We start from the raw sequence: 67,927 nt of genomic DNA on the forward strand, positions 1-67,927 counted from the left end.
TGCCTGCATGCCAGGGTTTCTTTCCACCGTGGGGGTCTCTGAGCCTTCCCTTCTCCTCTCCGCCTGCCTTCTCCCTCACCTCAGGGGTAGCGAACCCCCTTATTTTTTTTCTGCCTGAGCATCCTCTCACCACCCCCACTGCCACTGCCTCTCTTCCCCACCCTCTCCTCTCCTCTCCGCTCCTCTCTGCCCCTTTAAATCTGCCTGGCCCAGCCTCCCCCTTGATGCTGGGTTTGGAGCAAACATTGATTTGTGCTGGGATGGAATTGGAATTTTGATTTTTTTTCCTCTCCCAACCATAAGAAGAAAAAAATAAAAACACCCCCTCTTGATAGCCCCCTCCTCTTTCCCATCCAGCTCCCAGCGCCTCTTGGCTGTCTCTGTTCAAGGCAGATTTTCCCCCCTACACTTATTCTCATCCTCTCCGCCCTGTCACTACCTCACCCCCCACACTAGCCTGCACCTTCAGCCGAGGAGAGGGGACTCTCCCATAGCTTCCCCCACCTTCCTTCTCTGGGTTGTAGCAGTCTCTCCGGCAGGGAAGGGGGCTTGGCTTGTCCAGGTGAGGTGTGAGTGGAGGGACCCTGCCATGGAAACTGCGCCCGGGAGGCAGCCTGAGCCCCAGCTCACATGGTGAGTAACCTGTCCCCTCCCTTTCGCCGGTCTGCCCATCCCTACCCTCATCCCCCACCCCACCCGCAACATTCCCATTCCACCATCGGCCCACCTGGGGCCGGTTTTCCAGTTACATTTTTACCCCCCTGCCTCCCCCGCACCCGGGTTTGCTAGCGAAGCCAAAGAATCAAGGCAGAGGGGTCCAAATGGCCAGGAAAGCAGGTGTCGGAAGACCCTGCCCTGGCCCCTCCCAGGTCCCCCACCTCCAACTGCCATCCAGACTCCACACTCTGGGGTTCTAGGTTGGAGAAATAGGACTCGGGATCGGGTCTGGGACCCCAAGTCCCGGGAGACGCCCTCTACAAGTTGGGAGGGATGGGAAAGCCCCCTTGCCCTCACCGCTTGGGAGCTGCTCAAAGATGCTGCCTGGGGGGGGATGGGAGGAGGGCTGGAGGGCGGTGCTGATGCCCTAAAGCTACCGGCAGGGGAGCGGCTGGCAAAGAAGGGGACCTCGCTTTCCACTTGCCTCGCTCTCCACCTGCAACCCCTCTTTCTCCGCAGCCACTCAGGATGAGGGTCCGGCCCTGCCTGCCCGCGCTGGGGCCCCTCCGCCCAGCCCCGGTCTAACTGCCCCCGCCCCCAGGCCTCGCCCGGCCCCCAGGCCCCCAGGCGGCTCTCCAGCCCCAGGATGCGCTGAGCTGCCGGGGGGCTGAGGCCGCGCCAACTACATGCATGTCCCCCGGGGGCAAGTTCGACTTTGACGACGGGGGCTGCTACGTGGGGGGCTGGGAGGCGGGGCGGGCACATGGCTACGGCGTGTGCACCGGGCCCGGCGCCCAGGGAGAGTACAGCGGCTGCTGGGCTCACGGCTTCGAGTCGCTGGGTGTCTTCACGGGGCCCGGCGGACACAGTTACCAGGGCCACTGGCAGCAGGGCAAGCGTGAAGGGCTGGGCGTGGAGCGCAAGAGCCGCTGGACCTACCGCGGCGAGTGGCTGGGCGGGCTGAAGGGGCGCAGCGGCGTGTGGGAGAGCGTGTCCGGCCTGCGCTACGCCGGGCTCTGGAAGGACGGCTTCCAGGACGGCTACGGCACCGAGACCTACTCCGATGGAGGTGCGGGGCCCGGCCCACTACTGTCTGCCCGTCCGCGTGCGCCTCCCGCCGGCCCGGGGCGCGTGTGCTTCCCCAGCCTTCCACACCCTGCTATTCCCATCCTCCATCCTCCATCCCCAGCCATATGCGTGCGGTGCGCCAGCCTTCTGTTTCCAGTCTTCCCGTCCGTCCCTCACACCATCCCCCAGCTCAGGACCCCCAGCCTCCGTCTTCCTGCCTCTCCCACCATCCACCAGACTCATAACAAACTCATTTGACAGTTTTTCTACCTGCTTCTCCCTCATTGCAACCTGCCTGCCCCTCCCACCTGCCCTTTCCACCTGCCTGACCCCTCTCCGCTTAACCTATAATCTTCGAGTCAGCTTGTAGCCTGCAGTCCTGTTTGCCTGTCACGTGCCTTTTTTACACACTGCCACCTGTCAGCTTGCGCATCCCAGCATCTGAGCCACCTGTCCTTCATCTCCTCCAGCCTGCCCGTTTCTCTGCCTTTCCCCAGTCCACCGACATTGCCAAAAACCCACCTGCTTCATCTGCTCTTCCCCACTTTCCAACGAAGCCTGGCCTGTTCCTTCCCAGACCTCCACACTCACTGCTTCCACCTGTCACTTGAGCTCCCAAGGACTCTGGGGCTACGATTTAGTGGGTTTGGGAGCCCACTGAAATGTCCTGACTCTTTCACTCCTATACACCCACAGGCACTTACCAAGGCCAGTGGCAAGCCGGAAAACGCCACGGCTACGGGGTGCGCCAGAGTGTGCCCTACCACCAGGCGGCGCTTCTGCGCTCACCCCGCCGCACCTCCCTGGACTCCGGCCACAGCGACCCCCCGACGCCGCCTCCACCCCTACCCCTACCGGGAGATGAAGGAGGCAGCCCGGCCTCCGGCTCCCGAGGTGGCTTCGTGCTGGCGGGGCCAGGGGACGCCGACGGGGCGTCTTCCCGTAAGCGCACCCCAGCAGCAGGTGGATTCTTCCGCCGTTCACTGCTGCTCAGTGGGCTCCGGGCTGGTGGGCGCCGCAGCTCCCTGGGCAGCAAGAGGGGATCTCTACGCAGCGAGGTGAGCAGCGAAGTGGGCAGTACAGGACCCCCGGGCTCCGAGGCCAGCGGGCCCCCTATCCCAGCGCCACCTGCCCTCATCGAGGGCTCGGCCACTGAGGTGTACGCTGGTGAGTGGCGTGCGGACCGGCGCAGTGGCTTCGGAGTGAGCCAGAGATCCAACGGGCTGCGCTACGAAGGCGAGTGGCTGGGCAACCGACGACACGGATACGGGCGCACCACCCGGCCCGATGGCTCCCGTGAGGAGGGCAAGTACAAGCGCAACCGGCTGGTACACGGAGGACGTGTCCGCAGCCTCCTGCCTCTGGCCCTTAGACGGGGCAAAGTCAAGGAGAAAGTGGACAGGGCTGTCGAAGGTGCCCGTCGAGCTGTGAGTGCTGCCCGCCAGCGCCAGGAAATTGCTGCTGCCAGGTGGGCATCTGGTGCACAGATCCAACTTGGGTTGAAAGGAGAGGTTCCTCTGGGTACTACACTTAAGAGAGAACCAGGACCCAAGCTCTTCAGCCTGTTGGGGAAACATGAGCAGGTCTATGTCCAGGCATTTGTAGCCCTAGGATTTGGGGTATTTAGAACTGAGGCTATAGGTGGATGTGGGTGGCTGAGTGTTGGGGGGGGGGGGCAGGGAGTAGTAAGACTATGCCGCAGTCTATTGTGTGGATATGCACATCTACAGAATTCATGGTGTGTGGCTGGTAACAGTGAATGCTGCTTTGTACAGGCCCAGAAACCTCCTGGTTTCCCTGGTCTTCTCGCTCAGCCTTTAGGCCTCAGGCTGGGAGCATCCGCCCGGGACAAACACTACAGACCTTTCCTCACTAGTTTCCGGCTTGACTTTATTTCAGCCCTGGCTGAAATCTATTTCTAGTTTAGTGTTTACAGCTGAAATCTGTTCTCTCCCCACTTTGCCTGCTCTGGCTTCTCGTTCTCAGATCTGAAGGGAGGAGTCTTGCCTCTAAAGAAGATTTGTCTTTCAGTAAATAAGATTACATCTCCATGCATCAGAATCTTGTTAGTTAAAGCAGTAAAGTCGAGAAAGAATATAACATAAGCCAGATGTGGTGGCCTATGCCTTTAATCCCAGCATTCTGGAGGCAAACAGATCTCTTGAGTTCAAGGCCAACCTGGCCTTCAGGGCTAGTTTCAGTATAGCAAGGGCTACACAGAGAAACCCCGTATCAGAAAAAAAAAAATTAAACAAGTAACATGAATTTTAATATTTTTATTTAAGTCATATTTCCAAAATTTTATCCTTTCAACCAAGCAATGTAATTTACATTCCTTCTGGATTCTTAAAAACGTTGCGTGTAGTTTTTTCACTTACAGTATATCATTTCTGGTTGAGAGCAGCCACATTTTAAGTGCTTAATAGTTCTGTGAATGAGGTAGCACAGATCTAAAAATAACCAAAATTCATTTGGAAGGAGAGTCAAAGACCCTTGCTTTATAGAGTTCACACGTTTGAATTTTTATGTATTGTGTTCTTTAATGAGGTAATGAGGATTGAGGGTACTAAAGAAGGCATCGATCAGGATAGACCTAGATATGAATCAAAGAACTTGCATAATGGGCAAGTTGTTGTATACGTGCACACGTATGAATGTGGTTAAATATGACCATGTCGAATCCTGAGTGGATGACTGAGCCAGCGAATATGCGTCTGCAGTTGTGTCTGGCTGTATGGATCCTGGAATCTAGGCCTTAAGCCAGGGCAGAGGGAGGTCAGAGCATCATGGAACATTTTGGGCTAGATAGGGTGGAGACATGTGCAGGAAAAAACTGATCTCACTGACTAGAAGATCAGGCAGTGGGAAGAGGAGGTTGGCTGGTCTCCCCAGCAACAGGCCTGGCAACCCTGATTGGCTGCTGGCTGCCATGGAAACAGCAGAGGCTCAGTGGCAGGTACATCCACCAGGTAGCTTGAGTCCAGCCTGATGCCTGAGCACAGACCAAATCTACTGCTTAGGCTTAATAATCCATGCCTTCCGTGCCTAAAGCCACAGGGTTTTGTGGCCATTAGCAGAACTCAGTGCAACCCACGAGTGAAGCTCAGATCTGTTCAGAACTCAGCTCAGTTCCAGGTCAGGGTTAGTCATGACTGTTATAAAAACCCTAAGTACGACAGGGTTATCTGATGTCCCTCCAAGTAAGCTCTAAAGCACTTAACGCACCAGCTATGAAGGAAGGAGGCTGACCATGTGCCCAAGGTACACAATAGGAAGTTCATCAAAAATTATAGTGATCTCACCAACCACCAGATACAAACTGCCTTCCTTAAATGGATTTAAAAAAAAAAAAAAAAGCCCATGACCAAAAAGAGTCATGAGTCTTAATCCAGTCAGACCAGAGCAAATGCATCTGATCCTTTCTGCTCCTTTGTGCCTGACTTCAGTCTGGATTATAAAAGCGATTGGATGATTCTAAACCACCTAAGAGCAGAGGGTGAAATGGGAGGGCGGATGGAGGAAGCATCTGAAAAGGAGACCGGAGAACCGGCAATGGAGCGTCCTTTAAAGTGAGCTGAGCATGAGAAACAGGCTAAGAAAACAAGCGGGTGCAGAAGGCAGGCTGCGGCGCTACACAGGTGTAGCATGAGACGTTACATGAACACTGGCTGTCAGGGCGTACACTGGAAGGGACTCATATGGAGAGAGGGGAGAGGGAGAGCCCCTCTTATTCCAGCTCTAAGCTGGACATGGGCTCGTGCCTTCAGTCCCAACGCTTGGGAAATCGAGGCAAAAAAGGAGTCTTGGCTACATTGTGAGTGTGAGGCCAATCTGGTCTACGTGAGTTTGAGAAGGAAGGGCTTATAGCTCTCAGAGATGTGTTGGAGTTGGGGGAGGCAGTGACGAACAGAGAAGACTGTGATAACAGAAGAAGCCAAACCACAGCAAGATGAAAACTTTTCATGCCAGGAAATCTAGACTGGTCTAAGTGGGATGAAATAAAGAGGGCTTGCAGTGGAGAGTGGATGACACAGAGGAAGGGGTGGCTGAGGAAGATGGGGGTGGTGCTGTTAGCATAGGATAAGGTACTGAACAGTGCCTTACATCCCGAGAAAGGCGTTTGACCCCAGTGGGCAGGAAGGGTTGGTAGGAATCAGAGGCGCTAAGACTGTAACAGAGCTGCCAGGGAGTTGCCACAGAAGCAACAGCTCAGTAAGCAGACGCAGGGCAGCAATGGAACACAGGGTTGGGAGGGGAGCTGGCCCTGCCTGCCAGCCAGAAGAAGTGTTACTACAGGACATAAGGGTGGAGTAGTGTGAGAGCAAAGGGGGGGTGTGGTGACAGTATACAGCCCTGGACTACGTGAAGAACCCAGCCCCGAAGGATGACAGCAGCTGGCTTTGTGCAGAGGGATGAGGACTCCAGAGGTAGCTGGAATCCGTCAGATGTGATGTAGTGGGGACAGGATAAGGGGCTAGCACATCAGAACGTGAATAAAATGATGTGGGGGAAGGTCAGCCAAGTCCCTGTTCCTGGGACCCAACAGGGCAGCAGACGCCCTCCTAAAAGCAGTGGCAGCCAGCAGCGTCGCAGAGAAGGCTGTGGAGGCGGCGCGGATGGCCAAGCTGATAGCCCAGGACCTACAACCCATGTTAGAGGCCCCAGGTGAGATGTGGGCACCCTGTGGAAGGGGAGAGTTCCCTGGGAATCTGGGGAGGCTCATGGGGTAGGGGTGGGGCATGGAGATCTGGAGGGTAGAAAAGAAAAAGGAGGAGTGGAGGATGGAGGTGGAACCAAGGCTGTGCAAGGTAAGGAAAATGGAAGGTTTGAGGCCTGGTGTTGACAAGGTATGAGCCTGGAGGTAACCCGAAGCCTGGGGAGTGTCAATCATAGAGCTGTACCCTCTCTGGCTCCTCCCCCCACTGATGCCTGGCTATTCCTGCCCAGGCCGCAGACCCAGACAGGATTCAGGAGGTTCTGACACAGAACCTTTGGATGAGGACAGCCCTGGGGTATACGAGAATGGACTGACCCCCTCAGAGGGCTCTCCGGAACTGCCCAGCAGCCCCGCCTCCTCCCACCAACCTTGGCGAGCCCCTGCCTGCCGGAGCCCACTGCCTCCTGGAGGGAACTGGGGCCCCTTCTCCAGCCCTAAAGCTTGGCCCGAGGAGTGGGGGGGTCCCGGTGAGCAGGCAGAGGAACTAGCTGGCTATGAGGCTGAGGACGAGGCTGGGATGCAGGGTCCAGGACCAAGAGATGGTTCCCCACTTCTCGGAGGCTGCAGTGACAGTTCAGGAAGTCTTCGAGAGGAGGAAGGGGAAGATGAAGAGTCCTTGCCCCAGCTGAGGGCCCCAGGAGGCTCAGAGTTGGAGCCTGTCACCACACCAGTCTTGAGGGGCCTGTCTTCAAGGGGTCCTGATGCTGGGTGCCTGACAGAAGAGTTTGAGGAGCCTGCTGCCACCGAGAGGCCTGCCCAGCCGGTGAGCTGCCCGTCCTCTTTGTGCCCTCTCCTTTTCAAAGCCCTGACTCCCATCCCTCCAGACTTCAGTCTAATCCCCTGAGGGGCTTCAATTTCCACCCAGCTTCCTCTCTGCCTGGCCAGTCTTGGACCATATCCCACTTTATAAAAAAGATAACTTTCCAGCTCAAATGAACCTTGGAGTCCAGCCCTCCCAGAGGACAGCTAGGAAACAGACCTCGAGCACTTAAGTAACCTGGCCCTAGTTACAAACTAATAATTAATGGTAGAATCAGAGCACTTTTTCCTGTTCTCCTTCCATATCATTTCCAGTCCCAGTTTCCTGCTCCACCCCCACCCCCCACCTCCATACTTTCTCTCTTTGGTGCCCAGAAATAGGAAAAAATTGTTCCTCCCAACCCTCGCTCCCCCTCCCTCTCCTGGGAAGGGGGGTGGTGGTGCAGACAGAAAATCGAGAGAGGTGGAGAGTTTCTCCAGAACCCTCTGCTCTGATTGGATTCCTGGCCTTCTCCCATCTCCTAGCAACCACATCCTCCCTCACCCCTTCCTCCCTCTGCCTTACTGCAGTACTGGCTGCTGCTGCCAATGTCTGCTGCGAAGGCCAGGCACCTTCTGCCTTGCCCACATGATATGCTGAGGGGCGGGAGCGCGGCGGCGGTGGCGGTGGTGGTGGGTGGGTGAAGGCACTGCCTGCTATCTTCAGCATTCGCGGGCAGGGCCCTGCATAGAAGCGAGGTCCTTCACAGCCTGAAATGCAGGAGTGCTCCTCTTCTCTCACCTGTGTGGGGAGGTGTCTGGGACCCCTCTGCTTTGCCAATAAGGCCAGAGCGGGGGGGGGGGGGCTGTGCTCGCCCCCCAGGACTGAGTCCGCTTTACCTGTGTCTCTATAGGGAGCTGCCAACCCCCTGGTGGTGGGAGCCGTGGCCTTGCTGGACCTCAGCCTGGCGTTCCTGTTCTCCCAGCTCCTCACCTGAGGCAACACCCTGGCTTCCGCCAGTCTCACCAGTCTCGGGTTGCCTGCCTCTGCACCCACTCTGACCTTTGACCTGCCTTCTCTTCTCTCCTCCTCCACCCCCTTGTGTTTTCCCCTCTCTCCTTTCTCCCCGGGGCCCCTTTCTTTTCGTCTCTTGCTTCTCCCTTCCCTCTATTCTTTGAGATGGTCTCATTTATTCTGGACCTGTCTCTGGTCTTCCTGGTTTTCTTTCCCATCCCAACCCCTTCTCTCTCTAGATTGTTTACATATGAAGGGCTGTTCTCTCTCAGAGTTGCTTTCTCCTCTGAGATACACAAATCTAAGTCAGACCATTGTCCCCCACCCCCACCCCCCATTTCCTCCCCAACCTTTTCTTTGAATCAAAACTTCACCAAGGGTCGGGGTTTGGTGTCCTGAGGAATCTCCTGGAATCTGAGTTGGAGGGGAGAAAGAAAATGTATAAGGAGTAACTGACTGGCCAGACAAGGCCCTGGCGGGGCCACGTGGGGCCCACTGGCCCCAGTGGAAAGCTGCAGGAAGAGGGCCCTCCACTCTTACCTCCCAGAACCTACCTAAGTTCTTGCCTAAGTTGATCCTTCCCTGAGGGAGAAGAGGGGAGCCAACAACAGGAAACTCCCCGTGCTCCCTCTCCTGTCCTCCTCAACCAGTCCCTCTCCCAACCCCTAAGGATGGCACGCCAAGCCAAGAGCACCGTGAAAAGCAGCGAAAACCATCTGGTGCCCCAAGCCTGCCCCTCTCCGACTCTGCCACTGACCTCTCTACCCTTCTCCGCCCCCTGAAAATTTATTTGGTTGGTCTGGACTCACTGTGGCCTTTGATTAAATTCCTACGGGGCCTGAAGAAGACATTTCTGCAGAGGGCTAGAGGCACTGCAGCAAGCAAGGACGCCCCACACCTCAGCTCTGGCAGGGGTGGGGGTGGGGCGCACGTAAGGAAGAGCGGCAGATGCCGCCACGAGGCTAGTTTCTAACCTCACACCTCACGTAGAATCCTGTGAGATGGAAAACTAAAGGGACTCGGAGGAAGCTGCTGTCCCGCACGCTGTCCCACACGTCCAGGCAGGGCAGAGATGGGTGTCGACCCCAGATGAGAGGTGGGTCAAGAGCCTGTCTGAGATTATGGCCGATCCCTGTTACTAGCTTTTCCTCTGGGGACAGAAAGCTCACACGAGGGAACTGTAGAGCCCCGGAGGGAACTTTCCTTCCCTGCATGAGGCGGAGGCAAGCGTCCTGCCAACCCCCTTCCTCAAGGAATGGCCTTGCCCAGGAATGCCCACCACACACTCTTCTTATTTTTCTAGTCAACCTCTGTTTACTCCCTGGCCTGCCTTCCTCCTCCCTCCTTCCTTCCCTCCTACCTTCCTTCCTTCTCAATCTTTACTTCTGATTTCTATTTCATGGAATTTGGGATTGAAGTTACACAACAGTGCCGCCAACATCAAGTCTTGCAGGAAAAAAAAATACAAAGAAATTTAACAAAAAAAGTATATTAATAAAAAAGTTCCAAAAAGGGGGGGACTGTCATCTCCTTTGGGGTATGATGGCTTCTGACTCTCCAAGTGTCACCTGGTGGGGTGGATGAAAAGTGAGGCCCCAACAATCCTGTAACAAGTCTAGACTCCTTTGCCAAAGGCGGGCCGGAGGTCAGAAGTCTCAAGGAGGCTCAGTAGGGAGGCACCAGAGGGGCGGGGTCCTGTGGTAGAGGCGGGGCCCGAACCGAGCACCAACCCCTGCTCTGTCCCATACCAGGAAGTGCTGGGTGGGGGGTAGAGGAGCAAAGTTGACACCGAAGCCAGGTGAGCTCGGGACTGGGAACTAGTGCCTTCTGAAGTGGGAATGGGCGCAAGAAATCTCGCGAAGACAACAGCACAGAGAACCAGAAAGAAAACTAGAGAGGAGAACTGGCACGGGAAGGAGAGCGAGACCTAGACTGGTCTGTAAGCGCAGGCTCAGTAGAAACAGTCACAGGGTGGAGCGAGGACGCATGCGTGGTGGGGATGTCCTTGCGAGGCGGGAGGGTGGCTCTCGGGTGCAGGTGGGAGGTAAAGTGGGCACGGTCTTAGGGCAACGGTGGAACGCAATCCCTTAGAGAGCTTGGCCCAGGACAATTCTGTTCAGCCTTTAGAACGTGTTAAATAAAGCCCTTCCAACTCCCGGGCTCTGTCCCCAGGATGGTGGTACTATCGTTGAAACTTCAGGACCTAATTGAAGAGATTCGCGGGGCTAAGACGCAGGCCCAGGAACGGGAGGTGATCCAGAGGGAATGCGCCCAGATTCGGGCCTCCTTCCGCGATGGGGATCCCCTGCAGAGGCACCGCCAGTTGGCCAAACTGCTCTATGTCCACATGTTGGGCTACCCCGCCCACTTTGGACAGGTACTGGCCAGGGATGGCTCCCAAATTTTGAGGAAGATGGCCAGAGCGCTCCTTTGTATTTGTACCCAGGATGTTGTTTTTTTGTTTTTTCTTCTTCTTCAGTTTTTTGTTTCGAAACAGGTTCTCTATAGACCCAACTGGCCTAGAACTCGAGAAAACCCTGCCTCCTCCGTTTCAGTATAGCGATTTTCAGGCATACCCCACCCTGCCCAGCTAAATCCTTTAGTTTCTGAGCCTTTTGCCCACCACCCTTCTAGTGATTCCTTAGCCAGCCCCGTTCAGCACCCCACCCCACCCCACACCACACCACACCCCCCGCATCTTCTTCCAGCCTCCACTCCTACACAGGTCCCTGAAACCTGCCTGCTGTCATCTGGATCAACACTTAAGCCTCCGGTTACAGAGAGAGTGATGAAATTCGATTCCTCACAAGTGAATCTGGCCTAAAGAAGGTTGTAGCCAGGAAGTTAGTCAGTGCCTGTGGTTTCACACTGCCCTTCCTGGTCTGCCTCCTTTCTTCCCCATAGATGGAGTGCCTGAAGCTCATCGCCTCCCCCAGATTCACAGACAAGAGGGTGGGCTACCTTGGGGCCATGCTTCTATTGGATGAGAGGCACGATGCCCACCTGCTGATTACCAACAGCATCAAGAAGTGAGAGGGTTCTGGGGCACTTGCCATCAGGGCGCTGGGAGAGTGGGAACTGCAAAATCCCCAGAGGGGGCTGCCAGCTTCCAGTATTGTGACAAGCTGGTTTTCTCAGACTTGACTAACCATCCTTCCAACCTTACAGTGACCTGAGCCAAGGGAACCAGCCGGTTCAAGGCCTGGCCCTGTGTACTCTGAGTACCATAGGCTCTGCTGAGATGTGCCGGGACCTAGCCACCGAGGTGGAAAAGTTGCTTCTGGAGCCCGGCCCCTATGTGCGTAAGAAGGTGAGGTATAGGTGGTTACCTCTCCAGAACTCGTTCCCAGCTGGTCAGCCCGGTGGAAGAAGTGTGGACTCTAACTTGGCGGCCCTGTCTGAGGCCCTTGGCTTCTGCAGGCTATTTTGACTGCAGTGCACATGATCCGGAAGGACCCCGAGCTCTCCAGCATCTTCCTCCCGCCTTGTACCAAACTGCTTCGTGAGCGCCATCATGGTAAGGGCCGAGGGAGCTCCGCTGTCCACTTCAGGTCTGGCTTTAACTAGATGAAATGAAAAGCAAATCAGGAAAACCAGCTCATCGGATGAGGGCGGTGCCCACATACAAACACACGTGTAGTAGACTGTCCCACGGCCTGGCCCTCCATTCACTGCCCCACCCTGACCCCAGGCATCCTGCTGGGCACCATCACGCTGATCACGGAGCTCTGTGAAAGAAGCCCTGCAGCCCTCAGGCACTTTCGCAAGGTGGGCTAGGCCGAGGTGGGTGGTGGGTGCACAGTTGGGACGGACGGTTGAGGAGAAATGAGGAGAGCCCAGCCATGCCCAGCCATGCCCATCTTCCAGGTGGTGCCCCAGCTGGTGCAGATCCTCCGGACTCTGGTGACGACAGGATACTCCACAGAGCACAGCATCTCTGGAGTCAGCGACCCCTTCTTACAGGTGGGCTGGGCTTTACTTGCTGTGTTCCCAGAACAGAGAAGGCTTCACAGGAAGACCACGGCCAGCGGCCACTTCCCATTTTAGCAGAGTCCATGTCTTGAATAAGAAGGTAGCCGACGCAGGATTGCTCTGGTCATCCTAAGACTGGGGAAATGAAAGATGGCTGCCAGGGGGTCCAGTTTGGTAGCCATTCCGAAGCCTGGCATGGCGGCAGAGGCAGGTGCAGTGTATGAGGCAGAGGCCTGCTCTACAGTTCCAGCACAGCCAGGACGACAGAGAAAAAAACCCTCCTGCTCTAAACTCCCCTGACTCTATGTAACTCCGCTCGCCTCCCATCCAAGGGGCCTGTGGAGGTGAAAGGGGGTCAGACCCACTGCAGTGTTGTCTACAACGTTAGGTCTTTTGGCCGAGGGCCCATGACCCTATGCCAGAACCACTCTGACCCAGTCTCTTTCAGGTCCAGATACTCCGCCTACTTCGGATCCTGGGACGGAACCATGAAGAAAGTAGCGAGACCATGAACGACTTGCTGGCCCAGGTGGGAGGCACGCCTTAGGCTGGCCCAGGTGGGAGGCACGCCTTAGGCCTTGTGGGTTCTTGGGGGTCCATCAGCCCTGGACACTCCTCACATGACCATTTACCATGCAGAGGCCATGGAATTGCCTTTCTACCCCACCCCCACCCAACCAATGAATTCCAGGAAGGACAGCTCTAGTCTGTCATTGCGCTGCCAGCCTGGTGTGTAGACGGGCCCTAACATCTAGTGGGGTTCAGGGAGCCTTGCAAGGGACTGAAGGATAAACAGAGAGCACAGTGGCCACCTTCCAGAAGTCACTAGAGCCCTGTACAGATGAACCTCTTCCCCATCCGCACAGGTCGCCACCAACACGGACACCAGCCGAAATGCAGGCAACGCTGTCCTGTTAGAGACCGTGCTAACCATCATGGCCATCCACTCTGCGGCTGGCCTCCGGGTAGCATTGCATAATCATGCGTTCTTCTGCTGTGGCCCCACCTACTCAGCTGGTCCTGGTTCCTGGCTTTTCCCTAACCCCCATCATGGAGGAGATCCCACTGAACAAGTGGCTTCTTCCCTGACTGTCCCCACCTTCTTCTTCCCACAGGTTCTAGCTGTTAACATTCTTGGTCGTTTCTTGCTCAACAATGACAAGAATATTAGGTAACAGCCAGCATCTGGCTAGATTGTACCACTAGACACCGCCCTCTGCATTCCTCCCTTCTGATCCACCTAACTCTTAGGTAGACTGGGGGGGGGGGGGGGCAACACAGGGTATCGAGGCAGATGACCCCATGTGATATGGCCTCTCTTCCCCTGACCAGATATGTGGCCTTGACATCATTGCTGCAGCTGGTGCAGTCTGACCACAGTGCTGTGCAACGTCACCGGTCCACTGTGGTGGAGTGTCTACAGGAAACAGACGCCTCCCTCAGCAGGTGAGCAGAGGGAGAAGGGAAAAGGGGACCGGGGGCAGAGGACCCCAGCTCAGAGCATTTGGTGTAAGAACTAGAAGAAAAGGTGTCTGGGAACAGGGACGCCAGAACGGGGTAACCTGGGCCATCTGCACAGATGCCTCTCTCTCTCACCAGGCGGGCCTTGGAGCTGAGCCTGGCTCTGGTGAACGGCTCCAACGTGCGAGCCATGATGCAGGAACTGCAGGCCTTTCTGGAGTCCTGCCCCCCTGATCTGCGGGCAGATTGTGCCTCGGGCATTCTGTTGGCTGCAGAGAGGTAAGTGGCAGATGGCTGGGAGTCAGAGGCTGCGGCCCGGGGAGGGACAGTGACAGCACTGATGAGCCATGTCCCCCAGGTTTGCTCCCAGCAAGCGGTGGCACATAGACACCATCCTGCATGTGCTGACCACGGTGAGAGGGGGGCGGTCAGGGAGCTGGGCAGGAGCTGGGCAGGGGCTGGCAGAGCTCTGAGTTGGCCGCATCTGCCCCTCTCCAGGCAGGGGCCCATGTGAGGGATGATGCCGTGGCCAACTTGACCCAGCTGATTGGAGAGGCGGAGGAGCTGCATACCTACTCTGTGCGCCGCCTCTACAGTGCCTTAGCAGAGGATATCTCCCAGGTATCACTCCTGTCTCTCCAGGTCCACCTGACCAGCCTTCTCAACTCTCTTTCCCCACGCAAAGATGCCAGAAGATGGCCAAAGACCAAGTCCACCTTTTACTTAAGCTTCTGTCCTGCCCCTGGTAACTACTGGCTGCATCTCCAGATAAATAATTTTATTTCCTTTCTAGAAATAAAATTTTTCAACTTTCTAGAATACCTGTCTTTGTCTTTGAGATCCAATGAGATATATTAAAGTTTGGCATATATAGTCATTTCTATTATTACTTTCAACGCCGAGTAGATTAACAGGTGACACCCTAAGATATCTATAACTCCCTTTGTCAACTTCAGTAGAGTAGGTAGGAACTCTCCCTGTTTTCTTGAGCCTCTCAGGGTTCCATCATGTGATCAAGCCATGTAGTTTTGGTGATCGGCCACCAGGGGGCAGTAATGGCCAATAATGCTAAGATGGAGCCTGCTACCAAACTTAAACTCCCCTCCCTACCCTGCCAACCCAACCTTCTTTGCCCTGCAGTAAAGGGATGTAGTAGGATCTAGACCAGAGGACCCCACCCCCGCCCACGCCCCCACCCGCACCCCCAACCAGCCCCTCAGTGTCTCATCTCCCATACAGCAACCACTGGTTCAGGTGGCGGCCTGGTGCATCGGGGAGTATGGGGACCTCCTGCTGGAAGGTAACTGTGAGGAGACAGAGCCTTTTCAGGTGAGACCTGAGGTGTGCATGATACCCTGGGGAGGATTCTTCAGGACAGACATGACCTGTTGTCTATACCTGAAGGTGGAAGAAGAGGACGTGCTAGGCCTGCTGGAAAAGGTGCTACAGTCCCACATGTCCCTGCCCGCCACTCGAGGCTACGCCATCACAGCCCTTATGAAGCTGAGCTCCCGGCTCCGGGGGGACAACAAGTAAGGAGGGGGCTCCTGTCCCTTGGAAGGTGTCCTTTCGCCAGGCAGGCCTACTGGTCTTTGAAGTCCCAGGCACACAGTCCTCTCCCTACCTAGTCCTTAGGAATCTGCTTTTGAGCCACAAATATCAGGTGTCTCTGTGAGGCCTTTCCCTTCCCTCTCATCCTGGAGTGGAGGAGCAGGCCGACCGCCATTGCCTCTCACATGCCACACGGGGGCCCAGTCGTATCCGCCAGGTGGTGTCCATCTACGGGAGCTGTGTGGACGTAGAACTTCAACAGCGGGCTGTGGAGTATAACACACTCTTCCAGAAGTACGACCACATGAGGTATGCAGAAGCCTCGGGTAGACCTTCAAACTCTCCCAGTGTGCTCCTCTAGATAGGAGAGCGTCAGCCTCTCGAGGCCTTGTCTTTGTGGGGCTCATCTCCCGTCCATAGTTAATGCTAAGCTGGTTTCCCGGCCTCATCTGAAGACCAGCAGTGGTGCCCTGTCTTAGGAAGCCAGGACAGCCCTTGTGACCCCGCATGCCACAGCCTTCTATGTCCTTGGTCTTCTTCCCAAATGCTTCTGTGAAAGCGTGGGCCTCACACAGGAACCCTTGCATTCCATCCTTCAGAGCTGCCATCCTCGAGAAGATGCCTCTCGTGCAGCGCAGTGACCCCCACGTTAATGAGGAAGGAGAGGAGAAGCAAGCCGGGGCCCAGCTCGTGGAAGCCACAGCCCCTGTCCCCACAGAACCCCAGGTGAGGAGGTGGGAGGACCTGGGTAAAGAAGACCCAAGTGGGTGCTCGCGCCTTGCCGTGACCGCGCCCTTGTTCCTAGGCCACCAAACTCTTAGATCTGCTCGATCTCCTGGGTGACACTTCTGGGCGCGCTCAGGACCCTCCTCCCCTGGCTCCTTCCCCAGGGGAAGCCTTAATTCATCTCCTCGACCTTCCCTGTGCACCTCCACCCCCAGGTAGGCCTCAGCAAAGGGAGAAGCATTATGGAAGTGGGTCATTTCTCTTTCTGAGCCAAGGTTGGGGACGCCCGCCCATCTCAGTAGGCAGAGGCTTCGTTCCATGGCGGTCCTATCGCGGTGCTCTTTATCTCCCTCGTATCTCTCAGCCCAGTCTGTCCGACTGTTTTCACTGCAGCCTGTTCGTACCACTTCCCACTGCCCACTCTCGGCCCCTTCAACTCCCCAAAGTCTTCCACCTCCAACCCTTGACATTTCCCATTCTTTACCCGACACCAAAAGGACTAGCGGATATGACTCACTCTTCAGCCAAATGCTGTCTGTCCTACCCTCTCCTGTTTAACTCAGTTCATCACGGCCATGATTATCTTGTATTCTGATGTTTCTTTCCCCGAAACTAGATGGTCAGCCCCAACCTTAACTCCTCTAGTTTGTCATTAGATCTGGGGCAGTTGCAGGGTCAAGACTGTTTTTACTGGGCGAGTGGGTGGGTGTCTCTCTTAAGCCCGTGCTCTGAGCTGCCGCTCGCCCTTCTCCAGCTCCCATCCCCAGTGTCAGAGTGTTTGAGCGGGAGGGCCTACAACTGGATCTTTCTTTCGTGCGGCCCTCGGAATCCCCAGCTTTGCTCTTAGTCACTGCCACCGCCACCAACTCCTCGAAGGAAGATGTCACCCACTTCGTATGCCAGGCAGCTGTGCCCAAGGTTTGAACACAGTGGGGTGTAGCCTGGTGTGATAGCTCGGGCCTGTAATTTAAGGATTTAGAAACCTGAGGCAGGGGGACTCCTTGTTTGAGGCCAACCTGGGATAACATCGTGACTTTGAAGCCCATTTGAGCTACATTGTCTCAATAAAAGAAAAAAAAGTTAGCATTCAGAGGTGGCCAAGGCACTGCCGGAGAAAAGGCCAGAAAGTAGTGGAGGGAGGAGGGTGGGCGGCAGAGTGTCGTGGGAAAAGAGTGATGGAGTTATCGGCTGTGGAGGACCACCTGGCCCAGCCAGAGGCCTTACTCTGCTCTGCCCAAACCCCCATGTTCAGAGTTTCCAGCTGCAGTTACAGGCCCCCAGCGGGAACACAGCTCCAGCTCAGGGTGGTCTTCCCATCACCCAGCTCTTCAGAATCCTCAACCCTAACAAGGTCAGTTGTCGGACCCCCTGGGCAGGAGGGGCCGGAGCACTAGGAGCCCTGACCCAGGTCTCTGCTTTCCCGTTTTCAGGCACCTTTGCGACTAAAGCTGCGCCTCACCTACAACCACTCTGGCCAGTCAGTACAGGAGACCTTTGAGGTGGATAACCTGCCTGTGGAGACATGGCAGTAACTTACTGTTGTCAGTGTCTGGCCTGGGTGTCTCCAGCCTCCTGGTGTGTTATTTGAGGAATGGAAATAAAGACGCACATAAATTGCAAAGTAGCAAGGAAACTTTATTTAAAAGCCAAGTGATCGTACAAATTAGAAATGCACCACAGCCTCGAGGACCCGAGGGAACTGCCTGACTGCCTGATGTTCCTTTAACAAAGTCTCAGGGAAAGGAGGCCTTAGCTACAAAGTGGCATAATTTGAGTGATTCACTTTTTTTTTTTTTTTTTGGTTTTTCTAGACAGAGTTTCTCTGTATAGCCCTGGCTGTCCTGTAGACCAGGCTGGCCTCGAACTCAGAAATCCGCCTGCCTCTGCCTCCCAAATGCTGGGACTAAAGGTGTGTGCCATCACTGCCCTGCCCGACGATTCTGTTTTTATTGACAGGCTTGGATTCTGTAAGCCTCACTGTGATTTCCTCACTGTGCGGGACCCTTCCCACGACACAGCTGATTTTAGTCATACGCTAACTCATTCTGCAGAGGCTGCTGGGAAGGAGAGTTAAGTGGGATGCGAGTGCTACTCAGTACAGGTGGGGTCCTGGGTGCAGTGTTAGAAGAATGTGTGTACACGGGCCCGCAGCTGAGGAGCCTAGAATGCCCGTCGGCTGTCAGATGAGAGGTGTGTATAGCTCAAACCAAGGGGCCTTTCAGGCAGCTAAGCTTCCCCCGACTCTTAACTGCCTCAGCTCATCTGAAATCTTTCTGCGCCCTCAGCTTGGGACCCAGCCCTCAGGGCCACCAGCAGGTGGCGCTCAGACCCTATATTTGTCACCACAATATGGAGAGCCTGCCTCCTCCCCAACAAATAAAGTATGAAGCATGAGGAAGGGAGGCCTATTTTGACCTAGTTGAGATAAAAAAAAAAAAAAAAATGTGTAGGAGCAAGGGTGGAGCCCTCTCCACAGAGAGTATGACTTCCTGGAACTGTAGGAACCTGTCTCAACAAGGACCATTTTCTTTACCGCTCTTATGTGTCTCTAAACTCCCGCCCAGGGCGCTCTACCCTCCAGGCAAAGCGGCAGGTCCGGAATCTCTAGGTCCCATAAGGAGTTCCCAACATTCTCCCCACCTTCCTACTCTTCCCTCTGCCCCAAGGCGGGGAAATCCCCGCTGTTTCCCCTCATCTCTAACTCAGCTGTAAGGCGGCTTCAGAGCCTCTGGCAGAATCAATGGCATCGACCACGGGAGGGGGGTGGCAAGGGATTTCCCTGTGCTTAACTACTGATCACGGCTAAGTGGAAATCCTATAAACACGAGCGGAAATCAATGGAGGCTGCTTAGCGGCCAGGGGAGAGGGGCGGCCCACAGATTGCATCTGACGGATGAGGGAGGCAGTGAGGGAGGGCTCCGGGCAGGATAGCTCCGAGTGGGCCGCAGACCAGGCGGAGCTGGAGGGAAAAGTGGCTCAGTCGTAAGGGGCGGGGCACAGCGGGTCCGGGTGTGGGTGGCGCCTTCAGAGTTACCTTCTGTTTTAGAAAGTGAACCCTGCTCGCATACAGTGTTGTCAGGATGCTGAGTTCCCTGTGGCCTCACCGGAACTGTCTGCGTCTAGCAGGCGCTCATAGTCCCGAGGCCTGAAGCGCTGTAGGAATACCATGAGCTTGGCAGGTACCTTCTCCTGTGCCGGCACTCCTGCGGACAAGGAGACAGTGAGGAAAGAAGAAGATGGAGCCCTCCTACGTGCTTCCGGTCTGTTTCCTGCCTAGCCAGCCAGGGCAAAGTTTGCAAAGCGGTACAAAGAACGCAGCAAAGATCCACTGGGGTTGTGTGGCTAAACCATGCAAGCGCCTCTCCTGCAGCAATGAGAAATGGGGAAGCATCCTGGGCCACGGAGACTGGGGGACCAGCTCACTTCATTTATTACCGCTTTCTCCCAATCAAGATTCAAACCCATCTAGGCAAGCCAAAGCTCATTAGCTTGGTAATGAAGCACAGGCAGCGGAGCTCAGAAGATAACCAAGGGCTCTGGGAAACAGAGGAGAGCGGGACCGTGGAGTGGGAGTGGCGTCCACAGAACCTCATCTCTAATCGCCCGGTGCCAGTGCTGCTAATGGACAGCAGCGTGCTGACCCACAGCAGGAAACTCCATGGGTGGTCTCCAAGGAGGCTCAGCCCTCCAGGGTAGTCAGGCCCAGAGGGGCACACAGTCTCCTAAGTGTGCAGATTTCAAAGCTAGACATGGAAACAGAAACATCTGCCAAAGAGTATGCCCCGCCCCCATGCCAGTGTCATGCTCTTGGCTGTTTTTATTGTTTGTTTGGCTTTTCCAGACAGGGTTTCTCTGTGTAGCCCTGGCTTTGTCCTGGAACTCACTCTGTAGACCAGGCTGGCTTTGAACTCAGAAATCCGCCAGCCTCTGCCTCCCAAGTGCTGGGGTTAAAGATGTGCGCCACCAACACCCGGCCATGCTCTAGTCTCTACGACCACAAGCTTAAGGCCCTTCCGAGGCTATAAAGAAGACTACAGAAAGAGCCAAGGGGATAATAACCATGTAGGAAGTTGAAAAAGAAAATGGAAGTTTGTGGAAAAGATCAAAGCAGAGACCTAATAAATAGAAGTAGGAGAATTAAGTGATAACCAGGATGAAGACTGGAACCAGAAAGAATGAAATACAAATTAGCTACTAAAGAATAGGAAATTGTAGCTGGGCGGTGGTGGTGCACTCCTGTACTCCCAGCACTCTGGGAAGCTGAGGCAGGAAGATTTCTGAGTTCGAGGCCAGCCTGGTCTACAGAGTGAGTTCCAGGACAGCCAGGGATATACAGAGAAGAAACCCTATCTCGAAAAACAAAACAAAACAAAAAAGGTTTTTATAGAAGTGTAAACAAATTAGATTTTTCAAGAAAATAGCTACAAAAAAATTTCCCTGACAAAAATGATTTTCACTCTCCACTCCTCTATGCCTCAGTGAGTAAGTGCAGGGAGGTTAAGGGCCTGTCCCCCCACGACCCCACCACGCAAGCTGCTGGGCGCACAAAGGCCTGTCGCCCTCACCCAGCATGCTGCTGACGCTGGAGATCTTCTCTAAGGCAGCCGGTACCTCGGCCTTCTCGCGCACCATGGCCTCTACCTCTCCCACAGCATAGCCGAAGTCCGTTGAATCCAAGTCCACTGTGAGCAGGGGCTCCTGTTCACGGGTTCCAGAGGCGGCCAGCTTCCAGGAGCTGCGTGTGGTTATAAAACTAGCTACTTCCTGAAGTTTCAGAGGGCCCAGGACAGCAGCCACACCTGCAGTCTCCTGCTCCCCAGACCCCAGCAGTTGAAAGAGCTGGGCCACGATTGCAGATTCCGATGTGACTTCCACATATGCATTGTGAGGTCCTGAGAGACCTGTTACTCCAGGACATTTGAGCTCCCAGCCACTACCTTCTCGTTGTCGCAGCCAGTGGTCAGCCAGCATAAGACTTAACTCAGAGGTATCATAGTATGTGTCTCGGAACGTGACCTGGTACTCCAGGGTGGCCCCCAACTCCTGCAGCTTTTCCTCCGTGTCAGGCCCTGGAGCAAACTTTCGCTCCACTTCAATCAAGCCCTCGGCCATATTAACCTGCAACACAGGTTTGAGAGGAATTCACTGCCTTGCTCAAGGTGAGGACTGGTCAGCAAAGACCCACTAGTCCCGGATGAATTTAAGATGCATATGCACTGTCTCAGAGCTCTGCTTCAGTGACACAAGGCTCTACTTCAAGGTCTCTGCGGGCTGCAACAATGATGACAAGTCTCCAGCTAAATCCTACTACTGATAACCCAAAAGGCTCCCTAGAAAACAGGCCGTGATGCTGATGACCTATCTTCTCTCTACACCTTGATTCACTGCCCAGGATGGCCTGCCACTCTTCGCCTAGCACCAGACAGCGGAACCTCGGGACACACTCTGCAAGACCCTAGGGTCCCCTTCTACAGGGACCCGGAAGTGGGGGAAGGGTGCCCACGCTACACCCGCGAGGAATGCCGGGAGTGGTCTCTGGCTCCGGACCTTAGTCCAGGCTCATTACGCGCGAGTCCGGTTCCAGCACTAGCGGCCATATTAGGCCAGTGTGGCGGTGCCGATGGCAAGCTAGGCCTGAGAGGTCTGTTAAGTTACGTACGACCCAACACGGTGGGCAAGAGGAGTGAGACCATCCTCTTGCCCGCTGTTCATCCTGGATCTTTTCTGGAGCCCGGGCATCGGCCAAGATCTCGAGCCTTAGCGTGAGCCTGGCATCCTGGGCCTGATGCATTATGGGAGATGTAGTTCCAAAGGGCCATCTCACCTTTCCTGCCCACCCGTCACTATAGTTATCGGAAACAAGCAATCAGTGTCAGCCAGCCGGACTCTACCTAAAGCTCTACAGGAAGGCTTTGGGGGTGGCGAACGGAAAGAGTAGTTCCCAACCCCTCCCAGTGTAGACAGTGAATGGGCCCGATGAAACAAGCTAAGGCTCCCCGCTAAGAACTGGCCAGTGGTAATGGTCTGGGACGGGAATGGAGTAATTCGGTTTAGCCAACTATTCAGTTTGGAATATTTTTATAGTTCTGTCTTTTGCTGCTTGTGGTTGATTTGGGTTTGTTGTTTTGACACAAGGATCTCATGGAACCCAGTCTAGCCTGGAACTCCTGGGTTGCATGTATGAGCCACCATGTCCTCACCTCTATCCTGGGATTTTAGAGCGGATGAGTGGGGAACTTTGAATCAGAGGAGGAAGTGATGTTTTGAATGTGAATAAGGGACAGTTGGAGTGATGAGTGCTGGTTAGTCAGGGTTCTCTAGAGTCACAGATCTTAAGGGTCTCTGTATAGTTTGGGAATTTGTTGATGACTTACAGTTTATAGACCAACTCTCCAACAATGGTCAGCAGCAGCTGTGGATGGAAGTCCAAGGATCTAGCAGTTGCTCAGTCCCACGAGGCAAGCTGGCAAAGAAGAGTGTGTCTTCCTCTTCCAATGTCCTTATGTAGGTCTCCAGCAGAGGGTGTGACCCAGATTAAAGGAATGTGTCACCTCACCTTTAATCCCAGATGACCTTGAACTCAGAGATCTCCCGGTCTTAATCTGGAATTCATAGCCACATCGAGACCCAGGTCAGAAACTTGTGTCTCAGCCTCCAGATTAGGATCATAGGTGAGCCTTCCAATTCTAGATTGTAGTTCATTCCAGATATAGTTAAGATGACAACCAGGAATAGCCACTATAGAACTCAGCACTTAAGTACACTTGCTGTGTTTACGGAGCTCTGGGATTACCTTCCCAGCATTTACAGGGCAGATCACAACCTCTAACTCCAGTTACGGAGGGGGGGGGGGGGTGCGTTCTTACGCCCTCTTCTGGCACCTCCTGTACTACAGACAAAACACTGGTACATGAGAGAGTATGAGAATGAATGAATGAATGAATGAATGAATGAATATGATGGGATTTCTGGAGACCTAGCTAGGAATAACTGCCTGGGTAAAGGCCCAGAAACTAGCTACAGCACCTAGCCAGTATCTAAGCTGACGATGGCTTGAAGTGCAGTTGAGTGACAGGTTGAAAAGCCATGAGTGCCAGACTCAGTCCCACAGTCCCTGAGGTGGCTTTGTCAGGAGTGTGAGCAAGCAGTAGGCAGGCAGAGTGGTGCGCCGGTTTCCCATCCCACCGTTGGGGAAGCTGGGATAAGAGATCACAGCCTGAGGAGAGCCGGAGCTACAGACTGACTTCTGGTTCCTCCTCAACCGGCTGAGAGTGAGACAGGCAGGGAGCATTATGGGAATTTGGCACTTAACAGACACATGGCTTTTTTGTTTGTTTTTGTTTTTTGTTTTGTTTTATTTTGTTTTTCCGAGACAGGATTTCTCTGTGTAGCCCTGGCTGTCCTGGAACTCACTCTGTAGACCAGGCTGACCTCGAACTCAGAAATCCACCTGTCTCTGCCGGCCAAGTGCTGGGATTGAAGGTGTGAGCCACCACCGCCCGGCTTAGACATGGTATTTTGAACTCAGCATTAAACAAACTCCTGCTTCTGACCTATGGTTTGGATCTTATAGAGCACAGAAAATACCAATGCTTCAACAAAACTGAAAAGGAAAGCCAATGATCTGAGAGGAGAGGAAACAAGTCCTCGACCCCGGCTCTTCTCATTGGCCAGGCCCTCGTCTGTTCTCGTTAGCAGACCCGGGCTCCTGGCCTGGCTACCCCACCTGCCTCAGCTATATGAGGATTGAAGAGCCCGTTACAGACTTTACTGTTACATGGTAGAAACTCAAAATATTGGTTTTGTAACCGCCCTCAGTTTCAGTAGTTTTTGTTATTGTTGTCCCCTAAGAAAATTCTCCACAGTAGCAGGCTTGGGCTCTAGAGTCCGACCACTGAGGTCTACATCACGGTACTGTTATTTATTGACCATGCAGTCTTGACCTGTGAAACCTTGTTTTCCTCTACTATAAAATGAAGTCCTGTATACTCCACTTTGGAATTTTTTTTTTCTTTTCCTAAAACAGAGTTTCTCTGTGTAGCTCTGGTTCTCCTAGAACTTGCTCTGTAGACCAGGTTGCCCTCACACTTCTTTGCCTCCCAAGTACCAGGCCAAAGGCGTGCACCACTACATGCAGCTCCGCTTTAGAATCTTAAAAATTAGAATATAAAACACTGATGAGCTGTCAAAGAGAAGGAACCAAAGCCTCCATCTCCCTACCCAACTCAGGGAGGGCGTGGTGGTGTAACAGAGTTAAGAACCAGCAGCACTGAGAGACTTCAGAGTAATTGCTATGAAACAATGTTCTAGTAATCAAACGGGGGGGGGGGAGGGGAGAGAAAAGATAGGTCTAGAAGGAGGAGTGAAATAGGGATGGACCTCCGGAAGGCTCTGGAAAGCAACAGTGATTTAAAATAAAACAAAACCCAGCGCTTGGGAATTAGAGGCAGAAGTCTAGTTTACAGAACGCGTTTTAGGACGGCCAAAGCTACCTATAGAAACCCTGTCTCGAAAAAAAAACAAAAACACTTTTATATGAAGGATAAAGAAGAGGGAACACAAGTTTAAAGGGACTTGCCCTTTTTGCAGGCATAGGGTAGACCTGAGTCAAGGAAGAAGCCTGAAGACGTGGTTGGTCTGCCCCGCCCTAAGATCCTGGTCCCCAACCAGGTCCCTGTGTCCTGGGACACCGGTAGACTCCGCTAGCTGTCTATAGAGGGCGGATACCTATAGACTACAATTCCCAGCGTGCACTGCGGCGGGCGGGTCGCTGCACCTGCTCAGTGGGGCTGCCCCGGGCGCCTGGGTATTGATTATTCCATTGTGTGGGACGCCTCGGCTCCAGCCAGTGAATGAGGCGGAGGAGTGAGGGCTTGAAGGAGGAGGGCGAGGAGGAGGAGGAGGAGACAGGGAGCAAGCCAGTGCCCAGGGTGAATCAATGGAAACCCACTCACGAAGCCGGGAAAACACTTCAGCCGCAGCCAAATAGCATTGATTATTTTCTTTCACTTCCCTCACCGCCGTGAATTTATTTATTTTTCCATCTCCGTCCCTGACGCCCCGGAGCGAGCGCTGAAGGGAGGGAGGAGGAGGGGCAAAAAGGAATCAACACATCGGAGAAGTCCCTTCCAAGAGCCGCCCCCTCCCCTCCCCGCCTCACGCTGCTTGGCGGCCGCGGTTCGACTCCCGTCCCTGCTTCCAGCTGAGGTGTAAGTGCATCGATTTCCGATGCTGCTGGGTTGGTTTTTTTTTTTTTTTCTTTTTTTTCCCCCCTCTTCTCTGCCTCTCACTCTCCTTCCCTTCCATGCTCTTCCGAATCTCGAGATCGAGGAGAGAGGAGGCGCTGGGAGACTGCTACTGGAGGGGACGGAGAGGGACGGGAGGAAGCTGGGGGAGGGGACTCGGACGGACAGACAGCCGGGGAGAAGGGGACAGGAGTATTGGGGAGAAAGGGCGCGCGAATGGGGATGGGGAAGAGAGGCAGAGGTGGAGAAACGGAGAAGGGAATGATAGGGCCAGCCGGACAGAGGGCAGCGAGAGCCTAGACGTACGGCGCCGAGCTCTACCCGGAGCGGGGTTCCTGGAGGGAGAGGGAGGCCGGGTGAGTGCGAGGACTCCGAGCTATCAGCCTGGAGGGGCCTGCAGCGCATAGGATCTCAGCTGGCTGCTAATGGGGGAGAAACCCGGGCGGAAGGGCTGACGGATGGGCTAGCGCGCCGGGGTGCCGAGTGGGAGGGGGAGTGGATATCTTTAATGTTCATTTTTGCCTGAAGTAGGTAAGGGGAGCCCCATTGGCAGCGAAGCACGCCTGCCCTGCTTCTCCTGCCACCCCGACTCCATCCGCTCTCATTTTTTTGAGCTCTGGACCATGCTCCTCACTGTGCCTGCGCCCCCACTGATCTGTGCTTGTGCCATTTTTTTTCACTTGGCTCCCCACCCCATCTGTATCCAGTTCTGTGACAGTGACACTTCTCATCCAAATGATCCTTCCCGTGTACCCCTGTCCTGTGTGTCACGCCTAGACTGCCTGACTGTTCGGCCATCCGCTGTACAACTGTGGCCTTTTCAGCTACTTTGGAGTTGGCTTACCAGCCATGACTGTGGTAGTCTGCGGTCAGGGGCCTGAGAAGTAGGAGGATGGAGCTGATGTGCCTACCCATAAAGACCCCAGTGCCCTCTCAACACGGCACAGCAGCCCGCTGGTCACCTTCACCAGGGAAGCCTTGGAACTTCTGAGCTTGTTGAGCCCCTCCTTTGCCAGGTGCCTTTGGGTCTCCGGTGTGTCTTCTGCCTTTCCCAGAGCTTTCCACCACAAACCTCATCCACGCTGACTTAATTTTCCTCCCTTCCCCCACTCTGCCATTGTATATACATTTATTATCTCACCAGTTTATTTCCCCGTTTCTATATCCTTTTAGCTGAAGAGCTCCCTTGCGTTATATCCATCTTTGTTCCCTTTTCTGCTTGGTCAACCAAAGTTGTTGGGGGTTTTGTTTTGTATCCTGTCGCCCAGCATTTTAACCCTAGGAGAAGATGTCACAAGCAAAGGGCTGGGTGAGAGATAGGCCCAGAAATCAATGTAATGATCTTCCAGGGTCACACAGCTCCTTCACCCGTCAGTGCCACAGCCAACTGTCAACTTTAATTCTGTAAGGGGATGTTCTCTAGGACTCTGAGCTCCACCCTACCTGGCCGCCCCGTGGGTTTTTCTTCACTTTCTAGCTCATTTTCCTCGTGGGATCCCGGCCTTCTTCTCTTTGGATTCAACAGCATTCTTTATGAGGCAGGTTTTATTATTCTCAGAAAACCTATCTTGTGCAAGGGCTGTGCTCCTTCCGTCGAAAGAATGGTAAAGGTGGATAATGGATCGGAGAGTTTACCGTGGGTTTAAATCCATCATTGTTTTTCCAGACCGCAGGAGCTTAGATGGATAAAGAGACGAGGCAGACGATGGAAGGAGAAACCAGGTTCAGTAAACACACGAGTTAAAGAAATGTCTGGAAATGGCAAAAATCTGTGCAGAAGGAAGAGTAGGGGAGGGGAGGAACCAAGAAGTGATTAATGAAAAATTGAGCAAATGAAATAATTAAATAAATATGAGTTAATAGCTGTATGGGGGTGGGGGAGAGAAAGATGAGAGAGTATTCCAGAGGAGGGGTCAACAAAAGCAATATGAAATTAATACTGTGGGGGAAGGGAGGAACTGAGGAGTAAGATGAGGTGGGAGAGGGTACGGCACAAAGAAGGTGTGGACGGACGGCAGAGGCAGGAGTGCTGGCAGATGAGAGCTGCAGAGAGCCCTGGAGAGGGAGAAGCAGGAAGAGTGGAGCATCAAAGGAGACAGACAGACGCCTCGTGTGAGGGGACAAACCAGACTGAGGCAAGAACGGCGAGCACTGCAGGGGGTGAGCAATTTGGAAAAAATGGCCTGGCAGACTACCACAGGGCCCTCAAAGAGAGATGCTTCTGAGGAGAGAAATTGCAGAAATGGAGAGAGAGGGCAGAGAGAGACTCTCACCAGCGTACATTCCATCAGCCTCTTCCTATTTTACTGCCAAACCAGGAGAACACAGAAAAGAGATGAAAAAGTATAATTCCCATTTACTGCAACTGACAGGAACTTGAATCTTCCCAGCCCCCTGAGAGAACCAAACACTTCAAGCCTCTGATGTCATAAATTGCTTGGTTGCCTTGGCAACCTGACAGTGTCCCTCCTCCATGACGTCAGAGGCAGCTGGCATTCCCATATTGAGACCCATACAGGAACAACTTCCCCTGTGAGTCACTTGTGGGACAGGGTCCTGGATGGAGTCCTATCTCTAGGACTCCTCTTTCTGGTAGTGACTTTGCTTCTCTGGAGCTATTCTTAGTTCTGGACAGTTGTCACAGACCACATTTTTGTGAGTGCCTTAGGCTTGTCAAATCCTAACAAAAGCAAGAGGAAGTGACCTCAAGAGACAGTAGGCAGTGAGGTTGGGATGGTAGGATAGAAAGGCGTGCAAGGATATCAAGGAAAAGGAAAGGAGAAGGCTTTGTGAGGCAGGAAGAGAGCTGTCGAAAGCAGCACAAGGCTGGGTTTAGATTTAGGAGTGCATGCCAAAGCTGGAAATCCAGAAGAGACGTGGTGGGGTGTAGACAGATGCCTGAACAGAAGGAGAGCTTTGAAATGCCAGAGGGCACAGTAGTACTTGACTGAAATGAAGGAGGGAAAGGGTCCCTAGATTTTCAGAGATGAAGGCATATGTGGGAGGTACAGGGCTGGTCAGGTATCTTCTGAGCCTGGGGTGCTTCCAGCCAGTTTCTTTTTTTTTTTGCAGGGAGAGTGAGTTTTGGGGGTTGAGTCTCTGTAGCGCAGGCTGGCCCGGAACTTGAGATTCTGCAGCTTCAGTCTCTTGAGTTCTAGATTTTTAGGTCTGAGCCACCATCTCTGCCTCTAGTTTCTAATTGTCCTGTAACACCTCAGACTGTCTGTCACACAGGGCAGGCTTTTGACATACCTGTTGAGCACAGGCTCAGGGTCTGAGAGCTATCCCAACTCTCATCCTGACTCCCAGTCCTATCTGCATACATAGTCACATTAGGAGATCAAAAACGGGGCGGAAAGGCTGCCAGACCTGGGGGCAGAGAAGAGAGGCTGACTCTGAGAGTGGGCCTGGAATCACACGAGGATAACATAAATGAACTGTCCCAGGAGCCTAGGGAAGACACAGAGGAGGCAGATTGCAGAAAAGGTCCAGGGTTTTCAAAGAGCAGGCAAACCCCATTTCCTGTCATGAAGTTAAAGCAGAATCGGCCACACGCATACACAGGTGTGCAGACGTGGGCATGCCTGCATCCACAGTGACCACAAAAGGCTATATGTGGACATGAGACCCATCCTAAACACCCGTCTCAAAGCGCTCACAATGACATGAGCCTTGACTGAGTGGGTCACAGGACAAGCGATAGGAGTTAGCTGCTGCCCAAACCGTGGTGTAAACAACGCCGTTAGAAATGACCTTCACATCCGACTGCCCACTGGTGGGGAAAAAAAAAATCCTGAGATCCAGAGCTCACTAGAGTCTCAGAGGGAATCTGCAGAAAGCAGCCTCAGAGGAGAGAGGTGTGCCAGCCAGGGCTCACGGCCGGGCTCAGTCTTTCAATAAAAAGCCAAAAGACTCAAATGAGTTAAGAAAGCTCACAGAAAAGACAAGGGAGAGAGATGGCAAGGTGCTTTGGGGCAAGTCTGGCTTGTAATAAAGTCCTGGCAGCAGAAGGGGTTGGGGGGGGAGGGGAGAGGAACAGGGGCCACTGCGTGACTGTCAGCAGCCGCTGCAGCTGACTTGGGCAGCTCATATTTTGCAGCAGGTGACAAGCTGTCGACACGGCGGTCCTTTACCTCACTGTTAGAAACTCATTTCATTGATTTTTCCATCTTTCTTCTCAGGCTCCTCACGGAGCGTCAGGCATCCCACCACCCGCTTTCCCGGGGCCACCTTGCTCCCTGGGACAGCTTAGTGAACTAATTGCTCTGCCTGTCCCTTTTCTACCCACCCCTGGCTGGGGAGGCAGGGGTAAAAGATTTGGAGACATTGTCCAGAGGGTGGATCTACTGTGGTTAAGTTTTAATGGTGGTTAGGGAACAGTGTTACAGGGATGCTACTATAGAGGCTAGCCTGGAGCTTGCTACAAAGACCAGGCTAGCCTTTACTAACAGTGATACTCTTCTGCCTCTGCCTCCTGAACGCTGAGAAGACACTCTCTTTAGTTTTGATCTTTTTTTCAGCAGGAGAGGGGAGGGTCTCCTGGAGCCCAGGCCTCAGACTCACTACATATTAAAGGCTGGCCGATCTTGATGTCCTGATCCTTTCTTGCCTCTCTCTCCCAAATCTGGGATCACAGGCAGGTAGCATCATGTCTGCTTTCCTTTCTGTCTACCAAGGCAGCTCAGCACTCTACATTTTCTTTTCCCCTCCAAAAGTCCAGTGAGGGTACTGGAGCTTCCCTCCTGTGTCTGGGTGAGCATACAGGATTATTTCAGAGCTAAGGCTCAGGCCTTGGAATTTGCAGTAGAGCCATCCTCCAGAATTATGTATGAAATGTACAGTTAGGAGACCATAATTTCCTGAACATGGGAAACCCTAGTGTAGGGAAAGGGTATATGCATATAGGGTTTGTAGTGCGCTGAGGTGCCAGGCTGATGGGGCGGGCAGGACGGGTGTGGGCCATAAAAGTTGAAGTGTAGACATTTCCCCTATGCAGCCTCCTGCCACAGCCAACGGCCCTTACCCTCCCTTTGGGATTCCGTTTAAGCGAAAGGTCTAGAGTCAGTCGTCCATCATTTGGCGTCTTAATGAAGGAAGGCAGACGATTGGACTGTTTCCTTGGAGGAAAAAAATAGAGTAAATTCATTTCCATACCCCAAATTTTCATCCCTTGCTTTGTTGGCTCTCCAAGCCAGAGGCCCTCTGCCCCCGTCTTTTAATCGTCCACCTCCAGTGTCCTCTCTCCTCCTGCAGGCCTCTTCCATCTCCTGCAGCCTCCATCCTATGTTTAGAAAACTGGCCTGTGTGGGCCACAGGAACTCTTCTTCCACCTCTGGCTTCTTCAAATTCTGTCGTTTCTGAAAGCCCAGAGATACATCCTGGTGCTTTAGGGACGAGTGGGACTGGAGAGTGGAGAGGACAGAGCAGGCAGCCGTGAGTGAGAAACAGGTGCTGGGCCCTGAGGCGCGGTGGTACGCGTGTGCCTGTCACCTCAGCACTGGAAGGGTGGAAGCCGGACTCAGTTCGGGTCATCTTCCGCTACATAGGGAGTTTAAGGTCAGTCTGAGACCTTTCCTTTAAAAAGGTCTGGGCCGACTGGGCCAGAAGAACATGATAGGGAGGAAGTGGTTTGAGATGAGAGAAAGTCCACGATTTACATGAAAGGGGGGAAGGTTGTGTGGACAGAGAAAAAGACCTCAGAGAAGGCAGATAGTCAGAACCCTTCCCTACCCCTCTAGTCCAGGAAAGACAGCCCAAGATGGGGGTGGGGTGGGGTGGGGTGGCCCTGCATGAGAACAGCAAGGCCTTAACTCAGCACCAGGTCAGTCCTGAGTTCAAGCCTTGCTGGTTATGACCCTTATGGGAGGAACTGAAGTGGCAAATTAACCAATTTAATGAAGTCACTGCATTTTGTTTGCCTTTGCTGGTTTCCCCTGGAGATCTGTCCTCTGGCCAGACAGGGCAGTGGGGGGGGAGGGGAAGGACAGCAGAGGTGAAGGGCAGGGGAAGGGTGCCAAAGAAGATGCGGAGGGCAGACACCCTGTGGAGGCTGATGAAAGTAAGGCAGCCCAGAGGTGGAGGCAAGGAGACCGGAGAGGAAGGGAGAGGGGTGAACAGGGCGGCCAACGATGTGGACCAGGAGAGAGGAGCCGGAGGAAGGCAGGGAGAACCAGGGAGCGGAGAGGTGAGCTGTAATGGCGAGCAGTGGGGAAGGACGAGGCCAAAGCCTGAGAGCTGCAGCTGGTGGGGCCTGTGGGCGGGGCCTCATCTCCATCGCTAATGGCTGTGAAATGAGGTTAGCTCCATTAGAAGCAGCAAGAGTGTAACGAGATCACACTCATTAGGGATGGGCCATCCTAGTAATTACCACCACCCCAAACACTCTGAGCCAGCCGCCAGCCCGGCCACCAAGCACTTGCAGGCACACTGAACTCAGAGATCCATCTGCCTCTGTGCTTGTGGGGGGTGCCAAAGCGTGTGCACCAGCCCCCAAGAGCAATACATCCCAAATATCCCCCACTTCGGGAAATCAGGCATGTGAGTAGAAAGTGGTCCTTATTTGATTGATTGATCACATCCAGAGTGTTAGGCTAGAAAGGGGGAAAGAGGGACAAAACTCTGTGACATACTACTTCCTGTCCTCTGCAACACGTGAGAAGCCCTGAGCAGAGAGGCTGTAAGCCACACAGCTCCTCGACATAGTTATAGAACAGAACCAGAATCTGACACTGGGCCTGTCTGACAACAGAAGCTGAGATTTCGGTTTTCTTTTAGTGCTGAGGTATTCCTGCTCCTATACCTCCAGCCCCAAGTCTATTTTCTGTTTGTTTCAAGTAACATCAGACTTCTTTGACGGAATCTATATGTTAATATAGATACACATGTAGACTGTTAGCTTTTTAAAAAATTATCTTGTATTATGTGTGTATGGAGGTCAGAGGTCAACTTTGTGGAGCCGGCTCCCTCCTGCCATCTTTACGGAGGTGCTCAGGACCAAACTCAGACTGTCCAGCTTGCAGCCAAGCGTCTTTACCTGCTGAACCATCTCTCCAACTCTGAACATTAAGAGACACAGACACACATTATCGGTCAAATAGCTGTACCCAGCCTCCAACTCTCTGCACCTTCAAGCTCAAAGAAGGTGTGGCAGCACACACACACACACACACACACACACACACACACACACACACACACGAGGGCAACAGAACACTTCAAGCTGCGTGCTACAAGAGCAGGGGCCCAAGTTCATCCTCTGTTATTACTTATTATTACTATCATTGTCATTGAAACAGGGCCTCACTATGTAACTGGCTGGTTTCAAACTCAGTGATACACCTGCCTCTGCCTCCCTTGTGCTAGGATTAATGTATATATATATATATATAGTTTATAATGTGTATGTTTATAGGTATATATTGCATTTATGTATATGAGCACACAAGCGGGTGCATGTGCACATACATACAATCACACCCAAATCTGTTCTCTCTTTTCCTCCTGTGGGGCCCAAGGATCAAACTCAAGCATCAGGCTTGGCAGCTAGTGCCTTTCCCCACTGAGCCATTGCTATAGCTACAGGCTGAGTATCTTCTGTCCCCAGTGCGAGAGAATCAGAGATACACAAAGCACACAGGAGATATCTTAGAAAGCCACAATCTAAACATGAAAATCATGTTTCATATGTATCGTTTAAACATGTGTTATTGAGGAATTGAGTCCCTTTTTATGGGTTCTGGGTGTCATCGATAGGAGAATTTAAAAACAAAGCTGGATATGTCAGCACATGCCTTTTAATCCCAGCCCTCCGGAGGCAGAGGCAGACTGGATCTCCATGAGTTCAAGGCCAGCCTGATCGACATTTGGAGTTTAGGGTCAACCAAAGCTACACAGTAAAATAATATCGTTGGGAAAAAAATTTTAATGGCCATAAAAGGAAGCTTGAGGGCCATTTTATTAAAGTATGAGAAAATAACAGGACAGGCAAATTGAAAATCCGGGTAGCTTTAAGAGAAAGACGGGAAAGAGAGAGAATTGTGCACCTTGAGTTACATGCATAAGCCGGGGGTCTGCAGGAAGCGGCAGACGTTAGAGGACTTCGGAGAAATCAGCCGGACAAGCGAGCTTAGCATCCTGGCCGGTGTCCAAGAAAAGGTCGGAAGGAGAAACGACAAAGTTAGACTTTTGGGCCAGAACTCAGGAACAAATGCAGTCAGATTAGCCATGAGCCTCTGCAAGCAACTGCACTGTAGAGGGGCTTCTGAGACCTAATGAGTAGGCTGACCCATCGAAGGCAGAGTTGGTTCTCTTACTTCCTCCACCTGTCTTCAGGTGAATCAGCTTTCCGAAGGGGTGGTGTCCTGGCTAAGCGACTGTCAGGCTAAATTGGATTAACTGTAAAGGGAGAAGGCAGTTGTATGTGAATGTTCCAATATTTAAGGCAAACCAGAATGTTTCCTCTCCTCCCAGGGCCAGAGAAGAACTCAGATTCCATTCCTCTGAGCAGGAAGAATTAGCTTTCCTCAGTGTGGCCCTTAACAAAGTGAGACCTCCACCCTTTCATAAGGTAATAAAAGATGGAATCTATCTTCAAAAGCATCCAAGCCTGCTCACCTGCTTAGGCCTGCCTAGTTGTCTAGCATTATAGCCAGGGGGGTTTTTGGTTTGTTTGTTTGTTTTTTTTAAGTTTTGAAAGTTTGTTTTGTTTTTCAAGACAGGTCTCACTTATGTAACCGCGGCTTCCTTAAACCAGGCTATCCTTGAAGTCCTAGAGACCCAGCTGCCCCTGTGTGCTTGGGTGGGGTGCTTGCATTAGGTTCCCTGGAGCTAGTAACAGAGAATTGTAGCAACCGTGTGGATGCTGGGACCCTCTGGAGGGTCAGCAAGTGTTCTTAATCATTTTGACATCTCCACAGCCCCTGAAGGAAAAGGGGAGTTTTCTATAATATTTGAGTGTACCTGTGTTATGTCTATGATTCGTAAACATAGTAAGGGTGTGTAAAATACTAGGATCATATTGCTGCTCAAAATTAATTTTAAAACATTTTAGACTTTCTCTTTTGGCTTTTTATCTCCTTGTTTGAGAGAAGTCCTACCACTTTGTAGCCCAGGCTAGTTTAAACTCACTGTCTAATTCAGGGTGTCCTCCACTTTGTAGCCCAGGCTAGTTTAAACTCACTGTCTAATTCAGGGTGTCTTCAACTCACAGCAATCCTGTTATAAGCATCAGCCACCAAGCCCAGGAGGGTTTAATTTGTTTATGTCTTTCAGTGCTGAATATTAACCCAAGGCCTTGTGCATATGAGGCAAACACTCCCTTACAGTGTACATCTAGCCCATACTTTGGATATTTAGAATAGAGATGTTCAAACTGCAGTAGTTGTAATATGATTTTTATTTATTTATTTATTTATTTATTTATTATATGTAAGTACACTGTAGCTGTCTTCAGATGCCAGAAGAGGGTGTCATATCTCTTTATGGATGGTTGTGAGCCACCATGTGGATTCTGGGATTTGAACTCATGACCCTTGGAAGAGCAGTCAGTGCTCTTACTGGCTGAGCCATCTCTCCAACACCGTAATATGATTTATTTATTTATTTATCTGTTTGTTTGTTTGTTTAGTAGTATTTGGGATTGGACCAGGGCTTCACACATGCTGGGCAAATGTTTTTCCCACTGAGCTATAAGCCAGGCCCCTGTGTAACCTCTATAGCCAAGGTCGGATTTGAACTCCTGGTCCTTTTGTTTCCAGCTCCTGAGAACTGAGATCAGAACTGAGATCGCATGCTTATATCACCAAGCTTAACATTTGTTATTTTAAGACAGGCTCCCACAGTCTGCAGCCACGACCTTCTCAAGCTTAGAATCCTCCTGTCTCAATCTCCCAGTAGCTGGGATTATAGGCAAGGTTGCCACAGTAGTATTAAAATGACATCATTACACCACAGACGCTCACATCAAATCGGAGAACCAGGAACACTTAACAGACCCTACTGTGTTATTCTTCCAAACGCAGAGAATCGTCCAGAGATAGCCTGTGCCTGGATCAAATAAGATGGTGAGTCCAGATTTAAGGGCCCCAGCTTCTGCCCCTTCACTTCCAAGTGCTCCTACAAAAGAAAGGCTCTGAGCTGGCTCCATGCGGCCACCCAAGCCTGAGACATGTGGAACATACGCTGCTCGGAGCTCTGAGTCTCACAGGGATTCAAGAGATGGCTCAGCAGTTAGTGTTGCTGTTCTTCCAGAGTTCAGTTCCTACTCCCTGCACTGGGCAGCTCACAACTGCCCAGATGTCCAGCCCCTGGGGGAGTCTGATAGCCCCTCTTCTGGCTCCCTCGAGCAGCCTCACACAGACATACACATAGACATAATAAATAGGTTTATTTTAATGGTTAAACAGCCCTGTTTAACCAAAGCAGTCTTATGCTAGCACCCTAGGACATCTAGTGAAGTGCGGGGGCAGGGTGCTCTTCTGGACACCCCTCTACAGGCAGTGAGCATGCCTGGAAACCCATGCTAACCCATGTTAATGTGTGTGTGGCTCCAGCCCACACCCTCCCTTTCACCCAGCTCCTTACCACCCACCTCCATCTTCCTCGGAGTCTCCCCTTTTCTCCTCACAACCTACCGGGTCCCCTCAAGTCCACCTTAAATGTCTTGCCAGGTATAAAATAGCCTCCTGGTAGCCTTCCTCTCTCTAGGGACAGCACACCACCCAGGCTGGAAGACTGCAGTATTTACATATGCAAATCACGACGCAGGGCGGCTCCTCCTCCCTCCTAGGCCCTAACTGTCTCTCTCTTTGTCCTCTGTGGCATTTCTTCTGCTTGCTTACTTCCCTTTCCTCTGTGCTCACTTTTCCAGTCTCTTGTAGAACAAAATTAATCTTACACCAAATAAGCGCTTTCTAAATATTCATGAGGATGGAGAGATCGGTAGGAAAGGTAGGATCAAAACGGATGCCGGGATAGTGTATTGCAATTTTCCTTTTAAACTCAAGATTTAAAGAGAGAGAGAAATTTTATTTTAAATGTAAGGGAATCTAGGCCTAATGGCACCTGCCTCTCTTCTTCGATACTTGGGAGGCTAAGTAAGTAAATAGAATTTGGCCTGCTCGGGCTCCAGAGTTCAAGGCCATCCTAAGCAGCTGAGTCAGATCCTGCCTCTAAACACTAGGTACTAGCAAGTAGTTTGGCTCAGTTCATAAAGGCACCGGCCACCAAACCTGTGTATGTACCACACTGGGTACCTGTGCGCTGCACACACGGAGGAAATTAATATTTTTAGAAGATTGATACTTTCTTTAAAAAAAAATAAAATCAAAGGACTGTTTGGATCTGGTAGCACACACATTTAATTCCAGTACTTGGGCTGCAGAGGCAGGAGGATCCCTGTGAGTTCAAGGACAAACCTGGTCTTCAGAGAGAGTTTTAGACTTACCAGGGCTACATGATGAGACGTTTCTCGGGAAAAAGGGGCCAGGGGGATGGCTCAGCCGCTGAGATCACGTTGAGATCACGTACTGCTCCTGCTGAGAACCCGGGTCCCAGCATCCATGTCTAGTGGCTCACAACTGCCTGGAACTCCAGATGCCAGGCATCAGGTGCCTTTGATCTTCATCAATACCCGTGCAAGCGCGAGCACACGCATGCACACACACACACACCAAAATAATATAAACAAATCTTTAAAATAAAAAAATCTGCCTATGTAGCTCAGCGGGAGTGCAATTGTCTCTTGAGGTCCTAGATTCAGTCCCTACAAGCACAAAAATAAAGAAATCCATTAAAAAGTAAATGTCCGAAGAGGCCGTCAGAGTTCGGGCTCAGTATCAACTGCTTCACCTAGCCTGAGTGTGAGCCACAGAAGCATCCTCCTTGGCTCTGAGATCGAGAGGTCTCTAGACCCAGCAGCAGGAGAACTAGGTGTGGAGCTCAGAGGTAAGCCCCGCCCAGCATTCCTCAAGGCCCCAAGTTCAATCCCCAGCACCAGAAAAATAAACAAAGGCCTAGGAGGTAAGACCTGAGCTGTGTCAACCTCCTAGGATAACCCATGCCTATCACACATTTGGGAAGCTGAGGCAGGAGGATCATGGCTAGCTTACTGCCAGCCTGGGCTTTAGAGCAAGATGCTATTTTGGAGAGGGAGGGGGAAAGAGGGAGAGAGGAGGGCAAGCAAATAAGTGAACTGTAGAAGGATGGGTGTGAACCCCGCCCACCTATTCTGCCCCCATTGAGAGTTGGAGCAGGAGGGATGCCAGCCTCCTTTCCGACACTATGCTCTGCCCCGAGGGAGGGAGGGGCGGCTGGCCAGGCAGAGGGTAGAGCACGGCCCTCACTAACCCCCAGACCGTGCACTCTGAATGTTACTCCCAGGTTTCCACATGAGGAAATAGTCCGGGTAAGCAGCTTGCCAAGGCTGACTGCTGGTGAGTACTGGATCCAGCACGACCTTGGTCTCTTACTCTTGAAGATGTAAAGCTCAGGGCTGAGAGTGTCTTGGTGCCGGAGCTGTGGCCACAAAACCTTTGTCCTTCACTGGGCCTGAGGAAATGCAGAGGGGCAGGTTTTGTTTATGGTTTTAGAGGAGGGCAGGAGTTCGGTGTTCCCTCTGTGACCAGCAGGGAGCAGTGGTGCTTCTCTTCCTCCTAATCCAACCCCGGTGAGGCTTGGAGGGAAACACCCTGGGCCCCTGAGGCCTCAAAATCTGTGGAGCCTCCAAATCCACTTCTGTGCTTCCCCCCCCCCCCCCGCCCCGCTCGACTTCTCTAATTGTCAGTTTCCCATCCTGCAGGGTCTCAAAGCCTGCCTTAAAGATCTTCCTCTTGTATTCGGAACCTCAAATCCAAGCCTTTGATTTCCGCCCCTGATATATAATATATACACGTGTACGTGCGTGTGTGTGTGTGTGTGTGTGTGCACGCGCGTGCCTGCCTATATATGCCTTCCTCTTCAGGTCAGTAATTATGACCGCCTTGTGTTTGCGGGACAGCAATTCCTGTCATCCCTTTCCGAGTAACAGGCAGACAGGAAAACCAGGCAGGCGGAAGGGGGAAGGAGACAGTTCCCAGAACGAAAAGCCCATTTCTCCATAGCCTTGCCTTTCCCTTCTTCTCCACCTCACCCTGGTGAGGAGCTGGAACGTTGGGGGTGGGGGTGGAAGAGCCTCGGGGAGCTCCCAAGGCTGAGGGCTGCTTTGGAACTGTGGATCCATCCGTCGTTTGGGGCGACTACATCCTCAGAGCCCTCCAGCTCCCCAGGCTCCAGGGCTCCCTCCCTTCTTCCATCCCCCGTGGTGGCAGCAGCCATGTAATTTAAAGCTCTCCCTGTCGCCTCTAATGCGATCCTCTCGTTTTATTGACTCTCTCTGCCGTCTGTGGCGCCCCTTCACATCAATCTCCGCTCTAATCACGCGGCTGCCACTGCCTGTTCGGCTGCCCCCCCTGCTCTGCGGAGGCCCAGCCCTTTCCTCTCCCGTCCCCACCTCCAGAACACCAGCCGCCTTCTGAGCTGTAATGTCAGGGTCTGTGGCAGCCGCCTTCTGCCTCTACCCTCATGTGAGACCAGGCCCACGGGGGAGCTGCTCTTAAGAAATGAGGGGAAGCACCGGACTTAATGGCTGGGGGACAGCGTCACTGCGAATCTTGGCTAGGGATAGCGGGTAGACGGGGGCTCTGACTTCTAGAGGCTTCCATGCCATCAACAGTTCAAAGCAAGAACGGCAAAACAAAACAAAAAAGGGACCTGGAGATTGAGAGAGAGGAGTCAGAAGAGGGCGGAGCAGAAGGATTAAAAGTAGGGAGAAGCCTGACCACAAAAGTCTAATCCACGGTGCGTGGCGGGAGAAACTGCGGGAGAGAGGGCCTAGGGAACTAGGTAGGGGATGCTTGAGGCAGAGGTAAATTTGCAATGGAAATTCTCTCCTGAAGAGGAGGGGTAGGTTGGGAGGTAGGGAAGAGATTTGCAATTTTAAACAGCCACCAGCTGACCTACCCGCCGAGTTAAGGGTCTCATCCGCCGGCCGGCCAAACGCAGAGCGCTTTGGTTTCTACCTAGCAATCAGTGGGCCTTTTCTAGTTGGGAGAATTAAACTTTAGAGGGGGGGGGGGTCTGGGAGCTACTCCAGGGTCGGGGCCCGTTAAGGCAACCTCTGAGCTGTGACGTAGCGCCGCTGTGAGCAGAGAGCCAGGAGGGGGCTGAACACGTGTAAGCGGGGCTCGCCTGCTGCCCCGGCAGGTGAGTTAAAGGGCGCATCCTGTCAACCCTCAGCGCTTCCGGTCAAGTGCGGCCCAAGCTGTGGAAATGTCTGAACCCTCACAAACCAACAAACTTATCATCCTCTGTCCCACCAAGGACCCTCCGAAGAAATGCCTTTCTCCACCAAAGCCAGGGCTTCTACCTAACTGGGAGTCTGCACCCCTCCCCTAACCCCATCCTGATTCTTCACCTCCCTTTGATTTCCCCCTTCAACTCTTTGACCAGGTACTTATTTGCATCTCATTAGCATGCTAATCCTGCCCCTCCAGAGTTCCGTGAAGGTTCTGACTCAGTCCGAGCTGGATTCTCAGGGGCAGGAGGGAAGTGGGAATAGTATCGAAGGCAGCAAGGCACCTGGACCAAGGACCCATATTAAATCTGGGAATCTGGAGATGAGGGTTAAAGATGGCCCAAGGAGAAAGAGGCCATCCCCTCGCCCTTTCTCTGAGCCCTTTCTCTGAACCAGTGTGGCCTGAACATTTAACAGTTTATCATTAGAGATCTTTTAGTTCAGAGAGTGAGAGAGGAGTTACATGGATGCTTGGGGAACTGATAATTTCAAGGAAGGCTTGATAGCTCCTCCCCCACACAAACCAACCTCCCTTCCTCCCACGCACCCCCCTCACCCTCCCCATCCCCTCTACCTCCCCTCTATCTCTCTAGGTATCCTAGGCTGGTCTTGAACTTGTTATGTTGGCCGGACTTCTGATCCTTCTGCCTCTCCTGGCAGAGTACTGGAGTTAAAGTCATGAACCTAGCCCCAAACCCCAGTTGATGCCGAGATGGGAACTGAGCCCAGGACTTCATGCATGCTGAGCAGTTCCCTCATTTGGGAGCCCAGTTACTATCATTTCACCCTTGAGAATGCGGTGCAGTGAGGCCCTGATAAGTCTTTATCTGGTGCCAAGACCATGCTATAAATACAGAGGCTAGGACTTGCTACTAATATTTGTATCTTCAATTTGGAGAATAAAGAGGGCTACAAAGGAGCTACTGTCTTCTAACTAGCCAAGGAAATTCCTCAAACTCAGCATGTCCCAACCAGTCTGGATCTGGAATACAGTGAAGAAAGATTCGTGCCAAGAAAAGCAAAAAGACTTTGACTTGGGGCTGGACCCGGGGATCTTTCCCAGGACTCATTCATGTGAAAGATATTTATTAGCATGACGGCACATACCTGTAATGCCAGCACTTGGACAGTAGAGGCTGGAGGATTCAAGGTTATTCTCAACTAGTTGAACTTAAGGCTAGCCTGGGTTATATTTGAACTGGAATGTCTGTGTAATGGTAGAGAGATGGAAAGCAGACAGGCTCTCGTAGAATTAACTCTCTAGAAGAAGAAGTAGCCAGAAAAAAAAAAAATCTGTCACTAGATGGTGACCAGTCTGGGCCAGTGGTCTGGAGAATGGTGTGAATGCCAAGGATTCCCCAGGAGACTAAGCTCTTGGGTAAGGACCAAGGAAGGACCAGGAGAAGGAGAGAAAGGGTATTATGGGGAGAGAGACAGGCGGCAAGGCTGGTTAGCTGGCCGGTGGGCTAAAACAAAACCGTTTGAGTAGACTTTCTGGCAAGTAGGCCTTTGCAGATCAGGGAAAGGAGTCTTGATTTTATTGCGTGTGATGAGAAGCCACTGCCGATTTTTTAAGTAAAATGTAATATGGTTTATGTGCTTTGGAGACAAGTATGCGGGTTAACAAGACAGCACGGTGGTGGTAAGAGGCTTGCTGCCAAGCAGTGACAACCTACGCTCCATCCCACATAGTAAAAGGAGGGGACTGACCCCACAGTTTGCTCTCTGGTCTCTGCAGGGGTGCCGTGGCATACACATAGACACACACAAAGCCCTGGGTTCAATCCCCAGAACTTGATGAGCAGCAGCTGTGGAAGTAAGAGCATCAAAAGTTCAAAGTTAGGCTGGGCTACCTGAGAGCCTGTCTTAAAAAAAAAAAAAAAGAAAATTATAACCTAAAATTAAAACACTGCGAGAAGTAAAGCAGTTTGAGTGAAGCTACAAATGAGGACGAGACCGCTGGTCGCTGCTGACAACAGGCGCCAGGCAGGGGGTCTCCGTACACGTGTTGGCCTTTTTCCGTAGTTGGCAAGGAAGTGGTGGTTTTGGCTGTTAGATGGAGACACTAGATTGGAGAGGGCAGAGGTGGAAAAGAGCACTCCATCTGGTTCATTAGCTCAAAAAGATACCAGTGGCTTGGGCCAAGGTGCTGCTGGCGAGGAAGATGTGAGTGTGGGGTCTGACGCATCCTGGAGCTTGCTGTGGAATGCTACGGGGCATAGTGTAGGCATAAGCAGAGAGGTGAGTGGTACCAAAGGAGATTGCAAGGTGGAGAAGAGCTGGTTTGGACCGCAACAGTGAATTCTGATTTTAGACACACTGAGTGTTAGGCCCGTTAGACTAAGGAGAGCTTCAAGCGGGCATGAGGGCGCCTGAGTCTGGTGCTCAGAGAACATAGCAGAGCTAGAGTCCAGACCTTGCTGAGGACCCTGAGATCTCACGGCGCTTCCCCCATGCCTCCCCGCAGGGTACTGGCTGTCACGCTGACATGAACCCCCAGCAGTCCTCCGTCTACCATGGCTACCCTTAACTCGGCCTCTCCCTCCGCTCCTGTTCCTTCCCCTGGGCACAATGTTCCGTCACCACCTCCAGAGACCTCCTCCTCCGGCACCTCTGATCCTGTCACCAAAGATCCCCCTGATGCCCCCTCCACCTCTGAGAGCATAAGGTCCTCAGAGCCAGGGGGGGAGCATCTGGAGTCAGGCAGTGACCGCGTTCCACCAAAGGAGATTGGAGAGTCTCAAGAAGAGCCTGGCTGTGGTCACAGCCCACCAAAGGACCTTGGGGTGGCCAAGGAGGAGGAAGGAGTCCTTCCTTTGGACCTCAGCAACCACTTACTCTTTGCAGCTGGAGGTCAGGCCTACCTACTGGCCAGCCTGACCCTGCCGGGTGGCAGTGAACTCTTGTTACCAAAGGGCTTCCCCTGGGATGAGGCAAGCATCCAGGAAGAGCCCAGCCTGCCCCTCCTCACCCGCTTCTCCTCCTCACACCTCACCACCCTTCACATCCAACATGGCTTTGACCCAATCCAAGGCTTTAGCTCTTCTGACCAAATTTTGTCCCATGATACCTCAGCGCCATCTCTGGCTGCCTGTGAGGGAAGGGATGGATCCTTCTGGAGCTACCGGCTGGTTCCAAACCCAACCGAAGATCCCAAAGATGGCCCCATGGGGAGCCGACGGGGAGACCACAGGGCAATGTTCTGGATCTGCCTTCTATGCCGCCTGGGTTTCGGCAGGCTCCAGACCTTTATAGGTCACACACTTTCTCATGGAGTGAAGCTGACCCCTGCCCACCACCAGGGCCTGCTGGGCAGCCCAGCCGTACTTCAGGAGGGTCATGATGGTGGCATGGCCTTCCTAAGCTTTCTGGAACCAAAACTTCTTACTTGCCCTTCTCCTGAAGTACCTGACACCAGCACAGTGACCGTGAAGACAAATGGAGCCCAGGCTGAGGTCAGCCCCCCAGAGGCAGACGTTCAAGCCCTTGTTCTCCCCGCTGAAGAGGTTATGGCCCTCAGCCCACCATCCCCACCCACAGCCCTAGCCACCTGGGACCCCAGCCCAACCCAAGCCAAAGAATCGCCAGTATCAAGAGGCGAGGTAGGGCCAGACTGGTTCCCTGAGGGACAGGAAGAGGATGGAAGGCTCTGCCTCCCGCTCAACCAAAGCTCACCCACCTCAAAGGAGGTGGCCGTGCTCCCAGCTCCAGCAGGCTCTCCTGAAGACACCAGTGACCCACCTCAGTCCTGCCGCCTGGCTGATGACTACAGTCCAGCCCCTGCAGCCTTTCAAGGCCTCAGCCTGTCCAGCCACATGTCCCTGCTACACTCACGCAATTCCTGCAAGACTCTCAAGTGTCCCAAATGCAACTGGCACTACAAGTACCAGCAGACCCTGGATGTGCACATGCGGGAAAAGCACCCTGAGAGCAACAGCCACTGCAGCTACTGTAGTGCCGGGGGCGCCCACCCCCGCCTCGCCCGTGGAGAGAGCTACAACTGCGGCTACAAGCCCTACCGCTGCGATGTCTGCAACTACTCCACTACCACCAAAGGCAACCTGAGCATCCACATGCAGTCCGACAAGCACCTGGCCAACCTGCAGGGCTTCCAGGCAGGGCCTGGTGGGCAGGCGAGTCCCCCAGAGGCATCCCTCCCACCCCCCTCCATAGGGGATAAAGAGCCCAAGACCAAATCATCCTGGCAGTGCAAAGTGTGCAGCTACGAAACCAACATCTCCCGGAACCTGCGCATCCACATGACTTCTGAGAAACACATGCAGAATGTCCTGTTGCTACACCAGGGGCTGCCACTTGGCCTGCCGCCAGGGCTGGTGGGACCAGGACCTCCTCCCCCACCAGGGGCCACCCCCGCCAACCCTCCTGAACTCTTCCAGTACTTTGGGCCCCAGGCCCTAGGGCAGCCTCAGACACCCATGCCTGGGCCTGGGCTGAGGCCAGACAAGCCCCTGGAAGCCCAGCTACTCCTCAATGGCTTCCACCACCTCGGAGCGCCTGCCCGCAAGTTCCCCACAGCTGGTAAGTCCCCTGTCTGCTCCAGCCACGCCCTACCCGAGTCAGGCTGTATTCCCTGCCTTCTGCCCAAGGTCAGCTCCCACGTAGGCAGACAGAGCTTATTCTAATTAAGTGTCCCACTCATTTCTTCCTAATGTGTCTCTGTCCCCTAGCCCCTGGCAGCCTCTCCCCCGAGAGCCACCTGCCACCAAGTCAGTTCCTGGGTTCTTCATCTGATGGGCTGCCCACTTCACCGTCCCCGGACGACAGCCCACCCCCGAAGGTGTTCCGCTGCCTGGTGTGCCAGGCTTTCAGCACAGACAGCCTGGACCTGCTGCTCTACCACTGCAGCATTGGCCGGAGCCTGCCCGAAGCAGACTGGAAGGAGGTAGCGGGGGACACCCACCGGTGCAAGCTCTGCTGCTACAGCACCCAGCTCAAGGCCAACTTCCAGCTCCACCTCAAGACTGACAAACACACTCAGAAATACCAGCTGGCAGCCCACCTCCGGGAGGGGGGCGGAGCCCTGGGCACCCCCTCCCCACTGTCCCTGGGAGATGGAGCCTCTTATGGCTCTGTCTCCCCACTTCACCTGCGCTGCAACATCTGTGACTTCGAGTCCAACAGCAAGGAGAAGATGCAGCTGCACGCCCGGGGTTCAGCCCATGAAGAAAACAGCCAGATCTATAAGGTGAAGTTCAGGCAGGAGGGGGTGGGATAGGGCGGAGGAACAGGGTAGGTGGGGGGTGCAGCGGGGAGAGGTGGAGGAGCCTGTGGTGATGGACATGAAGAACCGGGCAGTGTGTGGACCCGGGTAACAATGTGCTGGGCAGACCTGGAGAAAGACCAAAGGGCAGTGGGCTCGGAGGAGGAGAAACGGGCTTTATTCTGCTGTTCGGGCATGGATGCTCTAGGGATGAGTCCATCTCAGTCCAGCCCATCATGGTATCCAGGACAGAAGCAGATATCAGCCGCACCCTGGGAACCCAGGATTGATGGGAGAAAGGGGAGGAAATTAAAAGAACAAGCAGGAAGGGAAGCCATCGAAGGGTGGAAGGGGGTCACCCAGGAATGAAAGAGTTCAGCCGAGGAGGGGCAGCCCCCCCCCCCGCCCCGAGATCTGGAGGGGTCCCTTCTACATCTGAGCTGGCCTCTTCCACACTTCTAGTTCCTGCTGGAAATGGAGGGAGCAGAGGCAGGACCCGAGCCGGGCCTTTACCACTGCCTGTTGTGTGCCTGGGACACGCCCTCCCGCCTAGCTCTGCTGCAACACCTACGCACGCCTGCCCACCGCGACGCCCAGGCCCAGAGGCGGCTGCAGCTGCTCCAGAACGGCTCAGCAGCCGAAGAAGGACTCTCGGCTCTCCAGAGTATTCTGAGCTTCAGCTATGGGCGGCTTCAAACTCCTGGTAAGGAAGAGGGAACGGGAGAATAAGGGCTGGGCGGGGAGGCAGCAGATGCCACTCCCTACCCAAGGGAATCACAGCAAAGAAGCCTAGGAGGCAGGAGCGGGCGGGAGCCATCCACAGCAAGTAGGAAGGTGCGGAAGAATGAGGGGGCAGGATGGGGCTTCAGGGACAGGGGGCGGGCACAGGAGACAACTGGGGGATGGACGGGCGAGAAGGAATGGCTGAGATTTTGCTAAGTAAAGGACAGGAGGCGTCACCTGGGGGCTCTGAATAGCAACTAGCAGCCCAGCTCTATTGGCTGTGCAGGGGAAAGCAAAAAGAAACCATAATCCACGCTAAGCCAGACTTGTCTGGAGGCTGTGGGAGCTGCGGGCATGGTCCAAAGGCAGCAGGGGTGGGACGAGGCCCAAACAAGTGTCCCAGCCTCCTCCTGTCTCCTAGGAGGTCTTCAGCCCCAAGGCTGGGCTTAGAGACCCCCTTAGGCAGCAGAGGTCGGGAACAGCCAGCCAGGCACCATTGATCCAGAGGGTGCAGGAGAGAGAGGCCTGGAAGGGGCTATCAGAGGTGGACATGGGCATCTGGACTTCGGAGAGGCCAGCGGTGGGCGAGGGCAGGGCGAGGGCAGGGCAGCAGGAACCAGGAACAGTAAGCATTGACTGGTGCTAATTGAATTGCCAATACGCTGGCTGGAGTTAAGTGCTGGAGGGGCCCAGATCAATAGCTAACGATCCTGGCGCAAGGCTGAATGGAGTTAAGGAACTTTTAACACTTTAATTAGGCTGCCACCGAAAATAAATTCCTACACATCTGTCAATTCTTACTTGAGTGGTAATCTCCTGGCCCATCGCCTCCTGTTCACCACAGCTGCCGCTTCAGTCAGCCTTGACAGTGCCCCTCCCTCTACACTCGTGGGGTCTCCCTTCCCCAGGGTCAGTCAGGCCAGGAGGCCACGCTTAGACCAGCCCTCTTGTGGGGCTTGTTCCTGAGGTGGAGGGCTAAGCTTGTTCTACGCTCCCTTTGCACTTGTACCCTGTGTTTCTTCTGGTGGCTTTCCATCCTTTCCTGCCTCCTGATTCGCTCATCCATCCCTCCACCACCTGGCTGCTTGTCCTGTTTCCTCTGCCCTTCCTCCTTCCCTCCCTCCCTCCCTCCCTCCTCCTATGTTTCACCAGGTTACACTGACTCTCTCTCCATTCCATGCAGGGAAGGCTCCTGACACCGCGTTAGCTCAGCCCCTCACCTCTGAGAAAGATGCCCAGAACAAGACGGAACAACGGGGTGAGCTGCTCCCCTAACCTGTCCCCTACCCGACTCGCTGTGCACACTGGCATGTTGACGGGGCCTTTCAGAAACCCAAGCACCCCAAAAGGCCTCCTTCCCAGAAAGAGCAAAACTGACCAAGGGAAGAGGAAGGGAGAACAAGTTGCATCTGCCTGGGCATCTCTGTCCTCTTTGAAAAGCCAGCCCCGGCTAACCCAGCAGTGATCCCTGCTGGCCTCACCGGGCTGCTGAGTTTCTTGCCCATTCTGCATTCTCTGAAGCCCGCTTCCTACCCTGAAAGCTCTCTGCTGGCAGAGAGGCTATGCAGGAAGGGGGAGGGCTAAGGAGTCCCTAACCTCCTCTCCTCTCCTCCTCAGCTTCCGAAGTGACAGAGGACAGAACTGGCCCTCCCAAAGACAGTGCCAACCAGATCACGGTCAGAACTGGAGTGACTGGGATGATGGGGGTGGGGAGGCTGGCTGAAATCTCTTACTCTAAAGCAGTAGTTCTCAACCTGTGGGTCACACCCCTTTGGGGACTGAACAGCCTTTACACAGGGGTCGCCTAAGACCATCAGAAAACACAGGTATTTACATCACAATGTGTAACAGTAGCAACACTACAGTTATGAAGTAGCAACGAAAATAACTCTATGGTTGTGGGGGTCACCACGGCATGAGGAGCTGTATTAAAGGGTCACAGCATCAGAAGGTTGAGAATCTCTGCTCTGAAGGCTTTTGTCTGAAGGCTTGTGGCTGATTTAGTTGAGGATGTCACAGGAGAAATGCAGTGCAAGGCCAGTTCTATATGTTCAGCACATGCGGGAGAGAGCTGCCTCAGCACACGAGTGACAGCAAGGGGCAGCAGGGGCTTGAGGACAAGGTGAGAGAGGGTAGGAAAAAAAGTTGTATTAAGGGTAGGAAAGAGTGGTGGTGGATGCCAGGAGAGGGGGGAGGGAAGAGGGAAGAGTGGAGGAAGAAGAGGGGGAAGGAAGAGTGGGGGGAGGAGGGAGGAGGAAAGGAGCTAGACAAAGGGAGAAGAGCAGCTTCCTGGGTCACTGGGGGCTGCGCCTTCCTCAGAGGAGCCGAGTGTGGAGAGCACTGTCCTGGCGCCAAGCAAATGACTCACTGACAAGTCCCTCAGGTCTCTAAACCCAGGACTTGAACTTGAGGAGACTCTGGAGCAGTTTAACCTTATGGTCTCTATAAAGTGTTGCTTTTGGGAAGACACCACTCTCTGGTCTTGAGATGCTTGACATCCCAGGCTTCCCAGATTCCACTGCGGTATACAGAGATAGCCTCTGTCCTCAGTTTCCCTTCCTCCCAACTCCTGTCAGTTACAGGCGTCCGTTCCGTGAGTTGGGTGCACTAACATGAACGCCTGGATTGCTTGCTCCCATATTCAGGCCTGGGAAAGTGCAGGGCAACAGGAGAGGAGGTCAGAGAGAGACACTTGGTCTGAGGCAGCAGGGAAAGTGCCTGCTAGTCAGTTCAGTCAGTCACGTGGTAGCGGGCCTCTTTGCTGGGCCACTTGGGGAGGGGCCTTTGCTTATATTAAGAAGTAGTAAGCCAAATGGCACTTACTTTACTCCCACAAGGCGCACACCTTTAATCCCAGCACTCGGAAGGCAGACGCAGGCAGATCTCTGAGTTCAAGGCCAGCCTGGTCTGTAGGTGAGACCAGGACAAGAAGTAGTGAGGGGGAAAAACGGTGATCCTCTGAAGCCCGAAAGGGACAAGTCAGCTTCAGGGGCAGATGAGTCGGACCTCCTGTAGGAGATGCTAAGGAAGCATCTGGCAGGGTAAGGGACCTCAGCCCAGAAAATGCAGAGGAAAGGAGGTATTTCACAGAAGAGGCAGGCAGTGGGGTGTGGGTGAGAAAGGCTGGTGTAGGGCCAGCAGGAAAGCTGACTAGGGTATCAAAGTAGGGAAAGACAAACCAGAAGGGAGTTAAAAACCAGGCTGAAGGGTCGGGGTGGGGGACACTGACAAAGAAGTCAAGGTAGCAGTTTAGGTTAGGCCTTTGTCTTAGCCCAAGGGGGCTGCCAGCCTCCAGGGCTGGTTGGGGGCTGAGTGGGTTAAGGGGCCTTCCTGTCTGACTTGGTTGCCTAAATCTGGATATGAGAGCAGTGTTGCCAACTCCTACGAACAGTGGGATAGTGGGTCCCCCCACCTCTCCCCTGACTCCCCCTCCACCCGTATGTATTCCCCAGGTATTCTGCTGTCCCTACTGCAGCTTCCTGAGCCCAGAGTGTGACCAGGTGAGAGTTCATACCCTCTCCCAGCATGCCGTGCAGCCCAAGTTCAGGTGCCCGCTCTGCCAGGAGCAGCTGGTGGGCCGGCCCGCCCTGCACTTCCACCTCAGCCACCTCCACAACGTGGTGCCCGAGTGTGTTGAGAAGCTGCTGCTTGTGGTGAGTACAGGCTGAGGGAAAATGGTCTTAAAGTCCTGTCACAGCAGTGCTGGGGGAAGGGGGGGAAGCAATATCCAGGCCAGTGGGGGGGGGGGTGAGTAGTGAAGGAAATAACATTCTAGAGAGTTGAAGTTGACTTTAGAAGTGTGGGGTGGCTCTCAGCGCCAAGCTCGCCTGGTTCCCTTTACTCCTGGATGAGACAACTGTACAGTCCCCTCACTTCCATTAACCCTGAAAAGAGTTAATGGCAGAAGCATGTAGCCTTGAGGTAAGATACTTTTTGCCTGAGGAAGAGGGACGGGGCAGCAGGTAGGTAGCTACCCAGGCCCTCATCCAAAGAAAAGCATCAGTTCATTGGGAGGTTTATCTAGGCAAGAGGCTGGACCCAGACCAAGAGAGCTTGGCACAGATGTGGGTGCACAGTAAACGGGTCGGGGCTGGCCATAGGAGGCCGCAGGTCTTGAAGCCACGAGGATGTTTTCTACATTCTAGGCCACAACTGTAGAGATGACCTTTGCAACCAAAATGCTGCCTGGACCCACATCAAACACCGTGGAGGATGGCCTAGAACGCCCGGCTCCTGGACCAGAGCCCACTCCCAACAGAGACCAGGGAGCAGGTAAGGAAGGGCACAGCATACCCCCCAAAGTGGCAGAAAGGGGGATCAGAGGGATCTGAGGATGGCTAAAGCTACGTCAGCAGCTTTGGATAGTGAGTGGTTGGAGTTCAGCTTGAACACCGTTCCATCTTTCTCTGTGTCCTGCAGAAAGCTCTAACCTGGCCCCAGACGCCAGCCCAGGTCCCCCTCCCGAGCCTCCCCTGGCACCGGTCGAGGGCCCCGGCGAGCCCTCAGAAAGCCCTGGTCAGCCACCTTCTCCAGCCCCATCTCCAGTCCCTCGGCTTGATGCCCAAGGTGAAGAACTGGCTCCTCTACCCACCATGTCTGAAGAGGAAGAGGGAGCCATGGGGGAGCCCCGCTCTGCAGAGCCAACCCCAGCTGACTCTCGCCACCCTCTAACCTATCGGAAGACCACCAACTTTGCCCTGGACAAGTTTCTTGACCCTGCTCGGCCCTATAAGTGTACTGTGTGTAAGGAGTCCTTCACCCAGAAGAACATCCTCTTGGTTCATTATAATTCCGTCTCCCACCTTCATAAGATGAAGAAGGCCGCCATTGACCCATCGTGCCCTGCCCGAGGAGAGGCTGGCATCCCGCCACCCGCCACCACGGCGTCAGACAAGCCGTTTAAGTGCACAGTCTGCCGCGTGTCCTACAACCAGAGCTCCACTTTGGAGATTCACATGCGGTCAGTTCTGCACCAGACTCGCTCAAGAGGGGCCAAGGCTGATGCCAGGCCCGAAGGAGCAGAGCGAAGCCAAGAAGAGCTCAAGGAAGGCGAGACTGAGGGCGGCGAGGTGGGCACTGAGAAGAAAGGCCCTGACCCAGGGGGCTTCATGTCTGGACTGCCGTTCCTGTCCCCACCACCTCCTCCCTTGGACCTACACCGATTCCCAGCCCCCCTCTTCACCCCTCCAGTCCTGTCCCCCTTCCCCCTGGTCCCAGAATCACTACTCAAACTCCAGCAACAACAGCTACTTCTTCCCTTCTACCTCCATGACCTCAAGGTGGGGCCCAAGCTGGCACTGCCGAGCCCGACACCCATGCTGTCCCTGCCCGCTGCCAACCCACCGCCTCTCCCCGCACCCCCCAAGGCTGAGCTGGCTGAGCAGGAATGGGAACGGCCCCTCACAGCTGAGGAGGGCACTGAAGCGGGGCCTTCTTCACCGCCCAACGCGTCACCCAATGAAGCTGCCCGCACAGCAGCCAAAGCCCTTCTAGAAAATTTTGGCTTTGAGTTAGTAATTCAGTACAATGAAGGGAAGCAGGCAGTGCCCCCTCCCCCAACTCCGCCTCCTCCGGAGTCTCTGGGGGGCGGAGACAAGCTGGCCTGCGGGGCCTGTGGGAAACTCTTCTCCAACATGCTTATCCTCAAGACGCATGAGGAGCATGTCCACCGCCGCTTTCTGCCCTTTGAGGCTCTGAGCCGTTACGCTGCTCAGTTTCGAAAGAGCTACGATAGCCTCTACCCACCCCCGGTAGAGCCCCCCAAACCTCCAGATGGGTCCCTGGAGTCACCTCCCCAGCTAGGCCCACCTTTCGTGGTCCCAGAGCCTGAGGTAGGGGGGATCCACACTTCTGAGGAGCGAAGCCTGGCAGGAGGACCCTGGCCCTCAGAGGATGAAGAAGGCCCCAGAGGGAGCCTTCCTCCCACAGTGCCTGTGGGCCGCCGGTTCTCCAGAACCAAGTTTACAGAGTTCCAGACCCAGGCTCTGCAGTCTTTCTTTGAGACCAGCGCCTACCCCAAGGATGGAGAGGTGGAACGGCTCGCAAGCCTCTTGGGTCTGGCTAGCCGTGTGGTTGTAGTGTGGTTCCAGAATGCTCGCCAGAAGGCCCGTAAAAATGCCTGTGAGGGTGGCCCTGGCCCTATGGTAGCCGGAGGAGCCGCGGGAGGGGCCTCCGGCTGCAGGCGCTGCCACACCACCTTCGCCTGTGTTTTTGAGTTAGTGCGGCACCTCAAGAAGTGCTATGATGACCAGCCTCCTGAAGAGGAGGAGGAGGCAGAGAGAGGGGAAGAGGAGGAAGAGGAAGAGGAGGTGGAGGAACGGAATCTGGAACCTGCAGCCAGGCATGGTGGCCCATCGCCAGAACACGCAGATGCTGAAGACCTGAACCAAACAGAACCGACAAAGCCAGAAAGCAAAGAGACTGAAGGGAAGGCTCCTCCCTTGCCTCCAGGCTACTCCTGTGACCAGTGTGCCATTTCTTTCCCCAGCCAGGACCTCCTGACCACTCACCACCGACTCCATTTACTACCGTCTGTGCAGCCCAGCGCTCCGTCACAACTCCTAGATCTGCCCATGCTGGCGTTTGGGGAGCGAAACCCTGTAGTATCAGTATCGGGCACCTCATCAGTGACAGGGACACCCCTCAAGCGGAAGCACGATGATGGCAGTCTGTCTCCCACGGGCAGTGAAGCAGGGGGTGGAGGAGAGGGTGAACCCCCCAAGGACAAACGCCTCCGCACCACCATCCTGCCCGAGCAGCTGGAGATCCTGTACCGCTGGTACATGCAGGACTCCAACCCCACGCGGAAGATGCTAGACTGCATCTCGGAGGAAGTGGGGCTCAAGAAACGAGTAGTACAGGTCTGGTTCCAGAATACCAGAGCCCGGGAGAGGAAAGGTCAGTTTCGAAGCACCCCTGGGGGAGTAGCTGGTCCAGCAGTCAAACCCTGCACTGTTACGCCCTCCCCAGCACCCTTCCCCAAATTCAACCTCCTGTTGAGCAAGATTGACGATGAGACAGGAAAGGAAGCCCCAAAGAGAGATGCACCTGCCTTTCCCTACCCCACGGTCACCCCTGCTGTTGGGCCTCTGCCATTCCTACCACCTGGGAAAGAGGCCACTGCACCAGCACCAGAGCCCCCTCCACCGCTCCCACCTCCCGCACTCAGTGAGGATGAGGCTCCAGAGGAACCATCTAAAGCGTCTCCAGAAAGCGAGGCTTGCAGTCCGTCCGCAGGAGACCTAAGCGATTCATCTGTTTCCAGCCTGGCTGAGCCAGAGTCCCCCGGGGCTGGGGGGACCAGTGGGGGACCAGGTGCTGGCACCGGAGCTCCAGATAGCATGGGGCAGCGGCGCTATAGGACCCAAATGAGCAGCTTGCAGCTGAAGATCATGAAAGCCTGCTACGAAGCCTACCGCACCCCTACTATGCAGGAGTGTGAGGTGCTCGGGGAGGAAATTGGACTGCCCAAGAGGGTCATTCAGGTCTGGTTCCAAAATGCTCGTGCCAAGGAAAAAAAAGCCAAGCTGCAGGGGACAGCACCAACAGGGAGTGGGGGCAGCAGTGAGGGCGCCTCGGCAGCCCAGCGAACCGACTGCCCCTACTGCGATGTCAAGTACGACTTCTACGTCTCCTGCAGAGGCCACCTCTTCTCTCGGCAGCACCTCGCCAAGCTCAAGGAGTCTGTCCGAGCCCAGCTGAAGAGCGAGAGCAAATGCTATGACTTAGCTCCCACACCTGACACCCCACTGGCCCCCAAAGGGCCACCCACCACCACACCTGCCTCCGTGCCCTTGGGGGCTTCTCCAACGTTGCCTCGCCTGGCTCCAGTCCTCTTGCCTGGCCCAACTCTGGCCCAGCCACCACTAGGAAGCATAGCTTCTTTCAATTCAGGTGAGTTGGGGAGGCTGGGAGGAGCTGGACTTGACAGAGCATCTCCTCTAGTGGCAAGCCCTTCCATTCCTCCATGGCTCTCCTCAGGCTGTTACCCTTGTAGCAGGCTCTAGGAAAAAGGAGCTCTGAGAGTATGGCCGCGGGGGTAGGGGGGGGGAACGTGAGAGTGCAGTAGGTGTAGTCTGGAGACCACTAACCCTTCATTACTGCTTTCGTCTTCCTAGGCCCTGCAGCCTCCTCAGGCCTTCTTGGCCTTGCCACTTCGGTCCTGCCTGCTACCACAGTGGTCCAGACTGCTGGTCCAGGCCGCCCCTTACCTCAGAGACCTGTGTCTAACCAAACCAACAGTTCTACTGACCCTCCCCCTGGCCCAGCTACTGAGCCCTCAGGAGACAAAGTCTCTGGTGAGCGAAAGCCAGTTGCAACCCTTACCAACTCCTCCACTGATGCCCTCAAGAACCTGAAAGCATTGAAGGCCACTGTCCCGGCCCTGTTGGGGGGGCAATTCCTGCCCTTCCCATTGCCCCCTGCAGGCGGGGCAGCACCGCCAGCTGTCTTTGGGCCTCAGTTACAGGGGGCGTACTTCCAACAGCTTTACGGCATGAAGAAGGGGCTATTTCCCATGAACCCGGTGATACCTCAGACCCTCATTGGGCTGCTCCCCAATGCCCTCCTCCAGCAACCCCCCCAAGCCCCCGAGCCTACAGCCACAGCCCCCCCAAAGCCTCCTGAGCTGCCGGCTCCGGGCGAAGGGGATGGTAGCGAGGCTGACGAGCTGCTGACAGGCAGCGCTGGCATCTCCACCGTGGACGTGACTCACCGCTACTTGTGCCGCCAGTGCAAGATGGCATTTGACGGCGAGGCCCCAGCTACTGCCCACCAGAGATCCTTCTGCTTCTTTGGGCGGGGCTCTGGGGGCTCCATGCCCGCCCCCTTGCGGGTGCCTATCTGCACCTACCACTGCCTGGCCTGTGAGGTGCTGCTGAGTGGGCGTGAAGCCCTAGCCTCCCATCTGCGCTCCTCAGCCCACAGGCGCAAGGCAGCCCCGCCCCCAGGAGGCCCTCCCATCACCGTTACCAACAGCGCCACTGCTGTCCCGGCTGCTGTGGCTTTTGCCAAAGAGGAAGCAAGATTACCTCACACGGACCCCAACCCAAAAACTACTACTACCTCTACACTTCTAGCTTTATAAACAGATAAACCAAGATGGGCACAAGAGAGGGCCTCAGGGTTCCCTCAGCCCAACCTTCAGCTCTGCCCACATCATGGGAGTCTGTCAATTCCCACCCTCAGTGGGCCTCACACACCCCACCTCCAGCAGAGTCCTGCCTCCTCCCCGTCCCACAAACACTCTGACCCTCATTCTCGGCCCCGTGCAGATGCACCCCACCCTGGCATACAAGTCTGCTTCGTTCCCTGGTTTCCCCCATTGAATTCCCAGCCCTCTTCCCTTGTAAACACGTACCTTTTCCATACTCTTATACTGACTGAGAAAACGCCAAAAGAAAGAAAAGGAAAGGAAAAGAAAACCCAAGGCAAAAAAGGGGGGTGGAAAATCAACTTTGCCACCCCCTTCTTCCCGTCCCTTCTCCAGAGCACAGACCGCTCACAAACTCCAAAAACCCAGTTGGTTCCCTAAGGTTGGAGCCTGGTTTGGGCAAGGAGCCCATAAAACTAACCAAACTGGAGGCTGGGGGTGGGGGGGGAACGCGCCCCTGCTCACCCTCCCCGCCCCCTCCCTCCTATCCTCTCCTCACCTGGGGGGACCCTTGCAGCCTGGACTCCTGGGGAAGCGGCTGCCAGGAAGCCCTCTACCAACCCTCACCCCTACCCTGGAAACTGCAGTAACTTTTTCTCAAAGGCTTTAAACACAGAGGTCCTCTCAGCAGCCGTGGGCCTGCCCCTTGCCCCAGCCCTGCTAAGGGCAGTCCAGTCTCCGGGGGTCAGCACTGCCCACCCATGGCAAATCCAAAGTTCTTAAAAAAAAAAAAAAAAAAGAAACACACCAAATAAACAAGAACAAGAAGGAGTGTGCGCAGACACTAAAGAGAGATGGAGAGACGCGAGGCATGAAGGAAAGGAAAACATAAACTTTGAATATACATAGAGAAAAAAAGAAAACTCTCATCAAACAAGTGTTCTTTTCGTTTTGTTTTCGCTTTGTGTTACTGTTTGTTCCCTCTCTTCCCCATTCGAGAGCTCTTGCCATCTGAGTTCTGACGCCTCTAAGTCCTTGGGTGCTGGTGAGCTGTGGGACGGGACGGGAGGCAATGCAGCCTTCCCCGTGCCGTGCCGGGCCTCAGACAGGACTAGTGGAGACTTACTGTCCCTAAGGTAAGCATGTATCTCATTCTCAGCTGTCAGAAAGCCTAGTGTCCTGAGAGCCCCAGGAAGAAGGGCGTGCGTGCATCGGGCTTACTGGCACTTCCGGTTTCTGAAATTCCCCCCTTGCCTGCCTCCCATCTTCTTCTCATTGAGTCTTTTCCTCCCCGGGGCTCCTGTCATGTTTGTCTGGAAGCTTCTTTGCTTTTGCAGGGTCCTCTGTTCCCCACCTACATTTCCTCCTAGACATCTGTCTGACCTTGCCTGGTCACCTCCAGCTCAACCCACCCTGCCCTCTGCTAGGCAGGAGGGCCTAGCATCTCCTGGAGGTGTTGCCCAAGGCCAGTGCAGGTCTGTTAGGGCAGAAGGGTCCTGTGAGGTGTCTAGGAGGGAATGTGTCCTAGGGAAGCCCCCCTGCCCCCTCTCAGTGCCAGCCAGTAATTTTGGCAATCCCCAAATCTAGCTGGATTGGCACAGGATAGATATAATAGATGTTTTATTTTAGCAAAGAAGAGCCCACCCCCCACCCCCAAATTTCCTTCGCCTTCCAGATAATTCATCTCTCCCCTTAACCCTGAGGAGTCCCTCCAGGCTTCCGAAGTTAGTTACCCACTTATTACCCATCAGCCTGCCCTAGAACTTAGCTTTTGCAGAGTCCCCTGGCCACATGTCAGCTCTAGAGCAAAGAGGGAGATGGGCAGAGGGTCAGCTTTAATCCTCAGTTTCCACACATTCTGAATCTTAACACTCCTGCGACTTTCATTTTGAAAGTTAAGAAACTCCTAACTCCAGCCAATTGAGGGTAGGATGAAACCAGTCCTGTTGATACCAAAAAGGCCAGTTACAGATGTTGACCGTGAAGGAAAGCTAGCGGCGGTGGTCTGGTCCCTGCCTCTCGACACCCCTTACAGCTACACATGCCCACATCCCTTTGTCTCACTTGTTGAAATTCTATGTATAAAAGTATTTTCTTAGCAGCATGTGTATAAGGAAAAGGGTTGGTTTTGGGTTTTCCCCCCATTGCTTTCTGGGAATGTGACTTATGTATTAAAAAAAAAAAAGAAAAAAGAAAAGAAAAGGAACTTTAAAAGAAAATCTTGATAAACATCTGCCTTGGGATAATTAGAGGTGTTGTGTTATGCCTGACTAAGTTGAATTAAGTTTCAATGAGACAAACTGAGCAACTGCACTTTCCCAGAAGCCCCGGAGCTGCTGACAAGACAGGACACACAAGTCTCTCAGCCACACTTAGCAGTGCTAATCCCTAAGACTGCAATGTACACTGGGAGACCTGGCATCTGAAGGATGCTAGAGGTGACCAGCAGGGTCTTATGCAGTAACAGATGGAAGGCAGGCACTGCGGCACCTAGGAGTGCTTCTGCCCGTCTATGAGGCGAGTTTGAACTAGGGTCTCCTAAGACGGGCCCATCATGGCTTCAGATTTCTAGCATACACAATCCTAAAGAAGCTCCCAAATACAGGCCTCTTCTTACCCCACATTGCAGGGAGGCAGGAGGTGTGAATGGCGTTGCCTGTCTTTGCTCTAAACCTTGTGAGAGGATTCAAAGGTACTCAGGCCTCAACCAGGATAAACAGGAGAAAAATCTGAAGGCTTCCTAGCCAGATAAGACATGCAGCAGGATCATTGAACAAACTGGTTCTTACCCCAAAACTCTGGCCCTTGGCTGAGCTTACAGAAACAGAACCAAGAAAGTCAATGATTCTAGACATAAAAGCCCAAGATGCTTCATTCTTTCTGTCCCTTGATGTCCGAATAGGTCAAGTTCTCATCACCCTCCTATTTCAAGACATTTGCTCATCTAGTCATCCATCCCTGTTTTAAAAAAAAAAAAATCACATAAGCCTGGGTGTGGTGGAGGACACCTTCAGTCCCAGCACTCAGGAAGTAGAGGCAGATAGATCTCTATGAGGTCAAGGCCAGCCTACTCTACAACTTCCAGGCCAACCAGGTCTATGTAGTAAGACTGTCTTTTAATAATAATTAATAATGATATGAACAGAAGCACAGTTCTATGTATAACACCCCACCAACAAAACAAGTTCATCCTGAAAAGAAACAAACCCCACTCAAGATGTCTGCAGATAGGTGACTGTACACACACACACACACACACAGGCTTTCTCTTGCACAAGAACATGTCCTGAGATAACAGCCTTCACACTTTTAAGAAGCAATATTTTTGGGAACTGAGGTTGTAGGTTAGCAGAAGAGCACTTGCCTACAAACACCTCACACATGCTAATTTTCCTCATGTGAATGGAGCCGGAGAAAGCTCAAATGCAGCAAATCTCAGGAAAATGGGACCGCTGTCAGTGTTGAGCATCATTAACTTGTAGGGGAAAGGCCATAAATGGTTGTCATCTAAAGAAGAGAAGTCAAGGAAACTGCATCACCCTGCAACCGGGTAGGGGTGCTGCGACTCCGCAGGAAGGCCTGGTATTGGGAAGGTAGGGAACACATATCAGAAACCAACCAGAAACCTGTAGCTAAAAGGTTACCAGTTCTGGGAGACTGAATTAGGAAGAAAAGCCGGAGTACTACAGCAGCAGTTACTATCGAATAAGGACAGTGGACCCAGGAACAGAACCAACAGGAGCAAAGTGTGGATTCAACACGAAAAGATGAAATAAACACCGAGAGAGGACATTTAGGGAAAGCTGGACCGAGGTCTTTCAAGTTTGAAGGAGAAAGAACACCAAGAGTATGATCCTCTTTGGAGAGTACGACTCTTATGGCACTAGGGATCAAATCCAGGGTCCCATAAAAGTCACTGCTCCACACACTACCACCTCTGATGTATAAAACCAGCTAGGCTTGAACTGTCTGAATAACACAGGATAACCTTGAACTCTAGGTCTTCCGCCCTCCATGTTCTGATTGCTGAAATTACAGGCATGATTTTGTTTGTTTGATTGATTGTTTGATTGATTGATTGATTGATTTGTTTTCAAGACAGGATTTCTCTGTGTAGCCTTGTCTATCCTGGAAGGAGCTAATAGACCAGGCTGGCCTCAAACTGTACACCGCCTGCCTCTGCCTCACCAAGTGCTAGGATTAAAGGCTTTTGCCCCCACTGCCCAGCTCAGTTCATTCTTTGAGACAGGATCTGAACTTGCTCTGTAGTGCAAACAGCTCTTAAGCTTAAGATCTTCCTGCCTCAGCCTCCTGAGCAGATGAGGTAATAGGCCTGTGTCACTAGGCCCAAGTGAAGGCACTACACTTCCCAAAAGCATAACATTGAGTGACAAAATCAGGACTCAATTATGCAACCACCTGTGACCTTCCTTGATACAGAAGGACCCAGCTAATCCTCTAACCAAGTACCAAATGGTAATGGTGTTGATAGCTTTATTCCCTGCCAGTATGAGATGGGTTGCCTGCAATTCCCCAGTGACAGACAGGTGTCTGGCTAGAAGTTAGTAGACACGCAGCCTGGGTGATTATAAGCAGGACAGGAAGAAGATGAACCTGTCCAAGAGTGGGGAGAGTCGGGCAGCCATACAGCCTTATCCAAGCATACATACGATCTTGTCAACCCCATGGCTAACATAGAAATAAGTGGTCAGCAGAGGCTCACAGATGTTGCCCTGCATCTATAACTCCATGGTCCTTTTTTCATAATAGCAAACTCTGCACAACATCTCCACTGACTTGAAGAATACTGGCCAGATCCCACCAAACGACTCAAGCCTCAACAGCGAATCTATCTGCAGAATCTGGGATGTTTGCCAATCCTGCCCTGGGCCCTGCCCTGCACACTGCTGACTCTTGGTTTACAACCCAGGTCTCCAAAAAGACAGATGAGTAAGATCTATCTCTCTATCACTACAAAATCCATGCAGATCTCACAGGGGCATGGAGGACAGCGACTGAGCAACACTTTTAATCTCATGGTTCTCCATGGGAAGGTCTCAGAAACACGTGGCAGTCAACAACTGGAACTAGGGAGAGAAGGAAGTGGGACTTCGAAGGTGTTATTAAGGAAGGTCCTCTGTGATAACTGCTGTCCACTGCAGTCACTGTTCTAGCAAGTAGCATGTGCTTAACTGGACCTCACGACTCCCCGCCTTTTACCAACTGCTCTTGATTAACACATGCATGCATATATCCTACAACATGTATATATATATATATATATACATATATATATATATATATATAATCACTGTGACATGAAGGTGGTCAAGAGACAACAGAGACACAAAGAGAAGGAAAATTCCTATGAGACTGACTGCCCCACATGATGAATGCCATCCTGTAGAACGGCCTGTCTCAAAGTTTGCCCACCTGTACCATGGTTACCCAAGTGTTCAAAATGTATCCTAAGATACGTCTAGGGTACAAACCCATAGTTCTAACTTCTAGAGACAGAAGGTCCACATATTCAAGATAGCCTTGGCTACAGAGTCAGCTCAAGGCCAGCCTTGAATGTAGCAAGACCCCATCTCAAAATAACAGCAAAACGGGGACATAACTCAGAGTGTTTGCCTGTCATGCACAAGTCCTGGGATCTATTCCTAGTACCACAAATAGTAATTAATTAAATACACATTTCTGAACCACGCTATTCACCAAGTGAATCAGAAACTCCTGCTTAAATGATCTATGCTATTGACTGGTAGCTATTGTCCTAAAGAGCTCAGCCCCCAGTATCTCTTTGTAACCTGTCCCAGCTCTCCAGTCCCCAGGACTCTGCTACAACAGACACTTCCACACAGCAACTAGCATCACATCAGACTTTTTTGTCTCTTTAATGCTGGGATTGAGCCCAAGACTTCACACGCTAGGCAAGCGCTCTGTCACTAAGCTATACCCAAACCAAATGTTTTGGATTTTTTCCTCCTCAGATGTAGCCTCTTCATTATCTTGACACACCTTCAAGCCTCCAATCTACTAGAATCTGACAGTATCATGTGTTTACGGTGGCTTTTCTTTAACAGAAGAAGACAATTCTTAAACACTATCCACTTACCATGTTGACTGAAGACCTCCTGTTTTCTTTTCTCCTGTGGAAACTTTGCTTCTTCTGAAGCTGCCATCTGCTTCCAGAGATGTCGACATCAGAACTCCCCCAGCCCAGGGCAGCTCTGCCCAGCACGGGCAACAAACCACTACTTACTTCACCTGAACAGGCCTTATCTCGGAGAGCCATCCCCTCTGACTTTACCCAAAGCCAAAATTTCCTTCAGATCTTCCAGACTGATGGCTAATCCAGTGCTACCGAAGGGTCTTGCAGAGGGCAGCTTAAGGTTAATTTTCAGGGGCTGGTGTACGTCATCACAGATAACGGAGATTGTCCTGCACAGTGTTAGCGCTCTCTCATCGCCATTGTTGGGCCTTGGTCCTCCCTTCCAAGAGTAGATTTCAAAGACAGAAATGAATCCAGTCCTATTTGAGGTGCCACTGAGAAATCTCTAAACATAAACTCTTAGCGTCTTTGTGGGAGTCCCAGGTGCCTTTGTCTTCCTGCCCCCGCCACTGCACCTGTCTCCACTTCTAGAGGGCCTCTTATCCCCTTCTAGGATCCTTTGAAACAAAAGGACAAGGAACCAATTCATCTCAGTCACAAGAGAGCAGGAGATACTCGTGCAAGATGCAGCCCACTCCCTACCAGCAGAGCCTGGGGCTCTCCTTCACTCTCTCTGGTACTGCTTGAGGGCAGCACAGCTGCCACGCCTCTCTCCAGGCCTTTGCACAGCCCAACATCTTTCTTTCCTAACTGCCCAGAGAAGTACACACCCACTGGCTCCAGCTGTGTCTGTGAATGATGTCCTTGTCCCTCCTTGCTCTAGATTGCTTTGCATAGCTGCTCAAAAAACAGTGTAGTGCCATCTAAACCCCCTCATTGGAATCAGTGGAGGGGAGGAGTTGAGGGTCCAGATTGGTGAAGAGCAGAGGAGAGACGTTCTAGTGAATACTGGCTTCAGTCCATCTGTGACGGGCAGCCTCGCGTGCCACTTCCATCATGAAGCTCCACCCAGCCCCCCCACCCCCCTGGCACTTCTGTGCACATGACCCCTTTCTTTGCCGCCAAGCGGTATCATGGGCAAGTTTTGAGGCATTGGGTTTGCCGCAGTGCCAAAATCTGAGTCACTGGTCACATGCCAGCGCAGACTGCCAAGTGTGGGGGCATCTCTTTGGTTGGGTGCCAAGCAGTAGGACCCAGATGGTGATGATGAAAGGGAGGCAGGGGGGGCGAAAGAAAGGGAGGGAGGAGAGGGAGGTGCCAGGGAGAAAAATCAGCCACACTTGTAAGAGTGGACAGTACAAATGGGGTCCACACAAGGGTATCCTTCCCGGTTTCACAGCCCAGCTTCCGCATGCAGCCCCTTCCCTCCCGCAACACCTGCAGTGATGCTTGGAGCATACAGACCAGGCTAGAGGACACGGCTGTCTGCAGCGGGGAAGTGACTGGAGGCCAGGAGGACCGTCGGGGCTCGTCACTCTTCATCCTTGGGGTTCTTAGGAATGGTCTGCTCCCTCCATTGTGTCCTCATGAGGTACTCCTTCTGTCCTTCATCTCTCCATGCCTAAGAGGGGATGGGAAGGAGGACCTGGCAGGAAAAAAGTCTCCCAAAGGAAACATCCTTCATCTCGGCCGCCTAACTTCTGGCACAACAAGCCTTCTCGACCACATTGAGAGGAACACTATCACCCTCCACAATCCACACGACACCACAGCCATGCCAGGCTCCATGGGCAGCACTAGTTTCCCTGTTGTCTTAGTCAGAGTTCTCTCACAAAAGGCCCCACGGCCAGCCCAGACGAGTTATCCCAGGGCAGTAGTGGCACAGGCCTTCCTCCCACCTCTTCCACTCTTTCCTGGCTCTTCCCCATCTACTCTCGGACAGGAGCAGAGACAACTCCTCCAGCGTCCACACACTTCTCAGAGCTCCTCCTAGAGGGGCAGTGGCCTCAGCAGCACGTCCTTACCCCCTCTCTATCTCCTCGTCCCCTTAGTTCCCATAACCCCAGACCTGGCACAAGCCTACAGTTGTGATGCCAATAGCTCTCGCGTGCCGCATCTTCCTCCCAGAGCACAAGGACTCCTGTCGCTGTCCCCTCCCATCTCCATGGGCACAAGGGTGGCAGCTGCAGTGCCAATGCCTGCAATCAGACAGCATGAAGCAACTCATGCACCCTCGTCTGCCCTCCAAGGCCCCGCACCTCTCCCCTCTTTCTTCCACTCCATCCTCTGTCCTTCTAGTTGGATGCTACAGTGGCAACCACAATGCCAACCCCCACCCATGCCCAGGAGGCTCACACACAACACATGCGTATGCGTACATGTACATGCGCGCGAACACACACATACACACACGGCCCCATGAGTGCCAGGCAGCGGTGGCAGACACACAGCAATGCAGTGACTGGTACCCGAAGAGGCAGCCAGATTCGGCACCTGATCCAGCGCCCATTTGGGATGGGGTGATAGGCAGACAGGCGAAGGGGCGATGGAGGCAGGCGATGGCCTTAGGTTGGCAGCCGATGGAGCTAGGAGAATGGAGGGAGCAGATGCTCTTTGCCCAGCCTCCCTCCCTCTCTCTCCCTGAGATCAGTGCCAAGCTGGGGGGATGGGGAGAGGGGAAGATGGGGGAAGGGTGGCATTTGGAGAGCTGGCAGGCGGGGGAAGCTGGGTCCGCCCAAGCTGGGCAGTGCCGGCACTGGCTGCCGCCTCTCCACTCTGCCATCTGTCTCGCTTCTCTCCCCACCCCCTTTCTCTCTTTCTCTTTCTCTTTTTCTGTCTTTCTCCTTCAACCATAGTGAAATGAAAAGAGGAAGACAGAGTCCTCATTCCACCCATCCCAACCTCTGTACCACCCCCATCTTCCTCCCCACAACTCACCATACCATACCATCACCAAGCCATCTGCGCTCTCTCCTTCTGGCTCGGTCACCTTCTTTCACTCGCCTTCACCCTCATGCCAAAACAGGTGCAATTTAAATATGTATAATATACATTTTTTATATATATATATATATATATATATACATACATACATATACATACATATATACACACACACACACATATATATATACATTAAAAGGCAACTTAAAATGAAAACTATTTTCTTTGAAATGCCCTGTTCTTCAGAGTCTGGGTCCTCGGTGCCAATATTTATGTGGCAGGCAGAGGGAGGGGGACCCTGTCCTCAGCTGGTGCCCATGAATCCCATGCCAGGGAGGAGGGGTGGCTGGGGTGGGGCGGGGGTGGGGTGGGGTACCGGGAGAGCTCTCTTCTTCCTGCGCCTGTGGTTGTTTCTTTTTTTCCCCCTCCGTACTCTTCCACTTCCGGAGTAGATTCAAATAGATCTAGAGTCCTCCCCACCCCCAGCCCCGCAGCCCCCCAGCCCTGGTCCCCTCCCCAGCCCCTCAGCCCTGGTTCTCAAGGCCCCTGCATCCTTCTCTCCCCGCTTTTGATTTTATTCCTCGATCACCCTTTCCGGTTTTGTGTGTGTACGTGTGCGTGCGTGCAAGTGTGCTTGCATCCATGGCAGTGGGCACCGTGCCAACCACCACACTGCCATCTGCGATGCCTTCTGCAGTCTCGGCTACTTCTCTCTGCCACCTTCAGCTCGCAACTTCCCCCCCCCCCCAGCATCCTAGCTCCCACCTCCAGTCCCCAATCATTAATTAGCTACTGAATTAATTAAATTGTGAATGCTAATTAACATTCCTACAGGGCAGGCTGCCAGGCTGGGGGCAGAGGGAACGAGAAGGCAAGGGGAGATCTGGAGGCAGACAGGGAGCCTGCCTGCTTAGAACGCAGAGGAGATAGAAGGAACCCAAAGGAGGCATGAAGGAGAAAGGAGGCAGGCGGTGAAGACAGGGCGGGACTGCAGGTAGAGGGGACCGGCATGGAGATACAAGCGAATGGCACTCCTTCCCACCCAGGTGAGGTGACACGCCTTGTCAACATGCTAACCTCTGTCCCAACCACAGGCCAGCTCAGAGCCTAGGGTGGACTCTCTGACAGTGGCATGGCTCAGTGGATAAGGGTGCTTGCTGCCAAACAGGACAACCAGAGTTGAGTCCCTGAGAGCCATGGAGTGGAAGGAGAGAACAGAACAGACTCTGGCAAGTGTCCCCTGGCCTCCACATGCGCACCACAGCATACGTGCCCATGTGCATGTGCACATGCATGCACACATAAGTAAGTATAATGAAACACATAAATAAAGGTTCCCTCTGAAAAAGGAAAGATGGGCAGTGGTGGCACATGCCACCCAGCACTTGGGAAGTAGAGGCAGGAGGATCTCTGAGTTCGAGGCCAGCCTGGTCTACAGAGCAAGTTCCAGGCCAGCCAGGGCTACACAGAGAAACCCTGTCTTGAAAAACCAAAAAAAAAAAAAAAAAAAAAGAGAGAGAGAGACAGAGACAGAGACAGAGACAGAGAAAGAAAGAAGGAAAGAAGGAAAGAAAGAAAGAAAGAAAGAAAGAAAGAAAGAAAGAAAGAAAGAAAGAAAGAAAGAAAGAAAGAAAGAAAGGAAGGCAGAAAGAAAGAAAGAAAGAAAGAAAGAAAGAAAGAAAGAAAGAAAGAAAGAAAGAAAGAAAGAAAGAAAGAAAGGAAGGCAGAAAGAAAGAAAGAAAGAAAGAAAGAAAGAAAGAAAGAAAGAAAGAAAGAAAGAAAGAAAGGCAGAAAGACAGAAAGAAAGGCAGAAAGACAGAAAAGCCGGGCAGTGGTGGCGCACATCTGTAATCCCAGTACTTGGGAGGCAGAGGCAGGCAGATTTCTGAGTTTGAGGCCAGCCTGGTCTACAGAGTGGCTCCAGGACAGCCAGGGCTATACAGAGAAACCTTTTTTCCGAAAAGAAAAAAAAAAAAAAGAGAAAAGAAAAAAAAAAGGAAAGGTCTAAAACAGTGAAGAGCTATGATGTGTCTGCCTGACAGTGACCTTCAGGCTTGGTCAGCAGAAAATCCTGGACTCCACAAGGCCCACATGATCTCCTTCTGGCTGTCATAGGCATCAGGCACACACAGACAATTCATAAACATAAAAATCAATAAATATTTCATCTCATCATCATCATTAGTAGTAGTAGCACACTGTAACTGTCAGACATCCCAGAAGAGGGCATCGGATCCCATTACAGATGGTGTGAGCCACCACGTGAGTGCTGGGAGCCGAACTCAGGGCCTGAGGAAGAGCAGGCAGTGCTCTTAATGGGTGAGCCATCTCTCCAGCTCCCAAACCAATAAATCTTAAAAAAAAAAAAAAAAAAAAAAAAAAAAAAAAAAAACATTAAAAACAACAACAAAAAACAACAACAAAAAACAAAAAAAAAAACACCGTTAACAGAACCTAGAACCTACCTGTTCTCAAACTCATTAGATCATGGGACCCCTTCCACGCGTGTGTGTGTGTGTGTGTGTGTGTGTGTGTGTGTGTGTGTGTGTGTTTAATTTATTGGCAGGGTCACGTGTATGTCATGTTTGGAGACCAGAGAACGACTAGAGGGAATCACTTCTCTCCTTCCACAGTGGATCCTTGGGGTGGAACTCAGGTCCTTAGGGTTGGCGACAGGCACCTTTATTCGCTGAGCCAGCTCGCTGACCCTCTTCATTTCTTTTCTTGAGACAGGGTCTTGTTGTTTAGTCCAGGCTGACCTCAAACTCAGTATGTAGTCCAGGCTGTCCATGAACTCATAGCAACTCTCCTGAGTGCTAGGATTAAAGATGTGAACCACCAAGCCTGTTGTCCACCTTTCAGTTTAATTTCATCATCTTGTTGTTGTCCTCCTCCTTTTCCTCCTCCTCTCCTTCTTTTCCTTCTCCTCCTTCTTCTTTTCCTTCTTCTCCTCTAGCTCTAAGTTAAATAAATGCCCTGACATGAGCTATATCAACAGCCCTTAATTTTCCTTTCTTCCCACAAAGAAGTCTGTTTTGTGGAAAATACCAACAAATGGTCAGGAGAAGCTTGCAGAAGGAAACGCTGGCAGACAGACACACTGTCTCAAGGTGAAGAGGATTCTTTTCTTTTTTTGTTTTTGTTTTTGTTTTTGAGACAAGATCTGTTCATGTAGCCCGTGGAGTTAACTATGTAGACCAGGCTGGGCTCAAACGGGAAGAGATCTACCAGCCTCTGCCTCTTTGGTGGGGGGATTTTTTGTTTTTTGTTTTTTGTGTTTTTTGTTTTTTCGAGACAGGGGTTTCTCTGTGTAGCCCTGGCTGTCCTGGAACTCACACAGTAGACCAGGCTAGCCTCGAACTCAGAAATTCGCCTGCCTCTGCCTCCCAACTGCTGGGATTAAAGGCGTGCACCACCACCAGCCGGCCTAGTGTGGGGATTAAAGAGTGTGCAACTACCACCACCACTACCCCAGGCCTGGTGAAGAGAATTCTAAGACTCTGTAAAGGAACAGCAGTGGGCTCTGTTGTTCAGATGGAAAGCAGAAGTACCAAGCCAGCTCCTGGCCTGTCACTCTTTAGAATTACAGTGACTTAGGGTTACTTCTGCTTTGACAAAACAGCTTAACCAAAGAAACTTGGGGAGAAGAGGGTTTCTTTGGCTCACACTTCCACATCATAGTTAATCATCAAAGGACCTAAGGGCAGGGACTCAAGCAGGGGCAAAAATCTAGAGGCAGGAGCTAATGCACAGGCTATGGAAGGGAGCTGTGCACTGGCTCAGCCTATTTTCTTATAGAACCCAAGACCACCAGCAGTACAGCGGTGGTATCACCCACAGGGGACCAGGCCCTCCCCCATCAATTACTAATTAAGAAAATGCCCTACAGGCCTGTCTCCCTTCAGCCAGATCTTGTAGAGACATTTTCTCAATTGAGGTTCCTTCCTCTCTGATGACTCTAGCTTGTGTCAAGTCGTCATAAGAATTAGCCAGCACAGACAGACCAGTACTTTCAGAGGACAGAGACCTTAGCAACCATCAGATCTAACTGAGAGTCATCTGGGAACCTGGGTGGGTATTGCCTGTCAGTGACCTCAGCCTCAGGAGACAAGGCCAGGAGAGAGTTTGTCAGTTACGCACAGCACCTGAGAGGCTGGGCAGCCCCTCTCCTTCCTGGTCTGCCCTTGCCTTTACTTGCTTTTGGACCCCACAGCATCTGGGGGCTTCAGGAGACTACCCTGCACCCCATGAGGGTGGCGAGGTGTAATAGCAGCTTGTGCTTCACACAGTCCCCCCAACTGTTCAGGACATCCTGGTCCAGAACTTTGTTGTAGTTCTTCGCCGTCTCTTTGGAACGCCTCATCCTATACAGTACTGCTATGCTATGAACCCAAAGATTCTATCTCTATCTCAAC

General features: G+C 53.0%; 4 protein-coding genes across 8 annotated transcripts; 3 read left to right on the plus strand and 1 right to left on the minus strand.

The window, feature by feature from the left end:
- Positions 1-1,347: 1,347 nt before the first annotated feature.
- On the plus strand, positions 1,348-8,273 carry Jph4 (junctophilin 4). Its single transcript, XM_052191454.1, has 5 exons — positions 1,348-1,726; positions 2,422-3,193; positions 6,272-6,390; positions 6,673-7,205; positions 8,095-8,273. The coding sequence occupies exons 1-5, from the start codon at positions 1,348-1,350 to the stop codon at positions 8,176-8,178; spliced, it is 1,887 nt and encodes a 628-aa protein (XP_052047414.1). The 3' UTR covers positions 8,179-8,273.
- Positions 8,274-10,010: 1,737 nt separating this feature from the next.
- On the plus strand, positions 10,011-17,526 carry Ap1g2 (adaptor related protein complex 1 subunit gamma 2). 3 transcript variants are annotated; one of them, XM_052191451.1, is made up of 22 exons: positions 10,011-10,134; positions 10,368-10,572; positions 11,100-11,224; positions 11,364-11,505; positions 11,616-11,712; positions 11,887-11,963; positions 12,063-12,158; positions 12,616-12,696; positions 13,034-13,132; positions 13,283-13,338; positions 13,500-13,613; positions 13,767-13,907; positions 13,987-14,041; positions 14,127-14,249; positions 14,868-14,957; positions 15,033-15,160; positions 15,384-15,488; positions 15,779-15,905; positions 15,985-16,120; positions 16,660-16,823; positions 17,158-17,256; positions 17,336-17,526. In XM_052191451.1, exons 2-22 carry the CDS (start codon positions 10,369-10,371, stop codon positions 17,435-17,437), a joined length of 2,361 nt encoding a protein of 786 aa, XP_052047411.1. In that variant the 5' UTR covers positions 10,011-10,134; position 10,368; the 3' UTR covers positions 17,438-17,526. The 3 variants fall into 3 exon arrangements, with proteins under 3 accessions (XP_052047411.1, XP_052047412.1, XP_052047413.1); XM_052191452.1 differs by lacking the exon at positions 10,011-10,134 and having other exon boundaries at positions 10,487-10,572; positions 10,921-11,505; XM_052191453.1 differs by lacking the exons at positions 10,011-10,134; positions 10,368-10,572; positions 11,100-11,224; positions 11,364-11,505; positions 11,887-11,963 and having other exon boundaries at positions 11,619-11,712.
- An 805-nt stretch (positions 17,527-18,331) lies between these two features.
- Thtpa (thiamine triphosphatase) lies at positions 18,332-21,676 on the minus strand. Of its 2 annotated transcripts, none has more exons than XM_052191455.1 (3): positions 21,565-21,676; positions 20,471-21,023; positions 18,332-19,108 (listed from the first exon to the last, which is right to left on the minus strand). In XM_052191455.1, the coding sequence occupies exons 2-3, from the start codon at positions 21,015-21,017 to the stop codon at positions 18,981-18,983; spliced, it is 675 nt and encodes a 224-aa protein (XP_052047415.1). In that variant the 5' UTR covers positions 21,018-21,023; positions 21,565-21,676; the 3' UTR covers positions 18,332-18,980. The 2 variants fall into 2 exon arrangements, with proteins under 2 accessions (XP_052047415.1, XP_052047416.1); XM_052191456.1 differs by having other exon boundaries at positions 21,453-21,676.
- A 3,067-nt stretch (positions 21,677-24,743) lies between these two features.
- On the plus strand, positions 24,744-55,317 carry Zfhx2 (zinc finger homeobox 2). 2 transcript variants are annotated; one of them, XM_052191458.1, is made up of 10 exons: positions 24,744-25,114; positions 41,947-44,018; positions 44,168-44,685; positions 45,163-45,403; positions 46,607-46,681; positions 47,041-47,099; positions 48,876-49,076; positions 49,569-49,695; positions 49,843-53,316; positions 53,541-55,317. In XM_052191458.1, the coding sequence occupies exons 2-10, from the start codon at positions 41,996-41,998 to the stop codon at positions 54,506-54,508; spliced, it is 7,686 nt and encodes a 2,561-aa protein (XP_052047418.1). In that variant the 5' UTR covers positions 24,744-25,114; positions 41,947-41,995; the 3' UTR covers positions 54,509-55,317. The 2 variants fall into 2 exon arrangements, with proteins under 2 accessions (XP_052047418.1, XP_052047419.1); XM_052191459.1 differs by lacking the exon at positions 24,744-25,114 and adding an exon at positions 33,592-33,716.
- Positions 55,318-67,927: the final 12,610 nt, after the last annotated feature.

This window comes from Apodemus sylvaticus, chromosome 8 (assembly GCF_947179515.1).
Source record: "Apodemus sylvaticus chromosome 8, mApoSyl1.1, whole genome shotgun sequence".
NCBI lineage: Eukaryota > Metazoa > Chordata > Mammalia > Rodentia > Muridae > Apodemus > Apodemus sylvaticus.

Coding starts and splice junctions, on each gene's coding strand:
- Jph4 (XM_052191454.1), top strand. CDS start 1,348: ATGTCCCCCGGGGGCAAGTTCGACTTTGACGACGGGGGCTGCTACGTG. Junction 3,194..6,271: donor CAGGAAATTGCTGCTGCCAG/GTGGGCATCTGG, acceptor GGGACCCAACAG/GGCAGCAGACGCCCTCCTAA. Junction 6,391..6,672: donor ACCCATGTTAGAGGCCCCAG/GTGAGATGTGGG, acceptor ATTCCTGCCCAG/GCCGCAGACCCAGACAGGAT.
- Ap1g2 (XM_052191451.1), top strand. CDS start 10,369: ATGGTGGTACTATCGTTGAAACTTCAGGACCTAATTGAAGAGATTCGC. Junction 15,161..15,383: donor CGGCTCCGGGGGGACAACAA/GTAAGGAGGGGG, acceptor ACGGGGGCCCAG/TCGTATCCGCCAGGTGGTGT. Junction 16,121..16,659: donor CTGTGCACCTCCACCCCCAG/GTAGGCCTCAGC, acceptor GCCCTTCTCCAG/CTCCCATCCCCAGTGTCAGA.
- Thtpa (XM_052191455.1), bottom strand. CDS start 21,017: ATGGCCGAGGGCTTGATTGAAGTGGAGCGAAAGTTTGCTCCAGGGCCT. Junction 19,109..20,470: donor CAGCGTCAGCAGCATGCTGG/GTGAGGGCGACA, acceptor CCTTGTCCGCAG/GAGTGCCGGCACAGGAGAAG.
- Zfhx2 (XM_052191458.1), top strand. CDS start 41,996: ATGGCTACCCTTAACTCGGCCTCTCCCTCCGCTCCTGTTCCTTCCCCT. Junction 44,019..44,167: donor CCGCAAGTTCCCCACAGCTG/GTAAGTCCCCTG, acceptor TCTGTCCCCTAG/CCCCTGGCAGCCTCTCCCCC. Junction 47,100..48,875: donor ACAGTGCCAACCAGATCACG/GTCAGAACTGGA, acceptor TGTATTCCCCAG/GTATTCTGCTGTCCCTACTG.